The sequence below is a fragment of the Gossypium hirsutum genome, chromosome D11, assembly GCF_007990345.1.
Source record: "Gossypium hirsutum isolate 1008001.06 chromosome D11, Gossypium_hirsutum_v2.1, whole genome shotgun sequence".
Taxonomy (NCBI): domain Eukaryota; kingdom Viridiplantae; phylum Streptophyta; class Magnoliopsida; order Malvales; family Malvaceae; genus Gossypium; species Gossypium hirsutum.
This window is the reverse complement of record NC_053447.1, coordinates 30,880,353-30,952,441: the sequence shown is the minus strand read 5'-3', so window position 1 is coordinate 30,952,441 and position 72,089 is coordinate 30,880,353. Positions and strand designations below refer to the sequence as shown.

General features: G+C 34.4%; 2 protein-coding genes across 2 annotated transcripts; both read right to left on the bottom strand.

Moving 5' to 3' along the window:
• Nucleotides 1–31,020: 31,020 nt before the first annotated feature.
• Nucleotides 31,021–33,556, bottom strand: LOC107892626 (uncharacterized). The gene is made up of 5 exons (XM_016817691.2): nt 32,954–33,556; nt 32,627–32,900; nt 32,131–32,573; nt 31,849–32,022; nt 31,021–31,416 (listed from the first exon to the last, which is right to left on the bottom strand). Exons 1-5 carry the CDS (start codon nt 33,554–33,556, stop codon nt 31,021–31,023), a joined length of 1,890 nt encoding a protein of 629 aa, XP_016673180.2.
• A 2,714-nt stretch (nt 33,557–36,270) lies between these two features.
• Nucleotides 36,271–40,501, bottom strand: LOC107891840 (probable beta-D-xylosidase 6). The gene is made up of 6 exons (XM_016816761.2): nt 39,454–40,501; nt 38,944–39,110; nt 38,760–38,857; nt 38,308–38,658; nt 37,604–38,020; nt 36,271–37,307 (listed from the first exon to the last, which is right to left on the bottom strand). The coding sequence occupies exons 1-6, from the start codon at nt 40,204–40,206 to the stop codon at nt 36,718–36,720; spliced, it is 2,376 nt and encodes a 791-aa protein (XP_016672250.2). The 5' UTR covers nt 40,207–40,501; the 3' UTR covers nt 36,271–36,717.
• Nucleotides 40,502–72,089: the final 31,588 nt, after the last annotated feature.

The window sequence follows — 72,089 nt, the reverse complement described above, 5'->3', positions numbered from 1 at the left end:
GGTCCACTATATACCATAATTGCCAATGAGTTATCCTACTCCTCACTAATGACTTCAGTAACTTCTGTCGGTTTCGCCCCATCTAACTCCAGATTATCAATATTTGTACCACAGACTCGAGTGCAGTGACAATTTTTACATCAGAGTCTTCTTTTTCTCTTTCTTTCTCTTCTTCAATAACTTCTTCTTCAGCAATGATTTTCTCTTCTATAGTAGCAGCTTCCTTCTCAACAAAAGTGTCATCTTGATCAGCAAAAATACCATCCTCGAACAAGCTATCAATCTTACATAGACATTCCTCAATGTCCCCGTATTCTTCATCTTTGTCATTATCAAAGACTTGCACTATGGGAGGAGATGCCATCGATCGATCTCGGTTTTTAAAGTCACGATTTGTAGATAAATGCTTATAGTTTCAAATGATTGGTGGAAACATTGGAAAGTTCGATATTGTAGATTGGTTTAATTGGCTTAATGTGGTTACAATGGAACTGTTCCAAGCTTTAGTATAAGCATAAAACAAATTTTGAGAGTTCTCCATATCCTCAATTGTAGCAACAAGTTTGATTTGCCTATTACTGATGGAAGTAACCATTTTCTCAATATCATTCAGCTTGCGCCATAATGATGTCTCTATATGCATGTTTGTCCCTTTACCGTCGATTTTGGCTTTACCCTTCTTTATCTTACTGGTTCTTACCTCCTTCAGTATTGGCGTTTCTATGCCACAAGTCATCCTTTCAACAGAGGCTTTATTAATTGGATCCTTATTATCCATGATTTTTTTATCTCCCCGAGGTATAATTCCTTTCTGTTGACATAGTGACATGACCAATGATGGGAAAACCAAAATGTCGGTCTGCTTGGTGGCGCATTCAGCAATTTTTCGATGGAGTATTACGCTGACATCAATTCTTCTACCCTTGATAATGGAATGTATCACACATTCTGTTAAAGTTAATGGTGGTGCTGTGGGTAGATGGCAATAACCTGCCAATTAACAAAGTGAAACCAAATTTTACTGTGCAGCGTTAAGAAACGGAGGTGCATCGTAAAATTATTTGAATGTGACCCTATCCACACTGTTCTTTCAATATACAAGTCCTATACCAGCAGATTCCTTTTTTCATCCATCACTTCCGCAAAGAAATCGGAATGTTCGTCGACACCAACCGGAATACTATACAGCTCATTAATTGTTTTGGCATCCCATAGAATGAGACCTTCACGAACAAAAATAAACTCTAATTCTTTGTCATAGAGGTTGGCATAGAACTCTCGTACTAGGTAAGAGGAGTAGCTTCTAAGGTGTGCGCAGAAATTTCCCTATTTCAGTTTAGAAATGGTTCGGTGAATTTGTTTGCCCAACTCATATTGTTGTGAAAAGGAAATGCCTTGTTCAAGGTGAAAATTTTGTTGCAATATGTTGTCTTGAAATCGTTCTCTTGCCGCCTTATTCAAAAAGATTACTAGTTCCTTTTTCTACACTGGCCTGGGGGATTCCAACTCACGAACTGTGATAGCGGAGGATGTATGTTCTTCAATAGATTTGTTGGTTTTCTTGGTCAAACCTCTTGTTCTTGCAATCTTTTGTGGAGGGAAGATGATTTTAAGTGAAAAAGGTAGGATCTTTAGTAAGGAAAAAGAATAAAAATGGTTGCTTAGATGCTTTACAATCTGTACAGTGGTATAGACTTTATAGGGAGTGGAAGAGGAAGATGTAGAGTCGTGATGTTTTGTGGAGAGATACAAAGTTAGCGGGAAGAGTTGCATCCAATAAGAATTGTGCCTGCTCAAACAGATCAAATGGCTGGGTGGGTTTTGATCCAACGGTAAAAATTAAATTTCCCTTAATCCTGGTTAATGGTAATACAATATTACAGAATACGTTGACAACCAAATCTTGTTGTGTCGACATTGGTACCTTATTATTTGCAAAAAGGAAAGAAAACAAGCTTTACAAAACAAGAATAAAATAAGATGAAATCTCGGAGTAATAAATTAAAATTTTAAAATGTTTGGACCAAATTAATGGTCTCTGTTTGCTCTTGATTTTTATTTCCAAAATAGTGTTTCAGTCTCTATCCATTGACTTTGAATTGGTGTCCATCACTTAAATCTCGAACTGTGACCGCACAATGAGGAAATACGTCAACAACTTCGAACAGCCAAACCAACGTGAACACAATTTACCTGGGTGCAATTTAAGTCGAGAATTGAATAATAAAACTTGTTGCCCTGCGATAAATTGTCACTGCAATATAATCTTGTCATGCCACCATTTGGTCTTTTACTTATAAATCGCAGCATTTTCATAAACATTTCTTTAAATCTCTTCTAGCTCGGTGATGTCCAACAACCTTTTCTTTCTAGCAGCTCCATAGTTCATGTTCACTTGCTTAATTGCCCACATCACTTTGTGTTCCAATTCAACTGGCAAGTCACATGCTTTCCTAAAAACCAATTGATATGGTGGCATCCCCAACGGAGTCTTGTATGCTACCTGAAAAGCCCATAGAGCGTCATCCAATCGAGAGGACCAATCTTTCCTCGAAGGGTTCACAACCTTTTCGAGAATGTTCTTAATTTGTTGATTTGATACTTCGACTTGTCCATTGGTTTGTGGATGATAGGTAGTGGCCATTTTGTGATTAACTGCATACTGTTTAATGCGACTGCCACTTGGTTGCAATGGAAATGTGTATCCTGATCACTAATCAATGCCCTTAGTGTACCGAAATGGGTGATTATATGCTTGTGAAAAAAATTAAGCATTGTCCTTACATCATCCTTTAGGACAACAACAACCTCTACCCACTTCGAGACATAGTCAACAACAACTAATATATAAATATTTCCAAATAAATTTGGAAATGGTCCCATAAAATCCATTCCCTAAACATTGAACAATTCAACTTCCATAATTGGTTGTTACAACATTTCATTGCATCGGGAAATAGAACCAATGCGCTGACATTTATCGCATTAATTCACAAAGTTATGAACATCATTAAACAATGATGACCAGTAAAGTCCTAATTGGAGAACCTTAGCAGCAGTTCTCATACCACCGAAATGACCTCCATAAGGAGTATCATGATAGTGCTTTAGAATTGAGAGCATCTCTCCTTCTGGAGCACAACATCGAATAATGTTATCATTCTAATGGTACTTGACCACATCATGAATCAATCTTTCTTTTTTTATGGCCCTTAATACTCAATGGGACCTTTCTACACACCAAGTAATTAACCAAATCTACATACCAAGGAGTTGCATCGACAGCGAATAACATGTCATCTAGGAATGTGTTGACAATTTGAAGTATTTTCCCACCTTTTCTGCCAATTTCCAATCTAGACAAATGATCGGTAACTTGATTCTCTGACCCCTTTCGACCTTTTATCTCATTTTCAAATTCTTGCAATAATAAAATCCATAGTATCTGTGGTTTGGCATCTTTTTTCGCAAAGAGGCATCTCAACGCCGAGTAATCAGTGAATACCGTAACTTTTGTGCCGATAAGATAAGAACGAAACTTGTCGAAAGCAAAGACTACAACCATCAATTCTTTCTCTGTGGTGGTATAATTAAATTGAGTTTTGTAAGAGTTCTACTGGCATAATAAATGGTGTGAAAATTTTTTCCTTTGCGTTGTCCTAGCATTGCACCCATGGCAAAGTCACTTGTGCCACACATAACTTCGAAAGGCTGAGACCAATCAGGTGTAACGACAATGAGGGCATTGGCTAGCTGTTTCTTTAACTGAATAAAGGCATCCAGATATGCCTCATCGAAGAGGAATTTTTTATTTTATTCCAGGAATGAGCACAATGGTTTTGCAATTTTTGAAAAATCCCTAATAAACTGCCGATAAAATCCAGCATGTCCAAGAAAGCTACAAATACCTTTCACATTTTTCGATGGGGGTAATTTCTTGATGATTTCCACCTTAGCTTTATCTACTTAAATGCCCTGATTAGAGATGCGATGGCCTAACACAATGCCTTCAGTTGCCATAAAATGACATTTTTCCCAATTCAAAACAAGATGAGTGTCCTCACATCGCTTCAGTACTTTATCCAAATTGTTATAGCAATGATCAAAATGATTTCTATAAATTAAAAAGTCATCATAAAAACCTCTAAAGAGTCTTCGATCATATATGAAAATATTTTCATCATACACCTTTGAAATGTGGCTGGTGCATTACAAAGACTGAAAGACATAGGACGAAAAGAAAAAGTACCAAAGGGGCAAGTGAAAGTAGTTTTCTCCTGATCCTCCGGTGCAATAGCAATTTGGTTATACCAGAATAGTCGTCTAGAAAACAATAATAGGCTTTTCCAACAAGTCGATCTAACATTTGGTCAATGAAGAGAAGTGGAAAATGATCATTCCTAATGGCTGCATTCAATTTATGATAGTCCATACAAACTCACTAGAAACACGAAAATATACACACTTTTTCATGCCATTTTTAACTCAAATTCATGCAGTTTCGGTAAAATTCTTGTCGAAAAATATATAAATATTATAAAATAATTATTATGTACTTAAACTATTAAAATTTTGAATTTTAATTAATTTTAAAATTAATTTTGATTATTTTTGATTATTTTCGACAGGTTTGCACGAAGGGTGAAAAATGGCTCAACAAACACTACTAGAAGCACAAAACTGAGAAGCAATTTTGAAGCATCAGGGCGAATTAAATTTTTAGCCTAAGACGATCCAAATTATTTGTATTGATTCATAATATAATTAATTTTAATTTTAATGCAATTGAATTTGGGTTAAATAAATTATTATTAATTAATTATGAAAAGTGGCCCAGTTGAGTTGAACCGAGAAAACCGATCCAACCGAGCACTAGACAGCCCAAAATCATCCCACTTGCTGGCCCAATCAACTTGCTTGCTTGATTATTTGACTTGAAAAATGTCCCTTGAAGACTTCTTCAAATTGCATTCAAACCTCTCCACTATTTGTGCCTTTCTAAAATTTCCCCTACCTTAAAATAAAAAAGTTTGAAACCTTCAAACTTGCCACACGTGTGGCCGGCCATGGGGGGACTCTATGGCTGCTAATTTTTGCTAATTTTAGCAGCCATATAAACCTATAAATACCTCCTTTTGCTGCTCACTTCAAACACATCTTAACTCTTCTCATCTCTTCATTTCTCTCTAATTTTTCTCTCTTCATTCCCTTCCATTGTTCTTCATTTTCTTTTCCTGTTTCCTTGCCGATTTCACCTCTTGAAAAAGTGTCAATAAAACACCATTTGGAGCAGCATTCAAGTGTTCGTAGAAGCCTCGGTTCGACAAGAACAAGCAGAGAAGGAGGAGTGGAGCAAACTAGTCAAGCCACGGAGAAACACCAGATTTGATTCTTGTTCCCTATCCTTTTAATTTTTTTTGTTGTTATGATGAACATGTTTATGAATATTTGTGATGTTGATATGTTTAATTTAATTAATATGGCTTAAATTTAATTCATGTTAGGTTGATTGCATTTCGTCTACTTAATTTATTAAAATTGTGTTTGTGTTGTTATAGGCCTCAGTAAGATGTTTGATTAAGTAAAACCATGACTAAGTTATTCTTGCATTACAATTGTAAGGTAACTAATGAATTAATTATTTAAACGGATTGAAATTGTAATTAATTGACACGATACTTAATCAATGCATGTTTAATTATCTAAGGTAGCTTAAGGTTAAATTAGCAACGGTATCTAACGATACATTAGCCTTGCATAACTTGCAAGATTATTGTGATTAAACTGCTTCAAGGTAGAAATACATTGTTACCTCACGTAATCTTTTATGTGCTTATGAGATTGAATTAATTGTTTGAATTGACATAGAGATATGTACAAGAGATTATTTTAATTTCATATGTATGTATGTGCATTAACACATTTGCTTATTAAAATTTGTTTAACTGATTGAATTGACATAGAGATACAATCAAGAGATAAATGAATTTTTGGAAAGTAAGTATGTTCATAAGTTAGCAAATTACCGAGTCGCCGTGAATTTATTCGTAACAATATAAACATGAGTTTAATAATTCTAAGTTAAGGAATGTAATTAATCTAACATAATTATGTCATCTTAATTAAAATCATCTTTTGGAATCGTGCATTGAAACTTTTATTTTATTTTTATTGATTTTACTTTGTTAAATCCTAGTTTTTAATCACTTCTTCAAATCAAAATATTTTTCTTCACCAAAGTGTTTTTAAAATTGCATTCATAAATAATTCTTTTCATAGACCCTGTGGGTACGAAAACTCGACGTTTACTTGTCACTTTATTACTTGTTGCGATTGTGTACACTTGCACATTTCTGTCGTTACACTCGTCATCCCATGGGGATGCGTGTTGGTAGTAATTTATCCTTATCATTGTGAACCACTGTGATGTCACTCTTTTTCGGGACGCACTGCACTAGACTAACCCACTTGCTATCAGAAATCGGGTAAATAATTCCTGCTTCAAGCCATTTTATGATTTCTTTCTTAACCACTTCCTTCATATTCTCGTTTAACGTTCTTTGCAGTTCAATTGATTGCTGGCCTTTATCTTCTAACTTGATTTTGTGCATACAAAAAGGAATAATACCTTGAATATCTGTAATACTCCAGACAATAGCTCGTTTGTGCTGTTTGAGAATGTGAGCCAATTTCTCTTCTTGAGTTGCATCCAGTGTTGCGGAGACAATAATTGAAAGAGTATTGTGATCACCCAAAAATATGTATTTAAGATAAGGAGGTAGTGGTTTCAATTCCAGAGTGAGAGCTTCTTCAATCGATGGTTTGAAAATTGAATTTTTCTGTTGGTTAAGTCTAAGGATTCAAGTTGCCATCTGTGTTTGATTTCAACATTACTAGCTTTAACCATGCTGCCACAATTTTTTAAGGATTCTGTCTCAGATGTCACTGCAATTTCTTCATCAAGGACTGTGCTTTGATTGTTGAATTCTTTCTCAATTAAACCATCTAGCACATCGAAGTATGATACTCTACTGTATTCTTATGATGAACAGACTCAAAAAACATTGAAGGTAACTTGCTCATTGTTAAGCCGCATGGTTAATTCTCCTTTATAAACATCAATGACAGTTCAGCCGGTGGCTAAAAATGGTCATCCCAATATTATAGGAACCTCTTTGTCTGCCTCGCAGTCAAGTATGATAAAATCAGCCGAAAAAATGAATTTATCCACACGAACTAAAACATCTTTGATTTGCCCTTCAGGTTGAGCTAAAGATTGATCTGCTAATTGTAATGTCACTGCAGTGAATTTCATGTGACCAAGTTCCAACTTTCTAAAAGTAGATAGCGGCATAAGGTTGATGCTAGCTCCTAAATCGCATAAAGCTTTGCCCAAATACTGATTGTCAATTGAACATGGAATGGTAAAGCTTCCAGGATCTTTCAATTTAGGAGGCAACTTGTTTGTCAAAATAGCACTACAACCTTCTGTGAGCGTAATAGTTTCAATATTAGTGAGTTTTTTCTTTTGGGATAAAAGATCCTTCATGAATTTCCCATAACTCGGAATTTGTACCAAAGCGTCTACTAGAGGAATGTTGATCTATATTTGTTTTAGTGTGTCCAAGAATTGCTGATACTGTTTATCATTTTTATTCCTCTTGAATCTTTGTGGAAAAGGTACAGGTGGAAGTATATCTAGTTGCGGCGACACTTTTGGTTGCGTCCATAATTTCAAGGGTCGAATATAAGGCATGTGAGCGATAGTTGGCGATACTTCTTTGTCTGGTACATCAACAAGCTCTTCAAAATCATTCTTCCCATCAGAGCTTATGTCAATAACATTTGGGGATGTTACAGTAAAGTCAATAACTGGCTTACCAGTTTGTTTACCACTCTTAAGAGTGATGGCTTTATAGTGCTCTTTCCCTCTCAGATTGGGATTTTTGGTGTCACTAGGTAATGAGCCTTGTGGTCGAGTATTCAGATTTGAAGAAAGCTATCCCAATTGTGCCTCTAATACTCGAATGGAAGATGAATTTCCTTGTATAATAGCTTCTGTGCGAGTAATATGCTCTCGCATTAACGCCTCAAAAACAGTTAATGGGCCAAAAGTAGAAGCTCGTGTATACTATTGTTGCCTCTGTCCTTGATAATTTGGATTCATCATTTGTGGCTACATAGTTTGATGTGATTGTATCTGACTTTGTTGTGGATACAACTGAGGATGCTAATTGTAGTTTTGTTGTTGATTGTAATTCCCTTGTTGTGGATTATAATTGCCCTGAGTAGATGCATTCTCATATCTGAATGTCACAGCATTTTGTCCAACTTTTTGAGTTCCCCAAAACTATTGGTTGCATGCAGAGTTGTTGTAAGAGTTGCCATAAGAATTGTTGCAAATATTACTGACATAACAGACATTTTTTGCATGTTGCGGACAATCTTCATAATTATGATTGTCACCACAAATTTCAAAGAAAAAGGTAGGAATATCCAATTGTTGAGCAACTTATACAGGTGCAACGTCACTTTTCCCTTGCATATTTTTAATCATGTTTGTGAGCGAAGAGACTTGGGCAGTTAGCGTGGATATTGCGTCCAATTCAATAACTTCTGGAGTAGTCTTTGCTTGTGCAGCTCTAGAAATGGGATATTGATAATCATTTTGAGATATTCTCTCAAGAATTCTAACAACATTATTGTAAGTACAATCCAGCAGCGGTCTATTGGTGTAAGAGCCCAATTTTTAGTGGTCGAAAATAGTGATTCGAGGCCACCAAGTCCGGCGAGTAAGCTCGTAAATTTTATTATTTAATATTTACGAATCAAATATGGTTTTTAAAAAAAATTGAATTAGTAATTTATGCCTTATAATAAATTATTAGGTTCAAATGATAAAACCCTTATTCAAGTGGTTTTAGAAAATGAGCTATCAAGACCTTGTTTCTATAAACCGAGTTGTAAATATTTTATAAATATTTACAGAGTGTCATTAAGGTAGTATTCAAGATTTGTTGAAAAATTTTAACGTTTCAACAGTTAATTAATTAAAAATGACTAAATTAAAAAAGGTGCAAAACTTGCTAATTATAATAATAAAGTGACTAAATGGCTTGATTAATAAATAAGAAGGAACTTAAGTGATAAATATGCCTAAATTAATGGATGACGTGGCATATGAATAATAATAATAATAAAATAAAAAGAAACAATGGCAAAATTATAATTATATTGAAATTAAATAAGACAAATTGAAATCTAAAAGCATTCTAGGCTTTTCTTCTCCAATTTTCGATTTAAAACAGACAAGGAAGAGAGCTCAAGTTGGTTTTTAATATTTTTTCCACATATCAAGACCGGGTGAAAAAATCGAGAGAAATAGAGAATTACAAAAATGCCCCTGAATTTTTGTATTTTTACAATTTATCCAGATTATCTGAAGCTCAATTGAGTTGGAAGCTCGTCAGAGTTATATCACACTATCCATCAGTTCTATCGGTACTTTCGAATGTTTTAATTTTGGTTATAATGACATGTATAAGTATTTTGTTTAATGTTGGCCTATATGTAATTTATTGAAATTAGCCAGTTATTCTGGCTTGTTTTGGTTGCCTAATTATGGCTTGTTGATATTGCATAATGTTGATTATAGGTTGACACAAAATTATGTGAGAAATATGGCTTGTAAAATGACTTATTTTCATCCACACGGGCAGAGACACGGGCGTGTGTCCCCTGTATCTTTTAAAGAGTGCAAGTCAGTATATTCACGTGGCCGTGTGACCCCCGCAGTGTTGAAAATTTTAAATGTTTTTGAAAATTTTTTTGAGTTTTTGATTTAGTCTCGATTTGTGTCTAATGCGTAATTTGGGCCTCGAGAGCTCGTTTAAGGGACAATATGTATGATTTTGATTGGTTTTTGACATGAATGTTATGTGATATGAAATTTTTTCATTTTCTGTCTATTTGGTTTGTAAACTCAAATAATGCTCCGTAACCCTATTCTGGTGATGGATTCGAGTTAGGGGTGTTACATTTATTAGTATCAGAGCTGCAGTTTAGTCGGTTCTCGGACTGGACGTAGCATATGTGAAGTCTAGAAATACATGTCATTATATAACCAATGACCGTGTGATATCTCCCGACTCTAATGAGATTTGTTTTACTTATAGACAGAGATGCTTTCCAACCGAGCTAATTCCAATAATGCTGAATGCTATACTCTAGTATTGGAGTAAAAACAATATTTCTTATGATGAGACGGAACTCATAAAGGTATGAATAAATGTTTATAATGATTATGTTGATGATAAATGCTATGTTATATGTGTGTATATATGAGAGTCAAATTTTAAGGCTTTACGACCTTCACCCCCTCATCTGTACGTCTTATACAACGAAATTTACAAGATTTATATTGATTAAGTTCATAAGTGTGAAACCGAAGAGTTCAGAGGCTGAATGATTAATAATGCGATCAGATCTGAGAATGGGTTAACAAGTAAAGAAAATTCTAGAAGAGATATTAGATTATTCTGAAGATTATTCGGGATATGCAATGTCGCTATTAAAGAAGAAGTTATTCACGAGTAATCGACTTATTCAGGTATGGTATTTAAAGAACAGGTTAATCAAAATTTCTTCTGAATTGATTTCTTTAGTGATTGTGATAATATGGGATCATTGATGATTGTAGTAGTCAGTGGGATAGTGTTGAGATTGCAATGATATCTGAATGCAGCTGTCATAGTTGAGTATTTTACAGCAATCTGCTCTGGGTATTCTATATGTTCTGTTATTCTCAGAGATATATATAACTGTTCATTTTCAAATGTGATACTTATCATATAGAACGGCTGGTTAATCATAATATTAAGCGAAATTATTGTAAGTTTGGTTGATTCATGATCGACATTGCTCTATCTTTCTTTGGTTTTCTAATCCATTATGTTTGATACAAGACTTGATGATAAAATTCATATGATGCTATTTTCTACTTCTACTGGTTGATGCTCTGAATTACATATATATGCAATTTACATTGTCTCTATCATAACTGTTTCTAGTGCGTATGAGCGATATTATTCTTCTAGATTTTCTCTAGGATATCATCGATCTCTTTATTGTTCAATGTGGTTTGTATTCTCAGAAATTCAGTATAGCTTCACATCTGGGATTTCATTATCTCGATTTTCTTATCATTCTTATGGTCTAATCTTCTCTATCAAACATAGTTCATTTGTAAAGGGTATTCATGGGCTGGAGGTAGTTACATTTATTATAATTTTTAGTTCAATCATGGAAGCATGGTGATGCAGATCTTAGAGTACAAAGATCGTATTACTATACTGATTATTATTGTGACTACTTTTGATTTTCCTCTTCTGTTATGGAGTGCATTATTGATATTGAGGTATTGTTCTATCTATACAGTTGAAACGTTGGTACTATTATAACATTGGTTTGTAATCTATCTGATGGTTGTGGTTTTGGTATAGTTAAAAGCTTCGATGTTAATAATTGAAATAGCCTTATAGTATATAATCCCTCTCTAGTTCTTGTGACAAGGGTTGACATTGACAAAAGTGTAGATGGTAGAAGATTGAGCTCAAACTTCTACATTGATTTTCATTCATCAGGTAATCTTGATTAGCGTCAACAAGTTAAAACAGGATGTTATGTTTCATTTAAGTTAAAACAGTTTTTAAGGATATTTGATTAGTATTCTAAGGGAATTGTGATAGATTATATGTCTAGGTTGTCTCGACAACAAGAAGAATGGATTATTTTGAAATCTTATTATCTGATAGATAAAATCAACTCAGTTGTTTTAATTAGAGTGGGTTATTCATTTGAAAGGTTAATTGAGTTATACGCATTTGAGTCTATCCTCAGGTCTGGAAATATTTTTTTGCGGATTCATTTGTAAATAGACGAACAGTAAGAATGAGAATTCATATTCTAGAAGGCATGATACAGAATTATATCTATTAGATCAGTTATAATCGGGAAATGTCATTATGAGTTTAAATTGTTTAGATAAATGAAGTTGTTACGCCTGTGATGAAAGATGTTACTTGACGTTTTCCATGAAAAAGGAACAAATAACAGTTAAAAGTTGCATACGTAAACATGTCAGAAGCATAAGTTAAAGTTTGAAAATCTGGGTTTCTCGGTGATGTTTTGACAAAAGATTACTGGGAATTTCTCGATAATTGTGTAACTGATAATAAAGACATGACGAGAGAAGATCATAGTTGTTCAGTTAAGTTCAGACATGATATCAATTTTAATATGAATTCTGATGTGAGAAATTTTGACAAAATTTCCTAAGGGGGAGTGTTGTAACAACTCGATTTTTAGTGGTGTTAGAAATAGTGGTTCGAGGCCACCAAATCTTGGCAGTAAGCTCGTAAATTTTATTATTTAATATTTACTAGTCAAATATGGTTTTTTTAAAAAATTTGAATTAGTAATTTCTGTCTTATAATGAATTATTAGGTTCGAATGATAAAACCATAGTTCAAATGGTTTTAGAAAATGAGGTATCGAGACCTCGTTTCTATAAACTAAGCTGTAAATATTTTTATAAATATTTACGGAGTGTCATTCAGGTAGTATTAAAGTTATGTTTAAAATTTTAACGTTTCGACAGTTAATTAATTAAAAAGGACTAAATTAAAAAAGGTGTAAAACTTGCTAATTATAATAATAAAGTGACTAAATGGCTTGATTAAAAAATAATGAGGGACTTAAGTGATAAATATGCCTAAATTAATTGATGAGGCAGCATATGAATAAAAAAAACAATGGAAAAATTGTAATTATATTGAAATTAAATAAGACAAATTGAAATTCCAAAGCATTCTAGGCTTTTCTTCTCCAATTTTCGGTTTAAAACAAACAAGGAAGAGAGCTCAAGCTGGTTTTTAATATTTTTTCCTTATATCAAGATCGGGTGGAAAAATCGAGGAAAATAGAAAATTACCAAAATGCCCCTGAGTCTTGGTATTTTTGCAATTTATCCAGATTATCGGAAGCTCGATTGAGTTGGAAGCTTGTCGGAGTTATATCACACTATCCATCAGTTTTATTGGTACTTTCGGATGTTTTAATTTTGGTTATAATGGCATGTAGAAGTATTTTGTTTAATGTTGGCCTATATGTAATTTGTTGAGATTAGCCACTTATTTTGATTTATTTTGGTTGCCTAATTATGACTTATTGATATGCATAATGTTGATTGTTGGTTGACACAAAATTGGGTGAGAAATATGGCTTGTAAAATGACCTATTTTCGTCCACACGGGTACAGACATGGGCATGTGTCTCAACCGTGTGTGACAGACGGCTGTATGTCTCCTGTATCTTTTAAAGAGTTCAAATCAGTATATTCACACGGCCGTGTGACCCCTGCAGTGTTGAAAATTTTAAATGTTTCCGATTTTTTTTTGAATTTTTGATTTAGTCTGGATTTGTTTCTAAAGCGTAATTTGGGCCTCGAGGGCTCGTTTAAGGGACAATATGTATGATTTTAATTGGTTTTTGACATGAATGCTATGTGATATGAAATGTTTGCATTTTATATCTGTTTGATTTGTAAACTTCGGTAATGCTACGTAACCCTATTCTGGCGAACAGGTTAGGGGTGTTACAATTGGCTGATGCGTCGACAAGATTCCTTGAATGAGAATTCAGACCATTATAAAAAATCTTGATTTGTGTTTCTATTTGAATGTCATGCATGGGATAACGTTGAAGCAAAGATTTAGAATGTTCCCATGTGATGTAAAGATTTTCATCATCCAACTTATGATAGGCAGTAATATCGTTTCGAAGAGGAGCATTTATTGTCAGCGGGTTAAATCACAAAACAAACTGCATGCTTGAGTTCAAAGTTGCCAGCTTGAATTGTTGGTCTAACAACTTCTGGTTGTAAATCATCCAGAACAGGTACTACACAATCTCATATGGTTCTATTGTGGATGTGAGCATTTTATGGCAACGGTGGATTATTAATATTTTGCTGGTGCATCGGGGGTATAGCTGCATTGTTCCCTGATAAATCTATATTTATTTGTTCTCGAAGTCTTCTCCGAATAGTTCTTTTGATTTTTGGATCAAAATCAACAGGAAAATTCGAATTGCTTTGGTTCATAAAACATCTAAAATGAAATTGGAAAATAACAATAAAGAGAAAACAAGTTAGTGAATATTAAATATTATATAAGGAAAATAAAGTGCAAAAACACACAAGAACAAAAATAAACATCAAACAAACGCCATCTCCGACAACGACACCAAAAACTTAATCGGCTGTTAACGTCATAGAAAAAATGTGCAAGCATACACTGTCGATGCAGGTATAGTAGACAGATATGAGTCTATCAGATATTGATCCCATAGGGATGGTTCTCTTTTGTCTGTTAATGTCGGTGCAATAACTAGATAGAAACGAGATAAATTGTGATGATAGTTGTCGAAGAAATAACTCGAAAACAATAAGATAAAATATGCTATGGTTAAATTGGGATCCCCAATGTGAATATTTAGCAGAATACTAAGTACTCACAAAGTATAAATGATGAGTGATTGTCGACACAATAAAATTCAATGTATCTCTTACCAAACACCACTCCTCTATTTAATTTGGGACTTAACCATGCGCATTAACCTCACCTTCCGATGATGGCACTATGGCACTATTAAGAATAAGTGGAATAAATTCCTTTAGCCCTTACTCAACTTCCGTTGTAATACTTATTAGCTCAAACTGTCACTGCACCTTCCAGTGTCAGTGACTGCAAAACACTTCCGTGTTTAAAACATTCAAATCCCCAAGATTAAACAATAAAAACATATTTAATAAGATAACATTTAACCAAAAATTTATTGTACTTTCATACAATAGAAAATATAGATAAATCACCAGCGTTTCCAAAGAAATAGGAAAGAATCGAGTGGAGAAAACTATTCCTAGTTAACTCGACTGAATCTCTCGATTTTCTCTTATCTCGCACTTAGAACTTCTTGTCAAGAATGGATCTGCATTAATCTTCACGTTGGCTCACCCAAGGAAGGTTTAAGTTGCCATAGTCGCTAGCTTCAAAAATAGGGTAAGGAAAAATGGTGGTTAAAATGATTCGTCTTTCTATTCTTCCCACGTTAACCTTTTATGTTTTCCTCAACAATACAGGTCTCCTTCCCTCATGATTCTTCTATCCTTGTTCATATAGGGTAGTTACACTGGACTGGACAACTCACTTATTTTTGGTTTTTTTATCGAGACAGCTGTCAATTGCGTCCACAATTCTGGACGCAATCTGGAATTAACTAATGCGACGACATTAGTGCAGAAAGATAGTGAAATTAAGGATAAAATAGGCTAGGATTTACTGGATTATAAAATGTAATTTACTGAACTGGCAATGCTAAAATATATGCTACAGATATCTAAATAGGAACAAATTAATCAATAAGTAGGGAGAAAACATATGTTCTTTCTAGTACAATCAACCACTCGCCATTATCAATGCGTAGGATTGTGATACAGTTGAATTTTCTTCTTTAGACCGTTTGACTATGAAAGAATTTGGTGTTACAGTCCCCAAGCTAGAGCTAGTCACATCTAGCTTTTTGCCTTCAAAGTAGCTAATCGTGAAAGGCTTACCAGATTCCTCCATAGCCCGACCTGGCAAAGACAGTAGTTTGTTCTCTACCGACCCACTTTTTGACTCGATTCCTTGGCTCGATATGCTATCTTTTAGCATATTGATTCCCTTTAGGCCTTTGAAAGCCCCAGTATGAATTTGTCTTGGGTCACATACCAGATTCCTAGGCAAATTGGGCCCTTAACCCACCAGCTATGTTAAAGAACCTTGAAAGGCTTGGCAAATTTTAAAATCCAATGCATTAGTTGGGCTTCTATTTTAACTTTAACTACTAAAGTGGCCCACATTATGTAGAATAGACCCAACACCTTGATTGCCCTCAGGTACTACTTCTTTCCCCTTTCTACGCCGTATACCCAGAACTTCCTCATTCTTTCCAAATTCAATGTCAACGTTAACTTCTATTTCTGTGAAAAATTTAGATCTGAAAGTGGCTCGATGGAAGATTTAATCCCTAAAAAATTTCAGTTTAGGGATAAAGATGAAAGTGTGAACAAAGAACTATTGGTGGATTTAACTATTGAACCAATTACTCCATGGAAGAACAAACTTATTGGACAATCATCCAATATTGAGGGTAAGGGTTTAAAAGAGAAGGAGAAATTTGAGTTGTTGGAAGGAGATATTCTAAAGTCAGTAATTAATGGTACTCCTTCAGTCGAATTCTCTAATAGGATTCACCAAATTCTTATTCAGGATATGGAAAACACTGTGGTTCTGAAGCTTTTGGGACATAACATTGGTTACTCAGTGTTACAGAATAAAATCTACAATTTATGGAAGCCATCGTCGCTGTTCCAGTTGATGGATATTGAGAATGTCTACTTCTTGGCCAAATTTCAAAACAAAATTGACTGCGAAAAGGTCCTTGCGGAAGGACATTGGGTCCTTTTTGGACAATATCTGATAGTACAACCTTTGTCGGTGTCTTTTAATCCAGCATAGACATTCCTAAGCATCGTGATGTCGTGGATAAGTGTAACACCCCGAACCCGAGACTGACACCGGAGTCGAACACGAGGTGTTAACAGACTTTAAACCCCTTATAAAAAAATATTTCCCAGACACTGCCAATCTGCGTACTAGTCGCTTTAAAAATCATATCTTGAGTTTCACAACTCGAAAATCAGTTTTGTGATTTTTCCATGAAACTAGACTCATATTCCCATCTACATATTTTTTTCTAGAATTTTTGGTTGGGCCAACTAGTACAGTTTATTAGTCAAATTCTCCCATGTTACAGGGATCGACTACACTGACCTTTGCGCAATACGACTTGGATATCTCCCTGCACAGAGCTTCAATACTGATGCCGCTTGTTTCTATAGAAACTAGACTCAGAGAGGAATCTATACATATATGGCATGACTTCTAATTATCTCTGGTTAATTTATAATGAATTTCCAAAGTCAGAACAGGGAATCCAGAAACCGTTCTGGCCCTGTCTCACGAGAACCTGAATATCTCTTAACATACTGTCCGTATGATTGTTTCGTTACCTTCCTATGAAAATAGATTCATCAAGGTTCGTTTACATAATTTATTCACTATTTAATTCCATTCCTACTATTTTTAGTGATTTTCCAAATCTACATCACTGCTGCTGTCAGCATCTGCCTTTAAGGTAGACTTTACCTATTTCATGGTTTCCATGATTCAACTAGCCCTTTTTGCATAAATAGCACAATTTATGATAGTGATTAACCATTCCCATGGCCAATCCTTGTCAAGCATATCCACACCAAATGATTATAACATTATACTCAAACACATATAAGCCATTTTCGCATGGCTATCCAAAATTATACAAGTCCAAAGGGTCCACGACCCACAACAAACGGGTAGTCCTATACATGCCATTTCGAAGTTCAACCAAAATTGTACCAAAAGGGGGGGCTTTGATAGTGTGGGCGACTTTGACTTCAAGATCCCGAGTCCGATAGCTGGAGAACCAAATCTATAAAACAGAGGAGCAATGAAACGGAGTAAGCAATTTATGCTTAGTAAGTTTTGAGCAAGGAATTCCAGCACAACAAAAGTATAGCATTCATATAGCTAAACGGATAATTTCATATGCACAAATTTTCGATATCATACTTGCTTCACATTACCAACCCTTATGTACATACACAAAAGATCAACTTAGCCAAAGGCCGGTAGCTCGTTTATCAACTGAGCGAATACTTATTTGTAAGGGCTCAACTAAATTCAAGCACATACGAAACATACCTCAATGTTGGGATGTTTCTAGAGTATTAACTAAAATTTTTACAGCAAGATCATTCATTCCCAAATCACGTACCTTCGGAATTTAACCGGATATAGCTCTTCGTTCAAATGCCTTCGGGACATAGCCCGGTTATAGTAACTCGCACAAATGCCTTCGGGACTTAACCCGGATTTAGTAACTCGCACAAATGCCTTCGGGCTTAGCCCGGAATTAGTATCTCGCACAAATGCCTTCAGGCTTAGCCCGGAATTAGTATCTCGCACAAATGCCTTCGGATCTTAGTCCGGATATGGTCACTTAGCACAAAGCCTTCGAGACTTAGCCTGGACATCATTCAAATAACCATGCACATTTAACAATAAATCATGGCACATTCGTATTTCATTTTCGTTAGCAAAACTCAAACACAAGACACTTATCATTCTTGTAATTTCGGCTCAATAGCCACACACAAAGAGCATGATTTTGATTTGCTTAAAACATGATCTAATCAAATCTTAATTTAAGCTCTCTTACTCAAGAACTTACCTCGGATGTTGTCGAACGATTCCGATGGCTATTCGACCACTTTTTCCTTCCCTTTATCGGATTTAGTTCCCCTTTGCTCTTGAGCTTAATTAAACAAATAAATTGATTTAATCATTTGAGCATCGAAAAGAGGAACACAAGGCACTTAGCCCATATTTATACATTAGACATTAAAGTCACATATGTACGGAATCATGAATCAAACTCAACATTTTAGCTAATTTTCCCCCTTGGCCGAATTTTCTAAGCTAAGACAAAAGCATCAATACGCTTGCCTCCAACCGAATACATGCAACACCAAATCTTCTTCCTATGGCCGAATATGCATGTCTATGTTGGGGCCGATTATATGCTTAATACTTCCTACAAGTATGGTTACTTGTATTGATTATAAATATCATCTTGTTTCAAGTTCAAAACTTGGCTAATACACACATATATACACTAGTAAAGCATCCTCTCCCTTTCCATCAATTTAACACATGCATTGCTCATTAACATACAAAAGTTATATTCGGCCTTAGCACACAACTTGCTAGCCGATTCTTCCCCATCTAGCAACCAATGCACATATGTGCTCACTCAAAAATGCTAAAAAGGAGATTCAAGAATCATCAATCCACCATCACATGCATCATTACAAAGCTTTACACTTAGCATGCAAATGACATCAACACAAACCCACCTTAGCCGAAACTTAACTCATCTTCATGCCTCATCACCACAACATCAAACATCAACCAAGAATGATGCATCCATGGCCGAGTGTCATTTCCATCACATAGCAAGATTTAGACCATGGGCTAGGTAGAACTCAAGCTAACAACTAAAACATGCATGCATCTCATGGAACATCATCAAACATACCTTAGCCTAGCTACATGCATGGCCGAACCTCTTCAACCTTTCTTCTTCCTTCCTCCTTAAAATTTTTTGGCCAAGGATGAACTAAAGGATGAGCACTTTTTTTTTGTTTTTCTTTCTAGTTTCGGCAAAATGGGGGGGGGGAGAAACAACCACACACTTTTTTGTTTTCATCATATTCCCTTTCATTATTTAATTTCCATGCTCATTATTTTATTTTTCCTAACATACCTCACTAACATAACATGTTTGTGACATGTTTCCACTCATGATGCACTAACACAACATGTCTATGACATGTCTTGCCCATCACACTTGGTCTACCATGCTTGTCATGGCCGGCCACTACTAATAGGGGGAAATTAACATGCAAGTCCCCCCTTTTTCAACATGCACTAATAGGCCCTTATGCTTTGACCTATCACATTTCAAAATTTTCTCACATAAGTCCTATCGACTAAATTCACATGCAATCGACTAAATCGAAGCTTGAAATTTTCACACATTCATAATTACATATTCTAGACAATAAATATCACATTCAAACATTTCGGTGACTCGGTTTAGCGGTCCCGAAACCATTTCCCGACTAGGGTCAATTTTGGGCTGTCACAACTCTCCCCCACTTAAGAAATTTTCGTCCCCAAAAATCTTACTGGTAAATAGGTTTGAGTATCGTTCTTTCATCTAGCTCTCGGTTTCCCAAGTAGCTTCCTCGATCCCGTGTTTGAGCTATAACACCTTAACTAACGGAACCCTTTTGTTTCGCAACTCTTTCACTTCACGAGCTAGGATACGAATCGATTCTTCTTCATAACTCAAGTCAGATTGAATTTCAACTTCTGAGGGATTAATCACATGTGACGGATCGGATCTATAACGTCGAAGCATCGAAACATGAAAGACATCGTGAATCTTTTCAAGTTCAAGGGGCAAAATTAATCTATACGCAATCGGACCAACTCGTTCAGAGATTTCGTACGGCCCAATGAATCTCGGGCTCAACTTGCCCTTACGGCCAAATCTGAGTACCTTCTTCCAAGGCGAAACTTTTAAGAAACACTTTATCTCCCACCTGATATTCAATGTCCTTTCGTTTCAAATCCGCATACGATTTTTGACGATCTGTGGCTGCTTTCAGACTTTCACGGATTACCTTTACTTTCTGTTCGGCATCCTTAATCAAATCAACTCCGAAAATTTTACTTTCACCGAGCTCGGTCCAAAACAATGGTGTACGGCATTTACGACCGTACAAAGCCTCGTAAGGTGCCATCTTAATACTTGATTGAAAACTATTGTTGTAAGCGAATTCAATCAAAGGTAAATACCGTTCCCATGAACCACTGAACTCGAGGATGCAACATCTCAACATATCCTCAAGTATCTGAATTGTCCGCTCGGATTGACCATCGGTTTGGGGATGAAAAGCAGTGCTAAAATGCAGCTTGGTACCCAAAGCTTCTTGCAATTTCCTCCAAAATCGCGAGGTGAATCTCGGATCTCTATCCGACACGATAGAAATAGGTACCCCGTGTAATCTCACAATCTGAGAAACATACAATTCGGCTAGTTTATCCAATGAAAAATCCGTACGCATGGGGATAAAGTGAGCCGACTTAGTCAGTCTATCAACAACAACCCAAATCGCATCCTTCTTACTTGCTGACAATGGCAGTCCGGACACAAAGTCCATTGTGACTCGATCCCATTTCCACTCGGGTATCATGATCGGCTGAAGTAATCCTGAAGGCACTTGATGTTCCACTTTCACTTGTTGACATATTAAACATCTCGAAACAAAGTCGGAGATGTCTCGTTTCATACCATGCCACCAAAACCAACATTTCAAATCGTTGTACATTTTCGTACTCCCCGGGTGAATTGACATTCGGCTACAATGGGCTTCGTTCAGAATCATCGAAATGAGTTCCGAATTCCTTGGAACACACAAACGACTTTTGAACCTCAAACAATCATCGTCATCAATTTGAAACTCCGATTCCTTGTTCGAAGCACACTCAGCCCGTTTTGCAACCAATTCATCATCAACTTTCTGGGCTTCACGAATTTGATGAATCAATAATGGTTTGGCTTTTAATTCAGCTACTAACACATTGTCGGGTAGAACAGACAAGTGCACATTCATCGCTCGTAAAGCAAACAATGATTTCCGGCTTAAGGCGTCCGCAACCACATTAGCCTTTCTCGGGTGGTAATCAATGACAAGCTCGTAATCTTTCAACAACTCAAGCCAACGTCTTTGTCGCAGATTTAAGTCTCTTTGAGTCATCAAATATTTGAGACTTTTGTGATCCGAAAATACATGGCACTTTTCACCAAATAAGTAATGTCGCCATATTTTTAAAGCAAATACGATGGCAGCTAGTTCAAGATCATGGGTCGGATAATTTTTCTCATGTGGCTTTAATTGTCTCGACGCATAGGCCACCACTCGACCTTCTTGCATCAATATGCAACCCAACCCAAGTAGGGATGCGTCACTATAAATGACAAACTCTTTGCCTGATTCGGGTTGCACTAAAATTGGAGCTTCAGTCAAATAAGTTTTTAGTTGATCAAAACTTTTCTGACATTTCTCCGTCCATTCGAACTTAACATCCTTTTGAAGTAGCTTCGTCATTGGTGTGGCTATCATCGAGAAACCTTTGACAAATCGTCGGTAATAACCGGCGAGCCCCAGGAAGCTCCGAACTTCGGTAATATTTCTTGGAGGCTTCCAGTTAAGTATGGCTGAAATTTTGTTCGGGTCAACTCGAATACCCAATGCGGATACCACATGACCCAAGAAGCTAACCTCTCTTAACCAGAACTCACACTTACTGAACTTAGCATATAACTGCTTATCCCGCAAAATTTGCAACACCAGTCTCAGGTGCTCAGCATGTTCAGTCCCATCTCTTGAATAGACCAAGATGTCATCAATGAACACAACTACGAACCGATCCAAATATGGTCTGAAGATCCGATTCATCAAATCCATAAATACCGCAGGGGCATTAGTGAGCCCAAACGGCATCACTAAGAACTCGTAGTGACCATATCTCGTCCTGAAGGCAGTTTTGGGTATGTCCGATACTCGAATTCGCAACTAATAATAGCCCGATCTCAGATCTATTTTTGAGAACATTGAGGCTCCCTTCAGTTGGTCGAACAAATCATCGATACGCGGTAACGGATATTTGTTCTTTACCGTCACTTTATTCAGTTGACGATAGTCAATGCACAACCTCATGGTTCCGTCCTTCTTTTTCACGAACAATACTGGTGCACCCCAAGGTGAGAAACTTGGTCTAGCAAAACCTCTATCCGTCAATTCTTGCAACTGAGCTTTCAACTCTTTTAACTCGGTTGGTGCCATACGATACGGAGCTATCGAAATCGGCGTAGTCCCAGGTACAAGCTCAATACCAAACTCTATCTCCCGAACAGGTGGTAAACCCGGTAATTCTTCAGGAAAAACATCCGGGTATTCACAAACCACCGGCACAGATTCGGGTTTCTTTTCTAATTCTTTGTCAACAAGTACATACGCAAGGTATGCTTCGCACCCTTTTCTTACATATTTCTGGGCCAACATTGCTGATATTACAGCTGGCATCCCCTCCAAGTCCGTAGACTCAACTCGGATTACTTCGTTATTTGCGCACCTCAAATCAATAGTCTTGCTTTTGCAATTCACAACCGCATCATGCGCGGTCAACCAATCCAAACCAAGAATAACATCAAATTCATCAAACGGCAAAAGCATCAAATCCGCCGGAAAACAGGAACCTCGAATTTCTAGGGGACATTTCTTACACACTTTGTCGACAAGCACGTAACGACCCAAGGGATTTGACACCCGAATTACGAACTCAGTAGACTCAATAGGTAAAGTCTTACTGGATGCTAAGGTTTCACATATGTATGAATGAGTAGAACCGGGGTCAATCAAAGCAATTACATTAGTATCAAAGAGAATAAAAGTACCGGTAATAACATCAGGCGAAGAGGCATCCTCGCGAGCACGTATAGCATAAGCTCTAGCAGGCGCACGAGCCTTGGATCTGGTCGTAGCATCTCTAGATCCTCTCTGGCCACCACTAGCATCGCCCGTATTTCCAGATGGTCTACCTCGAGCAGTGGTAGCACCCGGTTTCCCACTTTGGTTTACATTCTGTTCAGACAACCTCGGGCAATCTTTAATGAAGTGGTCAACTGATCCGCACTTGTAACAGGAGCGGTCAGGGAATCTACAACTCCCCGAATGCCATTTACCGCAATATCGACATTTCGTTCTGTCTCGACGTTCATTCCCAACACTGGCGACCGAAGTGCCTCGTGTACCCACAGGGGGTCGATCACGATCTCGTCTAAAAAGGCCCGAAGTGCCTCTAGACCGGCCCACATCATCTCGAAATTTCTTCGATGCCTGTTGAAGAGACTTTCCCGAGGATCTTTTACGAAACTCTCCAGTTCCCACATCAACTTTTTGTTTTTCTTTTCTAAGCTCTTCGGCTTTACAAGCTCGCTCGACAAGTACTACGAACTCTCGTATTTCAAGAACGCCAACGAACATTTTTATATCTTCATTCAGCCCATCCTCGAAGCGTTTACACATGATAGCCTCGAACGAAACACATTCCCGAGTGTATTTGCTAAGTCTAACAAATTTTCGCTCGTAATCAGTAACCGACATGGAACCTTGCTTAAGCTCAAGAAATTCCTTCTGTTTTTTATCAACAAATCTCTGACTGATATACTTTTTCCGAAACTCAGTTTGGAAAAACTCCCAAGTTACTTGCTCTCGGGGCACAACAGAAGTCAGAGTACTCCACCAATAGTAGGCAGAATCACGTAGCAAGGAGATAGTACACTTTAGGCATTCATCGGGTGTACAAGATAGCTCATCGAGTACCCGGATAGTGTTGTCCAACCAAAATTCAGCTTGCTCGGCATCGTCGCTATCCGTAGCTTTAAATTCAGTAGCCCCATGTTTTCGGATTCTGTCAACTGGGGGCTTATTTGACCTTATTTGGTCAGTTACTGGAGGTATTGTAGGTGCGGGGGTTGTATTAGTCGGGAAGGGAGGTTGTGGAACAGTCGTATTAGTTCGAATGTATTGGTTGAACCAATCATTCATCACGCTATAGAAAGCTTGTCTAGCTTCCTCATTCGGGTTACTAGCATTAGGTTGAGAGTCCGCCGGCGCTGTCCCTTGTGCGGGAGCAGGCGCTACACTCTCAAGATCATCAGCTACCTCTCGGTCAGGATCGGGATCCATTACTATAAATAAACAAATTTACAATTGTCAGAAATCACCACACTATCAAGTAATCACATAAAATGGCATGTATAGCTAGACCCAACGCATTACGGTAGTCCTAGAATCGACTAAACCGTAGCTCTGATACCAATCAATTGTAACACCCCGAACCCGAGACCGACACCGGAGTCGAACATGAGGTGTTAACAGACTTTAAACCCCTTATAAAAAAATATTTCCCAGACACTGCCAATCTGCGTACTAGTCGTTTTAAAAATCATATCTTGAGTTTCACAACTCGAAAATCAGTTTCGTGATTTTTCCCTGAAACTAGACTCATATTCCCATCTACATATTTTTTTCTAGAATTTTTGGTTGGGCCAATTAGTACAGTTTATTAGTCAAAGTCTCCCATGTTACAGGGATCGACTACACTGACCTTTGCGCAATACGACTTGGATATCTCCCTGCACAGAGCTTCAATACTGATGCCGCTTGTTTTTATAGAAACTAGACTCAGATAGGAATCTATACATATATGGCATGATTATAATTATCTCTGGTTAATTTATAATGAATTTCCAAAGTCAGAACAGGGAATCCAGAAACCGTTCTGGCCCTGTCTCACGAGAACCTGAATATCTCTTAACATACTGTCCGTATGATTGTTTCGTTACCTTCCTATGAAAATAGATTCATCAAGGTTCGTTTACATAATTTATTCACTATTTAATTCCATTCCTACTATTTTTAGTAATTTTCCAAATCTACATCACTGCTGTTGTCAGCATCTACCTTTAAGGTAGACTTTACCTATTTCATGGTTTCCATGATTCAACTAGCCCTTTTTGCATAAATAGCACAATTTATGATAGTGATTAACCATTCCCATGGCCAATCCTTGTCAAGCATATCCACACCAAATGATTATAACATTATACTCAAACACATATAAGCCATTTTCGCATGGCTATCCAAAATTATACAAGTCCAAAGGGTCCACGACCCACAACAAACGGGTAGTCCTATACATGCCATTTCGAAGTTCAACCAAAATTGTACCAAAAGGGGGGGGCTTTAATAGTGTGGGCGACTTTGACTTCAAGATCCCGAGTCCGATAGCTGGAGAACCAAATCTATAAAACAGAGGAGCAATGAAACGGAGTAAGCAATTTATGCTTAGTAAGTTTTGAGCAAGGAATTCCAGCACAACAAAAGTATAGCATTCATATAGCTAAACGGATAATTTCATATGCACAAATTTTCGATATCATACTTGCTTCACATTACCAACCCTTATGTACATACACAAAAGATCAACTTAGCCAAAGGCCGGTAGCTCGTTTATCAACTGAGCGAATACTTATTTGTAAGGGCTCAACTAAATTCAAGCACATACGAAACATACCTCAATGTTGGGATGTTTCTAGAGTATTAACTGAAATTTTTACAGCAAGATCATTCATTCCCAAATCACGTACCTTCGGAATTTAACCGGATATAGCTCCTCGTTCAAATGCCTTCGGGACATAGCCCGGTTATAGTAACTCGCACAAATGCCTTCGGGACTTAACCCGAATTTAGTAACTCGCACAAATGCCTTCGGGCTTAGCCCGGAATTAGTATCTCGCACAAATGCCTTCGGGCTTAGCCCGGAATTAGTATCTCGCACAAATGCCTTCGGATCTTAGTCCGGATATGGTCACTTAGCACAAAGCCTTCGGGACTTAGCCCGGACATCATTCAAATAACCATGCACATTTAACAATAAATCATGGCACATTCGTATTTCATTTTCGTTAGCAAAACTCAAACACAAGACACTTATCATTCTTGTAATTTCGGCTCAATAGCCACACACAAAGAGCATGATTTTGATTTGCTTAAAACATGATCTAATCAAATCTTAATTTAAGCTCTCTTACTCAAGAACTTACCTCGGATGTTGTCGAACGATTCCGATGGCTATTCGACCACTTTTTCCTTCCCTTTATCGGATTTAGTTCCCCTTTGCTCTTGAGCTTAATTAAACAAATAAATTGATTTAATCATTTGAGCATCGAAAAGAGGAACACAAGGCACTTAGCCCATATTTATACATTAGACATTAAAGTCACATATGTACGGAATCATGAATCAAACTCAACATTTTAGCTAATTTTCCCCCTTGGCCGAATTTTCTAAGCTAAGACAAAAGCATCAATACGCTTGCCTCCAACCGAATACATGCAACACCAAATCTTCTTCCTATGGCCGAATATGCATGTCTATGTTGGGGCCGATTATATGCTTAATACTTCCTACAAGTATGGTTACTTGTATTGATTATAAATATCATCTTGTTTCAAGTTCAAAACTTGGCTAATACACACATATATACACTAGTAAAGCATCCTCTCCCTTTCCATCAATTTAACACATGCATTGCTCATTAACATACAAAAGTTATATTCGGCCTTAGCACACAACTTGCTAGCCGATTCTTCCCCATCTAGCAACCAATGCACATATGTGCTCACTCAAAAATGCTAAAAAGGAGATTCAAGAATCATCAATCCACCATCACATGCATCATTACAAAGCTTTACACTTAGCATGCAAATGACATCAACACAAATCCACCTTAGCCGAAACTTAACTCATCTTCATGCCTCATCACCACAACATCAAACATCAACCAAGAATGATGCATCCATGGCCGAGTGTCATTTCCATCACATAGCAAGATTTAGACCATGGGCTAGGTAGAACTCAAGCTAACAACTAAAACATGCATGCATCTCATGGAACATCATCAAACATACCTTAGCCTAGCTACATGCATGGCCGAACCTCTTCAACCTTTCTTCTTCCTTCCTCCTTAAAATTTTTGGCCAAGGATGAACCAAAGGATGAGCACTTTTTTTTTTCTTTCTAGTTTCGGCAAAATGGGGGGGGGAGAAACAACCACACACTTTTTTTGTTTTCATCATATTCCCTTTCATTATTTAATTTCCATGCTCATTATTTTATTTTTCCTAACATACCTCACTAACATAACATGTTTGTGACATGTTTCCACTCATGATGCACTAACACAACATGTCCATGACATGTCTTGCCCATCACACTTGGTCTACCATGCTTGTCATGGCCGGCCACTACTAATAGGGGGGAAATTGACATGCAAGTCCCCCTTTTTCAACATGCACTAATAGGCCCTTATGCTTTGACCTATCACATTTCAAAATTTTCTCACATAAGTCCTATCGACTAAATTCACATGCAATCGACTAAATCGAAGCTTGAAATTTTCACACATTCATAATTACATATTCTAGACAATAAATATCACATTCAAACATTTTGGTGACTCGGTTTAGCGGTCCCGAAACCACTTCCCGACTAGGGTCAATTTTGGGCTGTCACAATAAGACTTTCAGGCTTACCAGGATAGTTTTACAAGTGGAAAATTCTTACAGAAATAGGGGGTTAATTGGCAAGGTTGTAAAACTGGATATAAACACAGACAATAGGGTCAGAGGTCGATTCGCTTGTATGGCTGTGTATGTTAACTTGGATAAACCGTTGGTGTCCCAAGTCTTAATCAATGGAAAAATACAGAGGGATGAGTACGAATTATTACCAACGGTCTGTTTCCACTATGGACGGTATGTTCATGTAAAAGAAGTTTGTCCTTTTAGGGTCTGTGAACCCAACTCTTGGAAAATTGCACCTTCGTTGGAAACTTTACTAGAGGTTGTGAGTATGGTCGTTGATGGAACAGGGGAGAAAAGCAAAACTTACGACCCGTAGATGTTGGTGGAGAAGAAATCTCATAGGAAATCAAGGGATTCAGCACACTTAGGGCCTGGAATTACAAAAAAGAAAAATGAAGGATATAATAATTTTTAAAATAAATTTTACATATTTATTCTTAAATTATTTTATGAATTTTTTTTAAAAATCTTATTAAACATTCTCAAAATCTTAAAATACTCGAAAACTCTTTAATAAAATGATTTGATATGTTTCAAATGTTTTTATTAGTCAATCTAAAATATTTTAAAGATGTTCTTAAGCATTTTTTGAGCAGGCTAAGTATCAATATCTTATCTAAAGTATTGATACCTTAGAAGTCAGTAACCACAAACATTTATAGAGGGTAAAGTATTAATACTTGTTCTTCAAGTACTGATTAATAAATTATAAGTATTGATACTTGTTGTTAAGATATTAATACTTAACCCAGAACTATAGATACTTTATTGATAAATAAAATATATCAATGCCTAACCCAGAACGATAGATACTTTATTGATAAATAAAAGATATCAATGCCTAACTTAAAAGTATAGATACCTTACCGATGATTGACTGTCCAAGTTTAGAAAATAATTCGACTTTTCACCTTTCAACGATTATATTTCATCCCACAACTTCAAATGGCTAGAAATCAAATCCTTGGTACAAATATATCTTGTGAGCACTTTAATAAACAAGAAATTAGTATCCAATCATCAAATGAAATGAAAATACAAGAGAGCTTTATTTTCTTCGGTCTTTCTCTTGCACATATTTTTAGTGATAGAATTATTGCTAAATCTTTGTACAATTTTTATCATATATGGCTTTTACTTTGTGAACACTCTCTTTACAGAGATTTCTTTGTTTACACCATTTCCACTGATTTGTAATTGGAGGGTAACCACTGTAAGACTTTAAGAAGAAAAAAGGAGAAAGAAAAATATTTGATTCATAAAACTTGCTTAATACATGCAGGCCTTCACGTATTTATACATGCATGAGAGTTGAAGCTAACTGACATTCCAGCTAACTTTCTAACTGCTAACAGCTTTACGTAACAGACTAATTGCTAATAGACTAACTGCTACTAACAGACTTAGAACAACCATATTAACCCTAACATTCCCTTGGCATTTCTTTTAACTTTTGATCACTAATTTCATTTACTGACAGTACTTGAAGAGCTCGTCGAAATGATGAAAACAGTTTAGGAGGCACTGGTTTAGTGAGAACATCAGCAATCTGTTGAGCAGAAGGGACAAAATTAACTTGCAATATTCCAGCATGCACTTTTTCCCGAACAAAATGAAAGTCTATCTCCACATGCTTCATTCTAGCATGATGTGTGGGATTTTCAGTAATTGAAACAGCAGACGAATTATCACACCACACAATTGGCAGCTTAGTGAGAGGAATGCGGACTTCATCCAACAGTTGTTTGAGCCATAGTAACTCAGATACGCAATCGGCAAGGCTACGGTATTCTGCCTCAGCGGAAGACCTGGATACCACAGACTATTTCTTTGAGCACCAAGCAATTGGGTTTGATCCTAGATACACCACATACCCTGACGTAGAACGACGATCTTCAATGGAAGAAGCCCAGTCAGCATCCGAATAACACACCAGGTCCAACGAACCTGCTTCAAAATACAAACCATGATCCATAATGCCAGCCAAGTACCTTAAGACTCGTTTTACAGCTTTCCAATGAGTGATAGTAGGAGAACTCATGTACTGGTTCAGTTTGTTCACACAATATGATAAATCTGGTCTAGTAATATAGACATATTGAAGCATACCCACTGTACTACGATATAAATGTATATCTGGAAAGGGAGAGCTTCCATCTGAAACTGTCAACTTAGGAGTGACTACCATGGGCGTTGGTGTAGCAGCTGCGCCAAGCATACCGGTCTTGAGGAGCAGTTCAGTGACATATTTCTTCTGACTGAGTAACATTCCTTGGGATGAACGTTGAACATCAATTCCCAAAAAAAAACTAAGATTTCCCATATCCTTAAGAGCAAATTTTGCATGCAAATGATGAACCACTGCATCTATATCTTGACTACTGCTCCCAGTGAGCACGATGTCATCGACATACACCATAAGAAGCATGTAATTCTCGGTAGACACTCGAATGAACAAAGATGAATCTGCTTTTGATGCATGGAAGCCAAGCTTGGTGACAATGTACTGTTTGAGAGTTTGAAACCACGCCCGAGGAGCTTGACGCAATCCATAGAGTGCCTTATTTAATTTACACACAAGTGACTGACCAGAGGCATCCAAGACTTCAAAACCAGGTGGTTGCTCCATATATATTTCCTCAGTAAGTTCACCATTTAGAAAAGCATTGTTGATATCAACTTGACGCACAACCCACCCCTGCATAACAGCTAACGCAAGAACGATGCGAATAGTAGAGGCTCGAACAACAGGACTAAAGGTGGCATGAAAATCAAGTCCTGCATGCTGAGAAAAACCTTTTGCAACTAATCTTGCTTTGTACCTGTCAATAGAACCATCAGCCTTCTTTTTAATTTTAAACAACCACTTACACCTGATTGCCCTTCTGTTCGCAGGAAGAGAACAAAGTGTCCATGTATTATTATGAACCAAGGCTTGTAACTCACTGTGAACGGCCTTTTTCCAGCATTCAAATGTCATTGCAGCATGATGTCAGAAGGAACATCAGTGGGAGACCTAGACACCTCGCTCAGATAAGCTTTTGGTTTGAAAATGCCAACTTTACTCATTGTGATCATGGAATGAGTATTTGTTGGAACAGATTGAGTGGTTTGTATTTGAACAGGTGGTGAGATTGAAGGAGATATGGATGATGTGGATGGTAGTTGAGCTATCGTAGGAGAAGATGGTTGTGTTGGTATATATAATAAATCTGTAGGTAACATGGGTGAGGTGGATGGTGATTGAACTGGCGTTGAATGGGTAGGCTGTGAACTAGGCATTGTAGTTGTTGGAGTAGATGAAACAGGTGTTGATGAAATATTTGTAGATATGATGTTAGGTGAGGTGTTATGATGAGCTACATGACTAGGCTGTATGACAAGCAATTTTGAATGTACTTGTGAAGTGTGGGGTGTGGACGGTTTGACCATTGAAGTATGGGTTTCATATGGAAAATTAGTCTCACTAAATGTGACATGACGGCTAATATAAATTCTACCAGTAGGGTCTCTACATTTGTAGCCTTTGTACAAGGGAGAATAGCCAAGAAAGACACAAGGAATGGATCGAAACTGTAACTTTGTTTTGTTGAAAAGTCTAAGATTAGGAAAGCATAGACAGCAAAAAATTCGAAGGAAGGAATAATTTGGTTTTGTTTTAAAAAGTTTTTCATATGGGGATATATCACCTAATGGTTGAGAGGGTAATCTGTTAATTAAGAATATTGCACTACAAAATGCTTCATTCCAAAACAACAAGGGCATAGTTGCATGAGCTAGCATAGACAAACCGATTTCAACTACCTGACGATGTTTCCGTTCTATAATCCCATTTTGAGCTGATGTGTATGGGCATGTGAGCCTCTGTAGAATTCCATGTTGACTCAAATAGGATTTCAAGGACTGAAACTCCCCTCCCCCATCAGTTTGCAGAACTTTGAGTTTAGTACCAAGCATCCTCTCAGCTTGAAGGTGAAACTAAGGAAACACAGTAACAACATCAAACTTATTCTTCAAAAAATAGAGCCATGTGTAGCGTGAATAAGCATTAGTGAATGCAACATAGTAGCAAAAACCATTAGATACAACAGGAGCAGGCCCCCAAACATCAGCTACTACTAATTGCAAGGGTGAGGAATACTCAGTGCATGACTTTGAAAATGGAAGCTTGCGTTCTTTACCCAAATGACAAGCAACACAGTCAACAAATTTATTACTGTCTGTAAACTGTATATTACACTGATGAAGAGCTTTTGTAAGTGTTGCTTTACATGGATGGCCTAATCTAGCATGCCAAACACTAATAGGGAGCTTGGTGCTTGCTGTAAGACATTGAGCATTATGAGACAGAGTGCTAGGTGAAGGAGACTTGTTGAGCTGAAGTTTATATAACCCATGATGCACCAACCCTTGAAGAAGCACTTCTCTGGTCCTTAAATCACGCACCCGACACTGAGTAGGAAAGAACTCAAATATTACTTGATTATCTTTAGCAAACTTTGACACAGATAATAGATTTTTAGTAATTCCTAGAACAAGCAGTAAAGATCACATGTACAACGGTCGAGATCTTGTGATTAACGAGGACTGCCCAGTGGCCAAAACAGGTAATGAGACAGAGTGCTAGGTGAAGGAGACTTGTTGAGCTGAAGTTTATATAACCCATGATGCACCAACCCTTGAAGAAGCACTTCTCTGGTCCTTAAATCACGCACCCGACACTGAGTAGGAAAGAACTCAAACATTACTTGATTATCTTTAGCAAACTTTGACACAGATAATAGATTTTTAGTAATTCCTGGAACAAGCAGTAAAGATCGCATGTACAACGGTCGAGATCTTGTGATTAACGAGGACTGCCCAGTGGCCAAAATAGGTAATGTAGAACCATTGCCAACAAAGACCTTACCTGGTCCATTACCTGATCCACCGTCACCAACCAAAGTAGCAAATTGGTGCGATGATGCGTGGCACCAGAATCTGGGTACCATGCATTGTCAGCTACTGTTTCAGGGGTAGCAACATATGCTTGAGGTGGTGTGACTCCAGCAGATGGCATACTGACTTGTTGAGGCATACTAACCTGTTGTGGAGAGCTACCAACAAACGGGTTAGGCCAGACAGGTGAAGGAGAAGGAAAACACCGACCTGAAGAACCCCACTGAGGACTTTGCTGAGGATAGGAAAACCAAGGTGTAGGTGAACTCCAAGGTGTAGATGAACTAGAACCAGCCATGCACATATTTACTTGTGGAGGGGGTCTGTAGTTGCTACTCTTGTATGATGAATCAAAACGATGGTAGCAGCGGTCAACAAGATGACCAGCCTTCCCACAAAGTTGACATTGAATCCTGGAGTTGGACGAACGCCCTCGCCCACGTCCGCGAGTTGATGATGGCTGATAAGTAGGTAGTGAGCCAGGATCACCAGAGGACTCATTCGACACTAAGTTCGCAGAGCTGGAAACTTCAACACTTATGGCCTGCTGACGAGCTTCAGTATCAAGAAGCATAGAGGTTACTCCTTGTACTGTGTAGGGAATCTGACTTGCCGTAATAATAGTGATAACCGATTCATAATCTGGAGGTAAGCCATTGAGTATTGAGTAATATGCTCATGTTCTCCAATAATTTCTCCACAACTAGCGAGATTGTCACAACAGCCCTTAACTTTCATCAAGAACTCCTTCATGCTGAGTTCACCTTTGCGTTGAGAATGCAACGCTCGTCGATATGCCATCAGTTTAGAGGTTGTTTTGCTACCAAACAACGTAACAACCGCATTCCAAATCTTGGCACTAGTATCCATGCCAATGAGATGAGGAAGCACCGTCTGACTAATAGACGAGAGTAACCACGACGCAAGTGCACTATCTTGCTGCTCAAACAATGCAAAATATGGATTTTCATACGAACCACCATTATCATCGACAAGTAACGGAGGTGGAGGATTTTCTTGAGAATCCAAGAAGCACTGTAGCTTATGCGCTTTAACAGCCAAGAGAACTTGCTGGTGCCAGAGTAGATAAGTATTATCATCAAGAAGAACGCTAATACGCTTTGTAGAAAAGAAACGGCTATCAAGAACTCCGTCAGAAGCAATGGAAGCCATATCGCCTTATACAAACTGCACAGCGGAAAGAAAGTTCCAGGCAATCCTTACATCTGATACCATGTAAGACTTTAAGAAGAAAAAAGGAGAAAGAAAAATATTTGATTCATAAAACTTGCTTAATACATGCAGGCCTTCACGTATTTATACATGCATGAGAGCTGAAGCTAACTGACATTCCAGCTAACTTTCTAACTGCTAACAACTTTACGTAACAGACTAACTGCTAATAGACTAACTGCTACTAACAGACTTAGAACAACCATATTAACCCTAACAACCACCTACCTTAGAATTTTTTTTATTTACATCCTTTTTAAAAAAAAGAAAAAAGGAAAGAGGTTTCTACTGTAGCTAAGTATAAACAATTTAGTGAATTAAGAAAATCGCAGGATTAAGATAGTAGAGATAGGTAATTAATATCAACTATAAGTCATCATATTTGATTTTTCTATCTTTTTTTTTTCCTTTAGCATTTTTTTTAAATTATCAATTCACCTCTTTAGGTAAAGCCTAATCCATTGAGGCTTTTCAAGTACAATTATAGGTACAAACACAAAGAATAAATACTATATGTTTAATCAATTAAAGCTATAATCAACTTAATATAAAGCATAAAAAACTAAAAACCAAATATTCAAACTAAAGTTGAGTTAAACTCATAATAATGTGAAAGAGAACTTACATATGGCATTTGTGCATGATAAAATTCAACTTTGAATATTTAAATATGAGGACCTCAACTTTTTGCCAACTATGCCAAGGACTCATTGGCATAACATAAAGAGTTAATATTGAATTATTAACATAAATATAGATTTATACTAGTTTGCATACTCGTGCGATGCACAGGCCAATTGTATGTATTAATTAAAATTCACTTAATTATTTTTATAAATCTATTTAATTTTTATAATGTTTCACTAATAATTTGATTACGAAATCAAATCATGCTAATGTATTAACATGTAATAGGTGACAAGTATCTTAAAATTGGTTTAGAACTAATTGTTACTAAAATTATTCCAAAGTTCTATGTTATTATATATTATATTATATTATATTATATTATATCTTATATATAATAACCCCTTTATTTCTTATCCACTGAATTCGATAAAAAATAAATGTTATATTTATATTTGATTCTTAAATAAATTTAATTAAATTATTATATAATATTATTAATAATCAGGCATATAATATGATAATTAAATTAAATTAAAATATTATATAATGTAATTAAATTAAGTTAATAATAGGTCCACAATTATAGGTTAGTCATTAAGGAAATATTTTAAAACACTCAAAAAATCATCTCAAAACTCAATTTTCATATATATACTCTTGTACCTTCTTTTATATAATATTATATACATGTACTAATTATGAAAATTTGAAAACTGAACATATATATTTTTCAATTTTAAGGATTAATTAATTATAACACATTTTTAGCATTTAATTGTACAAATATTATGTGAAAATAAATGTTCAAGGATTTGTTTAATAACTCATATAATTAATTACTTATGTAAATGATAAATTTATATAATTAATTTTTTTGAATCAATTAAGTAATATTTATTGATAAATACATTAGATTTAGCCATGAATAACTGAATTAATTATTTTATTTATATATGAAATGAATAATATATTAGTTCATTAATTAATTTATACCAACTTATATAGAAAATAAATATTTTAGTATTGACTTTTAATTTTTATCAATACAGAATATTACAATTTGGTAGGCTAATGTTTTGAGGGTTTACGTGGCCAATGTGAATTTTCAATTCTTAATATTTGAGAATTTAAATGGTAATTAAACCGTGGTTATAATGTTATTGATATTTTAATTGAGTAATGAATAATGCATAAAAAAATACATCTCGTAAGCATTTTGTAGTGTTGAGAAATGTTAATTGGTGAATGTAAAGCTTTTTTTTGTCTAATTCCAATTCTCCTGTGAGATCACTTTCTTTTACATGTGTGAAATTTGGCTGTAAACAAATTATGAAAAAGCTTTTATCAAAATATCTAACCAAGGAAGAAGATACTAATATAGCAAAATAAAATGAAATGAGCGGAAGCATAAGATAATAAACTGCGTGCACAATCTATTGTTTTATTGCATGAGCAGATGAAAAGAATGTTCAAACGTGAGAACCAGCTATCCAAAATGCTTCTAAAATTTTACATGGGATGATGATGAAGTGAATCACACAGCATTAGCAAAACAAGCATCTTTACTTTTTATAATGTCACCTACCATGCATTTCAGTCATGCTTGTCACGCCAATCGCCCTGCTTTTCTTTTTTTAATCAACTCGACGAAGTGGATTTATTTATCTTACCTACTTCTTGATCTTCGTATTGTTCAGCATCATGCACCTCCATCTGCCAAAACTTTAGTCGAACTCTGTCTCTGTAATTTATTCCTGTAAAGCCCAAGAAATTGTGGTATAATTGCAATACAAAACATCATCTTGTCTTAACCAATTTGCAGATTGTTATTAAATAAAAAAAATCATCATGCTCGGTTTCTTGACAGCTTTACTAAGTTACAATTGACACTGAGTGCTCCAAATCTCCCAGTGTTAGAAGATGTTCACCAAGGGGCAATATCCTTTTTCCATGTTTGTCCACAATGCTAAGGTGGTCACAAGGAATTACTATAATGCTTGTTTCTGTTGATCCGTATGAACTAGTATGTACACGATCAAATGCGATTAATTGCTTCTCTGGAGTTCCCTCGAAAATTTTTGGTGCTCTAGAGAACAACATGACAACATGGCTTCCGTCCCTATCTCCGACATTTGCTACAGAAATATGCACATAGAAGCTCAATGAATCACATGATGTCAGCTCATCGACATGTATATAATCAAGTTCTCCCTGGTGCAGTATCTTCTCAGTCAAACTGCCTGTAAAAGACCCCGATAAACTTAATGTTCTTGGAGCTGACAAGAGTTTGTAGGTGAATTTGGTATAGCTTAAGCCTTGGCCAAAGCCATACACTCTATTTCCGGTATAAAACCGGTAAGTTCTCCCAGGATAACCTCGAAAAGGGTTGGCACGCATGTTCATATCATTCATTGCAATCTTTGTAAATGATTCAGGATACCAAGTCATTGGAAGTCTTCCACCTGTATTCAAATGTCCAAACATCATGTTAAATCATAGAAACTAAGCAAGCATAGAGATCAAGTGTTGAATGCTACAGAGAAAAAAAAGCCAGTTGGTGTCACAATTAGATTAATTAACCTTTTTGTAGCATTTGAAATGGCTTTGATTATTAGTTCTTTCATGAAGACATAGCTCACATGGCAACTGGTATATCTAGATGCTCGATTTGTGCAACCAAAAGCCATAAGTAATGAACTTCAAATTTCATGCAGTGTTTAGATGCCTGCTAATATATGATAGTTTTGTAGCTACCAACCTGGATTAAAATCACCAAAGATGACCTCTGCAAGTGCCTTTCCACCAGCTTCCCCAGGGTATCCAACCCAGAGAATACTTGCAATATTCTGGTCTCCTTCAGCGAACGATACATCAAGGGGTCCTCCACCAGTAAGAACAAGAATTATCGGTCTTTTACTTACTGCAGCAACAGAAGACACTAAGGCCATCTGTTTACCAGGCAAGAGGAGACTAGCTCGGTCATGATCTTCAGTTTCTTGGGACAAATCCAGCCCAGCAACTACAACCACAAAATCAGCTTTCTTTGCAGTAAGAATTGCATCATTAAACCCAGCATCAGAATCACAAGGCACATCTGAGCAACCAGATGCATAAGATGCCTTCTCTACATAGCCTAGCAGTCCCTCATAAAAGCTCTTTGGGTCACATGGAAAACCTGTCATATGAAGAATAGCAAACAAGCATATTATACAAATTCAATATCAGGCAATTTCTACAAAATGAAGAAACCCAGTGACAGATTGAGGTTAGCAAAACTTCAGTCAGCATCTGGGTGGTTCACATTCAATATGACTCAATACAGATATTACAAGACAAACATGGTAAGGCCCAAAGCTGTCTTGGGTAACTTGCCATATTAGGATGCTTCGTGTAGAAGAAGACTATGCAAGCTGATATAATTTATAAACCCCCAACAATTACACATTATTGCAAGAACCATACCAGTGTAGCCACCACCCATATTACTTATGTTGTTAGCCATTGGACCAATGATAGCTATGGAAGAAACAACATTTCTATCCAGAGGCAGGAACTTCTTCTCATTCTTCAGAAGAACAATTCCCTGCCTTGCTGCTTCAAGTGCCAGCATCTTGTGCTCTATGGTACAAATGTTTTGAGGTCCCAACTCTCCAAACTGCCCCTTTCTGGGGTCTCCATCAAACAGCCCAAGACGGAGTTGGACCGAGAAAAGGTTCAGAAGAGCTCTATCGATGTCTTTGTCTTGCAACTTCCCTTCCTCAATTGTAATCCGAGTATGTCGAACGAGATATGATCCACAGTTAATATCCATTCCTACAGACAACCATCTTAATCTTTAAAAATGAACATTTGCATGGCAGATCTAGTGAGAAGTCCTTAATCAATTTAGATGTAAAAGATATGATTAAAAAAACCTGCTTTAAGAACTAGAGCAACAGCATCATCGGCTTTGCTTGTGTAATTCTGGTATTCTTGAACTGTTGCCACAGCATCACAATCTGAGGTGATGTATCTGATTTATGCCACAGAAAAACCAATCAAAGTTGAATTTCAAAATTTGCATCCATCAATGTATAAGCAACTCCTAAGTTTTTTTACCCTTTGAAACCCCATTCATTTCGAGCTTTTTGTAAAAGATCTCCTTGCGCACAAGCTGGCACCCCATTAACTGCATTGTAGGAACACATCAAGCAACTTGCCTTTCCTTGTTGGATACAACTACGAAATGGTGGTTCATATGTATCCTCCATATCTTGCTTTGTGACCTTCAATACAGATAAAGCATGTATTTGTTAGCAGACTTCCTAATTGACTTCAAAAGGAGGCTTACCACAAGTCACACCAAACTATTGGTTTAGAACCATAAATAAATATATAAATTAATTTAAAAAATGCCAAATTTGATTTAAATTGACAAACAGTCGGACTGCAAAATTTCTTATCAGCACTAAATATGCATGAATAAGAAACTTATTTACACAGATAAAAAAATGAACTGAAATGGCCTAATACAGAGTTACACACTGAAGAAAAAGACGATTCAAATGTGAAATGTGGTCAGAAACATGAAAACACCACAAGGACAATATGTAAAAAGGAAGACTTTACCACGGCATTGAAGGAGTATCGGCTGAAATTCTTCCACTTCTCCAAGTCATAAGCAATGAAATGCTTGCAACAAGCAGAATTCATAAGTCTATCACCACTCTCATCATCATTATATCCTCCAAGTGCCCTCTTTCTCTCAAACCTATCTATGAGTTCTCCACTACCCCTCCAGGACCCACCCTGGAAGCCCTTTACAAATTGGATAGCATAAGCTGAAACAACCATGGGATCCTCGCCAGGAGTCTCCTGCCCTCTTCCCCATCTGGGATCCCTAAAAATATTAATATTTGGTGCCCAAAAAGTCAAACCAGCTTGTCCAACATTATACATGGCTTTAGCCTCAATACCTATGGCCAACCCAATCTTGAACCAAAGGGTTCTATTGAAAGAAGCAGCAGTGACAAGAACCTGGGGGAAACTGGTTGCTGCTTTAACATAACCATTAAAGTTAACTCCAGGGCCATTACTGGCAACCCCATGAAGTGACTCTGACCACCATTCGTAAGGAGGAATTCCAAGTCTTGGGATCCCTGAAGCATTGTTGGAGAGTTGATGGATCTTTTCTTCAAGGGTGAGCAGAGAAATGAGAGATTGAGCTCTGTCTGTGATAGACAGGGAAGTGTTGCAGAAGGGGTAAGAGTTAAAGTGGGGAGGCTGGCATGGGAATTGTGGGTTTGGGTCTGATGATGAGATTGAAATCAGTAAAGCTAAAAGTTGTAAGATGAAGAACAGGGATTTTAGTTGCAGAGACATGATGAGATGATGGAGGGTGCCGCTTTGGTAGTCACCTTATTACTGATCGGTAGGTTTAAGCAGACCATGATTAGGAATTGAAGCCATTATCAGATAGATTTGGAGAAAGATTGAATAGGAAATGATGAAATTATTAGATTATGCATTTATTTAAGAGAATCCAACTTGCAATTGTTTAGATTTATTTCCTATATAAGAAGCATTCCCAAGTTAAACCCCGGATTAATCCTTTGGTGAAGATGAACTTCTGTTAACCTATGAACCCAAAATCATATTAAGCTAATTGAGCCTTGAAAGCCCACTATTTCATAGCACCAATCAAGTTTATAAACCTCCTTCAAACATGGGTTTTGAAATCTACATACAAATTTCAGCCAGCCCGATTAGAAAAGTTAAATTTAGAAGTACTACTTTTCCTTATTTAAAATTTTCGTCTAATCATTAATACCATTAATACGTTTTGCCAAATTTTACCGACTTAAGATACTGATTAGACCGCTTTCCTATAATGTGTATATACTGTGATAAATATTAAATATACTAAATTGATAAAGTTTAACAAAAAAAAATATAAATCTGAATACTTATTGAATTAAAATTTTAAATTTAAAAAAAAAAAGTAAGAATGTTTAACTTCTAACTTTTTAAAATACTGAATTTTCAAAAGTACAAAAAAGTTTACTGCAGCATATTCTGATTTTTCTAATTCAGTTTGAAAAGTATGATAACTGAACTTGGAAGAGTTTCAAATTCATTTAAGGTGTGTTTGGTTGAGTAAAAAAATAAAAAAATGAGATAGAGGTGTTCATGGGTTGGGTCTAAACATGATTTTAATATATTTTATATTTGTTTAAGCTTGGTCTGACCTGAAATTTAAGCTTAAAATTTTGTCTAAATCCGTTCATATTTACAAAAGATTAACTTAAGCCTATTTTAGGCTCGCCCATATCATTTTTTAATTTTTTTAAAAATATATTGTTTTATTTTAATATTTAATAATTTTATATTTAATATTTAATAATTTTATACATTTTTTATTTATTGAAATTTTTTATATAGTCATCTTACCATTTTTTTAATGTTTACATTAGAGTAGTATTATATATTTAGTATAGGTTTGTTGTTTTAATGTGTTTTAAATTACATAGTATATAAAAATAACACAATATAAAGTATTATAAACTTAAAACAGGTCAGGCTCAGGCTTTGAATGTTCAAGCCCAATCCTGACCCATATTTTAAACGGGTTAATTTTTTTTACCCAAACCTATTTTTGGGCTTGATATTTTTGCCCGAATTTCAAGTGGACCTCTAGATCGAGACAGATAGCTCAACCCATGAACATGTCTAGAATGAGAGGATTGAATGAAAAAAGTGGAAAAAAATAAATTTTAAATGTGTTTAGTAGGAAAAAATTAAGAGGAAAGAAAATAGGATGGATAATACTTCCATCGTGATGCATAAAAATCAATTATGGAGAGAAAATAAAAGAGAAATGTATGGTAGTTTAAAATTATTCATTTTCGAATATATTATTCTTTATTCTTTTCATTTTTCAATTCTTCCTCTTCAATAACCTTGGAAATTAATTTTATAAGACGAAACTGGAATCGTTGGTAATATTATAAGTTAAGGTTGTTATCAATAACGGTTACTTAGAGGGCCTTCCGCTTTGATAGAATCGTTTATACATTATTTAACTGTTTCAGGAACCGAATGGATGAGGTTTTCTTTATTTAGTTTACATCAATTGGATCTGGGAAATCTCTTCTTCTTCTTCTTCTTTTAATCTTTTTCAAGTTTTATGTGTATCCAGCGTTGAATTCTTTTAGCACTAAAAGCACAAAACAGTAAAATAAAATTGATATCCTAATAACAATTGGAAAATAAAGAAGCCATATCGCAGGTGTCTCCAACGTATTATTTTTGGAAAACAACCTTTATAATTAATTTAACTTACTATTCAACCAGATCCAGACTTAAAAATAAACTTATAGGATCAGATATGCCAAAAATGAGTTTTTCCATTTTAGTCCTCCTATAAATAGATAAACTATAAATTAATATATAGTGAAATTGTAATTTGACCCCTCAAAATGAAAACGTTTTAATTCAATCCTTTTATAAATAAAAAAATTTATAAATTAATATACACTAAAATTTCACTTTAGTTCTAAAAAAAAAAAATCTGTTTAGTCTTTCAGAAATATATAAATGCAACAATTAAAGAGCTTATCTTTTGATTCCCTCAGTTATTTCAAAAGGAATCAATTCATTAGCCAGCCCATAATATATCATTTTCATTCTAGTACTTACCTTAAGTATAATAGCAATAAGGAAAGCATATATTATATAGCAACAAGTATCCATTCATAAAAAGCATTTTCCAGTTAACAAAGCAGGTAAACAATCCTTATATCATATTTGTATACCTGTTGTTTATAGTATCTAAATTAAATTAGCTTTTTTTATTAAATACATTAATTTAGTTCATTGTTATACTCCCACTCACGTTAGGATATGTGGCAAGTTAAAAAGATACTTGAGCAGTAAGCTTGCCACTAGCGAGCTGAGAGGTCGCTTGTAAGCTTACCCTTTCGAGATGACCACCCAGGCAACGGATGGTCGAATTTTCATTGATAACATGAAGTTGTTAGTCACCAAACATCACGTGGGTTCAACTGTTTTATCCCATCAAGTCAGAATGAATGATAGGATCTGTCTTGTTACAGACATCCTCATCCCATCGAAGACATCCCCCCACACGCTCCGTAATGATGGCTAAATGGCTAGTCCAACACATTAACGTAATCTTGCACGGTACCTTCACTTATAAATACTTCTAGGAACAATGAAGAAATTATCGACTTTGGAAGAAGACCAAGTCTATATTCTGTCAACATACCTTCCAAGTCCCAACCTTAGCACTCTCTTCACGTTCATTCTCCATAATCTTCAGCTCTCTGCCTTGACTAGGTAAATCGGCCTCCATAGCAATCACCAATACCTCCTTTGTACTTCCTCCATGTTGGACATTGTAGCAAAACCCATATATTATTTAAAAAAAATTAAATTGTAATAGAGTTAACATTTATTGTTTAAAAAATTACATGAATTTTTTTAATAGTATTAAGATTAATTTGATTCGATTTCTATAATAGAAAGACTTGCCATGTAGTTTCACTTGTTTATATCTATATAAATATTTATATAAATTTGGTACATTGGTAGTGAACTATTTGAACTTCACTAGTTATGTTGCTACATGTTCCATTTTTTTTTTGGCGTTTACTAGGTTCATTTTACGGTCCATGTCAGGGATTCATACACTACACCAAATGAGGCTTTTAGCGGCACCTTTTGTGGCGTTTTGACGACAAACGCCGCTAATAATCTTTCATTAGCGGCGCAAAAAATAAAACGCCGCTAAATATCAGGCATTAGTGGCGCTTCTTGCAAAACGCCGTAAAAGAACATCATTAGCGGCATTTACCATCACGCGCTGCAAGATCTGAAGATCAAAACGCATCGTTTTGGTCTTGATGTATACTAGAATTAGTGGCATTTATGGAAAAACGCCGCTAAAGGAAGTATTAGCGGCGCATTGCCGAAAGCGCCGCAAAAATCTTAACGAAAACGCATTGTTTTATCTCACTGTATATTAACGTTAGTGGCGTTTACGAAAACTCGCTGCTAAAGGAAGTATTAGCGGCGCTTACCAAAAGCGCCGCAACATATGTTAACCAAAACGCAGAGTTTGGTCTAGAGGTATGTTAGAATTTATGGCGCTTATGGAAAAACGCCGCAAACTATCCTAACCAAAGTGCACCGTTTTGGTCTTGGTGTATGTTACAGTTAGTGGCGTTTAAGGGAAAACGCCGCTAAAGCATAATATTAGCGGCGTTTAGTGGGAAGCGCCGCAAAATATCTTAACCAAAACGTAGAGTTTGGTCTTGAGGTATACTAGAATTAGTGGCGCAAAGGGAACATGCCGCTAAGGCATACTATTAGCGGCATTTTCAGAGAAGCGCCGCAACATTTGGTAACCAAAACGCAACGTTTTGTCTTGATGTATACAGTTATTAGTGGCGTATATCAAAAAACGCAGCTAAATCATAGTATTAGCGGCGCTTGGCAAAAAGCGCCGCAAAATATGTTCACCAAAACGCAGAGTTTTTTCATGAGGTATATTAGACTTAGTGGCGCTTATGGGGGAACGCCGCTAAAGCATATTTTTGCGGCGCTTTTTGAGAAGCGCCGCAAAATATATTAACAAAAATGCAGAGTTTTGGTCTTAACCATGCATTATATAATATAGGTTATTATATATGTTTAGTTTATCGTATTTGGTCTATGGTTTATGGTTTAAAGGTTGGGGTTTAAGGTTTAAGGTTATGTGTTAAGGGTTTATGATTTTAAGGTTTATGGTTTACAATTTAGATTAACTAGTGTTTTCTAATTTATATATTAATTAATTTCTTATATAATTGTAAAAGAGATAATATTAATTTGGATCTTTAAAATTGTGTGAAGAATTGGTTATTCAAAATCGATATAAGCTATATCCAGAAGGATATCCCCATCTTATCCCATCTCGGTTCAGTATTTTTAGTGCTCTGTTCAGTATAATATATATATGATTATTAATTTAAGATTTTAGCTAGGTCATATTTAGGGCCGGGTTACTATTTTAAGGTTATTGTAATTGATCAGGAGTACTGTATATATATGATGTAAGAGTTGATCAGATTTAATGTTTAGGGGTCAAGAGCTGGGTTAGACGTTTTAGGTTAGGAGTTAGGGATTTATGGTTTAGCCAGGGATTTAGGCGGGTCGGGTTAGGGTATTAGGTTTAGATCTTACATATGTAAATGGAATAACAAAGCTTGGTGGACACTTGTATGAATTTAGGGTTACGGTTATAGGGTTAGGGGTTAGAAGTTAACAGTTAGAGACTTAGGGTTTAGATCTTATTTAGTTTTTTTAATTTATATTTTAAATATGTTCTTACATTTTTTAACATAAATAAAAATTATTAACCAACCAAATCTGAAATAATTAATAAAACACCACATTAAAGCACGATAAAACAATAATTCTTAGAGAAATAGCAAAAAAAATCAATTGGCTATAGAATAAGAATCAGATTAATTAATTGTATTTAAACTTACATATGTTAATGGGATAGCAATGCTTGGTGGACACTTGTATGGATTTAGGGTTTGGGATTTAAGGTTTAGGGATTTTGGGGTCAGATCAGGGTTTTAGGTTTAGAGTAATTAGTATTTTTAAAATATATTTTAAAAATTTAATCTAAACCAATTGATGTATTTAATTAATATTAGTTTAAATAGAATTAATAAATAAGTTAAAAAAAGCATTGATATATATATGGGTGGATATATATATAGGTATAATTAATTATTTTGGATATATATGAGGTATATATATATATAGGACCAAATTATAAGAAATTGAATAAAAATACAAACAAAAAAGACAAGAAAACCTAAACTTTATAAATTTATATAATTCTTATAAATATTACTTAAAAAGTTTAGAATTAATTATTTAAAACGTTACCGTTTGGTTTAAGTAAAATAATTACTTTGTGGTGTTTTAAAAAAAAACATCAGAACTCTGCATTGGAGCTTAATAAAACGGCGCAGTTTTCGATTACAACTTTAACAATTAGCGGTGATTTTACTAAAAACGCCGCTAAAAATTAAGCAATAGCGGCGTTTGTACAAGACACGCCGCAAAAGTGACTTAAAATTTTTGCTAAACGACGCGGTTTCTGTCCACGATTTTTAAATTAGCATTTTCTCTATATTAACTAAACGGCGCCGTTTATGTTAATTTTTTGTGGCGTTTGTGTTTGAAACGCCGAAAAGGTGACTTGATATATTGGCTAAACGTCGACGTCTAACTTAAGGAAATTAATTTTTAGTGGCGCTTTAAAGGAAAGCGCCAGAAATGTGCATTAAATCCAAGCAAAACGGCGCTGTTTCGGATTAGAACCTTCATTCTTTGTGGCGCTTGTCAAGAAACGCCGCAAATACACAAGCTATAGCGGCGGTTTTTCAATAAACGCTGTGAAAGTGTCTTCAAATTTTTGCTAAACGGCGTCGTCTCTGTACACGCTTTTATACTTAGCATTTTCTCTATATTAATTCAACGGTGCCGTTTCTGTTAATTTTTTGTGGCGTTTATTCAGAAAACACCAGAAATGTGCATTACAGCTTAATAAAACGGCGCCGTTTCTGTTTTAACTTTAAATTTTAGTGGCGTTTTTGCAAAACACGCCGCAAATGTTTCTTAAACTTTCGTCGAAACGTCGTCGTTTCTGTACCATGTTTTAACTTATAATTTTCCCTATATCTCAGTAGGCAGAAATACATTCCAGAAACAAATTTGGGGGAAAAACAAAAGGGGTAAAATCAATAGAGAAAAAACGAAGGAAGAAAGGGAGAGGAGAACTTAGAAATCTTCAGAAACGAAGAGAGGATACTATCAAAGCTGTAGAATTTGTGGTTAAAAGGTAAGCTTTTTTTTTTGCGGAAATAGTGTATCTTGATTTAGGGTTTAGGTTCAGTGTAATTTGGGAATTTGGGGTTTAGGGTCCTAGTTCAGTCACGAAGCTTGTACCAATTTGGTTGGGAATTTGGGGAATTTGGAGAATTTGGGAATTTTTGCATGTCTAGGGTTTGGGAAGAAGTTCCGATCCTGTCGAGCTTCTTTTTCTTCTAGTTTGTTCTTCTACTTTTTGAAGGGCCCCAAAAAATATTTATACTGTTCTATGTTCATGTTTTGTTCCCCATGAGTAACACTGCATTTGCCCAACTGTTAAAGAAAGAAGAACTGAAAATTGTGTATTTAGGTAAGTTTGCTGATTTGGTCATTTGTCAACAGTTGAATGGCTTGGAATTTTTGGTGCATTTCTTACTGCTCGTATTTATAGTACTGCTTTTAATTCGTTATTTTTGGAATTTTTGGTGCATTCCTTACTGCTCGTATTTAGGTAAGTTTGCTGATTTGTTGAAATATGTTTACAATATGGTTCATTGTTTGAAAATTAGAAGCATTTTAGTAAAGAAAAACTATAATTACAAATGTATATTCAATATTTGATGTGAAATTGTATTTTTAGAACTAAATCCAAAATTATTTACTGTTAAAAGTACTCATACTTGAAAATAATTGTATCCAAATATATTATATGTCTTTGGTGCTGGATGTAAAAAAATTAATTGGTCTAATTTACAAAATCCATTTGCTGCTTATAAAATTTAGAGTATTAAGCCTTCACCTTTAAATTTTATTTTTAAAAAGTAAAATAAAATATACATATTTGTTTAATAAATTATTTTTGTTGTCTAGGTGTAATTCCACAATAAATTGGTAATCTACCACAGTTGAGATATCTTTATTTATCTGGTTATTCTCTAACAGGTATTATATTACATTTCTTCTCTATATATGCTCAGTTTCATGATTCTTATTTTTTACTTTTATTCTCTTCCTTAAATTAAATTTATGTTCAATTTATACAAATACATTAAATATTTTATACTCCTGCAAATTTGCTTTTGAATCATGTTATTGCATAATTTCCTTTTCGATGAGATCATTCATTGGAATTTTGGCTTTACAGAATTACACAGAAAGTTTCCTATTTATTTCCTCTTCACAATCACAGAGGAGAAATGGTTTCATGTTGAGTTTTGTGAATAAAGTTTTTGTTACCAAAAGTTGTAAAATTTGGTAAAATTTTTTATGTTTTTAAATCAAATCAGCCCATGCCCTGAGCTCACAACTTACATATTTAGGAGGAAAATGATTTCTATCTAAATTTTTTCTTTTGGTCCAAAATGTTTAGATTTGGGTTTTCATCCTTTTGAATACTTAGAAGTACTCAAATTTGAAAATAATTGTATCCAAATATATTATATGCCTTTGGTGCTAGACGTAAAAAATTAATTGGTCTAAATTAATTGTATCCAAATGTATTATATGTCTTTGGTCCAAAATGTTATTGCATAATTTTTGTTTTTGCTAAGGAGCTTTGCTTTCACAATGCGGACAGAGTAAAAGTGTCCTACGAAAAGCTACAGAGTGTTAGATTTTTTTGTAAAGTATAAAAATAGTGACTAATCTATTTGTTCAATTTTAATCATTCAACTATTAATTCTTTTATTTAATCACTAAACTTTTTGAAATTAAATACTTTAGCATGAAATGCGATTAATTGTTGTTAAATGAGAGATGAAAAGCTGACACGAGACTTTTTTATTGATCTAATACATATCTCTAATCTCTAACAATGATAACAAATTTAACCCTCTTAAATTTCTACAAAATTGGGACAACAATCTCTTACATTAAAAATTTTAAGGCATGCTTCAATTCTAACTGCATAGAGTAAGACCTGCAGAACTTTTAATATTTCAATATATGAAAAGTCAATCTCGATTAAAAGGTACATATCTCTAATCTAATATTATTGTATTCAAAATTTTGCATGTTTTCGTATATTTTGAATGATAAATCAAGTTTGAATAATGATGTAGTTTAATATTCCGATATAATTAACCGAAGATGTTCCTAACATAGTTATATGGTAGGAATTATATAATTTATTTACCTTAAATTTTATTAATTTTTTAAAATTAATATCCACATTTTAGATTGTAGATAAGATGCATTGATAGTAATAAAGATAATATGGGAAAAATAATAATGATTGATAAGATAATAAAAAGACATATATATAGTTTATATATAATTAAAAATGTCACATTACAGTATGTGATTATTAAAATAGCCAACAATTTTTTTAAACCCTGTTATAACATTTAGACTAAAAATCATAATTGAATAATATTTTAGGGTTCACAAATTAAATAACTTACATTAATTACATAACTTACAAAAATTAAATAACTTACATAACTTACATAAATTAAGTAACTTACATAACTTACAAAAATTAAATATCTTACATAACTTACATAAATTAAGTAACTTACATAACTTACATAACTTACATAAATTAAATATCTTACATAACTTACATAAATTAAGTAACTTACATAACTTACATAAATTAAATAACTTACATAACTTACATAAATGTAGTAACTTACATAACTTACATAAATGTAGTAACTTACATAACTTACAGTACTTACAGTACTTACATAATACATAATACATAACTGGCGTTTTAACTTACCCGTGCAAATTATTGTCAACGTCAGACTTCAAGAACTAAGAAATGGACCGGTCTTGGATGAATTTGTCAAGGGTTAGCAACGATTATTGAAATAGAGTACAGTATTTTCTAAATTTTGCATTTCAATATGCAAGCCAAGAGAACATGATTCTTTGCCCGTGTAAGAAGTGTGTCAACATAAACTGGCATTATCGTGAGGTTGTATATGAGCATCTAATTGTTGATGGGTTTGTTCGGGGTTATAAACAATGGTTATTTCATGGAGAATGCCCGCCTAGTACTTCCTCTTCAACGATGGATGTATCTTACTCTGGTACTGCTTACCATCAATCTGATAGAGGGGATGACATGGAAGGTATGTTGCGGGATGCATTTAATATGCATAATCATGGTATCCATTCGTTCCCAGCGGACTTTGTGGCTTCTGATGATTGTAATATTGGGAGAAATACTTTTACTGAACCGGGAAGTAGTGTACCTCTTGAAGAGTCGAATGAAGAAGCGGCGAAGTTCTACGCGCTACTTAATGACATGAACGAAGAACTGTATGAGGGATCAAAAATTTCAAAAATGTCTTTCTGTATTCGTCTTTTTCAATTAAAATGTTTGAGAGGGTGGATGGGAAACTCTTTGACAATGCTGTTAGAGTTCTTGAGAGAAATGTTTCCTTTTGCAAAAATCCATCAGTCATGCAAAGATATGAATAAAATGATAAAAGATTTAGGCCTTGGGTACAACAAAATCCATAGTTGCCCAAATGATTGCATGTTGTATTGGGGCGATCAGAGAAATCAACAGTGCTGTCATGTATGCGGCCACTCCCATTGGATAAGTAAAACCGCAGAAGGTGGGAACGACGATGAAAATGATGCACAGTTAAAAAAGAAGCCAGTCAAGATTTTATGGTATTTTTTGCTGATACCGAGGCTTCAAAGGCTTTTCATGTCGTCGAAGACAGTGGAGTCTATGACGTGGCACCATGATGGACAAACTGATGATGGATTATTAAGGCATCCGGTAGATTCTTTAGCTTGGAAATCATTTGACAATAAATTTCCAGGCTTTGCAAGTGATCCTAGGAGTGTGAGGCTTGGGCTAGCATCTGATGGATTTAATCCTTTCAAGATCATGAGCACTGTGTACAGTACTTGGCCAGTAGTGCTTATTCCTTACAATCTGCCTCCGTGGATTTGCATGAAGCAATCTTCCCTTATCTTATCTATGATTATCCCTAGTGAGAAAGGGCCCGGGAATGATATCGACATTTATTTACATCCACTTATTGAGGAGTTAAAACAATTATGGGCTGGTGTCGAGACATATGATGTGCTGAGAAAGGAGAACTTTAATTTACGTGCAACTTTGATGTAGACCATTAATGACTTTCCCGCTTATGCCAATTTATCCGGTTAGAGTACCAAGGGTCGTTACGCGTGTCTTTGTTGTGCTGCACATACATGTTCGCAATGGTTGTACAATGGGAAGAAGTTTTCTTACATGGGGCATCGTCGGTGGTTACCAGAAAATCGTAGATTTAGATTTCAGAGTTCTGTATTTGACGGCACTGAAGAGTTCAGAGAAGCTCCTTCGCAGACTAGTGGCTCTAAAATCTTGTTCATGTTGGAAGATATGAATTTCATTTATGGGAAGATGAACCAACCGCTAAACATGCAAAGAAACAGAAGATCAAATGATGAAGCTGATGATGACTTCGACGAAGAGGACGATCCTAATGAGGCGGACTTGTGGAAAAAAAGAAGTATTTTTTTTCAGTTGCCTTATTGGGAGCATCACCTTTTACGACACAATCTTGATGTTATGCACATTGAGAAAAATGTCTACGAGAACATTGTGGGTACAATTTTGAATGTCGACGGAAAATCAAAAGATAATCTTCAGAGTCGACTTGATTTAGTCCAAATGGGAATTTGGCCTGATCTTCATCCCAATCCACTTCCGAATGGAAAATATCAGTTGCCGCCTTCTATTTTCTCAATGTCCAAGATGCAGAAAGAACTATTTTGCATGGTGCTGAAGGATATAAAGGTTCCAGATGCGTATGCATCAAATATATCTCGATGTGTTAGTGTTAAAGATCGAAGATTATATTCGCTGAAATCACATGACTATCACATCTTAATGCAAGATTTACTGCCTGTTGCTCTACGATGTTGTATGTCTAAGAAGGTGACGTCTTGTATAATTGAACTATCCAATATAATGAATGCCATTTATGGCAAAGTTTTGGATGTTCAAGAACTTCAGAAGGTACAGGATCGAGCCGTTTTGACTTTATGCAACATGAAGAAAATCTTCCCAGCTTCCTTCTTCACCATTATGGTTCACTTGATAATCCATCTCCCGCACGAAGCAATTCTTGGCGGACCTATTTTCTATCGATGGATGTATCCCATAGAAATGTGTTAATTAAAATTTTTAAAATTTTCCTTCGTTCACCTCTATGCCTTTAGTTACAACTTTTGATAATGTTATATATTGTGTTTAGGTTCCTATCCAAATTAAAGTCTTACTGCCGCAACAAACGATATCTAGAAGTATCTATTGCTGAAGGCTACTTGGCAGAGGAATGTATGACCTTCTGCTCAAGATATTTGGAAGATGTTGAAACAAGGTTGAACAGACCAAATAGGAATGCTGGACTCGCGGACCATAACTTAGCCGATACTTATTTGTTCCAAAATTTTGGAGAACCAATCGGCAAAGTTGAAATTGCAGACTTAGATCATTTATCGTGGGTACAAGCACATCGATATGTTCTGTTTCACCACGAATCATTGGAATCTTTACGGAAGTAAGTTCTACAAATTTGATAAATATTTATCAAACTAATAATTGTTTATCTTCTAACAAAGTGAACATTTTTTTAACACAGTGAGTACAAACAAATATTGACATCTCGTTCGCGCTCCCGAAGAACACAACATCGAGATATCAATAACTTGTTTACAGAATCTTTTTATGAATGGTTAAGCCAAACGGTATGCAGTTGGAGCTTCCGCTTACAAATAATAATGTTTTTTCATAACATTTTTAATTACTCAGTTTACTTTCCATTCAATAGGTTTGGAGTGGGAAGAAAATAGACGACGAAGTTAAATGACTCTCCCAAGGTCCAAATCGAGTGGTTAAAAGATATAGTGCATTCCTCATCAACGGATTCAGATTTCATACAAAATATCGCGAGAGGTTGAGGATAATGCAAAATTGTGGAATAGTTGTTAATTCTGCAGTTACAATTTATGCTAGTGCTAGGGACAATAATCCTGTCGAGGGAAATGTGGAATATTTCGGACATCTTACTAACATAATTGAGTTGGATTACTACGTCAAATGGAAATTTGTCTTATTTCGAGGTGATTGGGCCGATGTTAATACAGCTCGTGGAATCAAGCAAGATCAATTTGGTTTTACAATGGTGAACTTTGACCGATTGATTCACACAGGACAACAACTGATAGATGAGTCGTATGTATTCTCATCTCAAGTCAAACAAGTTTTTTACTCAAAAGATCCAACTGATGAGGGTTGGTACGTTGTATTCCGTAACATCCCTAGAGACTTGTTTGACATGGGCAGTGGAAGTAGAGATAACATCGACGACAGATCAGAAACTTTGCCATTTCCAGAACAAAACTTAAACGATAATATCCCTAGTACTAGTGCACAATTTCAATGGGTTCGTCAGGATACGGATGAAGATATTTATGAATAATGATGTAGTAAGATTTTACGATTGTTTAATTATATGTAACTTACATTAGTATTAAATCTTGGTCTTATTATATATTTCAACTATTTTATATGTGCTGTTATTGTTGTAATTAGTTATTAAGTTTAATTACATTTTGTGTATTGTAGATAAAATGCCTAGAAGAAAAATTATAAGGGAAAGCATTGTTCAAAATGATCCAAACTCGACAGAAACAAATAGTACTGAACAACAGACAGCAATTGGATCTTCGAATGTTCCGATTACACCTGAGGATCCTACGGAAGTTCAAAGTAATTTTACATTTAATTTACATGCGTGTTGACTTATAATTGATTTATTTTTCAAATTATTATATTATAATATACCATTTGTAGCTGAAAATGGTGGGACGCGTAGAGGTCGAGGACGTACGTTACTTAGAGAGTTATATGAGTTAGATCCAGTCGAGCGTGTCAAGGTATACAAAAATAGTTTTGGTCAGCCTGTTGGATCAGAAGCTCGACTTTTAGCAGGATACATGGGCATTTTAGCACGAAATGCGAATATGTTGCCTATCAACTACAAGTCATGGCGTCAAATGCCCGATAGCAACAAAAACCAAGCCCTCGATAATATTAAGGTAACAAAATGTTAATGTCATCTGTAATGCTTGGGAAATAGTTTCAATTATATTTACTTTATTAACTTGTGTTTTTTGTAGGCGAGGTTTGCTTTAGAGGTCTCAGATGCTTATGTAAAGAAGGCATTGGGAAAAAGATGGAGAGACAATAAAAGTACTTTGAAGAAAAATTATTATAAGACAAAAACAACCCTCGATGAGAAATTGCAAAATGTCCCGCCGGGTATGTTGAGGTACCAATGGGAAGATGCGGTTAGATTTTGGCATTTTTAGAAAGGCGAGGTACGACGTACTTCCAAACTATTGTAATTATTTTGGTTTATAGTATTTACTATTTACGTACTAAAAATTTTATAACGTAGTATCGTGAACCAGTTGGAAAAAGTAGCCGGCAGCAACAAAAATTCACTCACACAGCCGGGTCGAGAAGTTTTACATGTGTAGCTGAGGCAGAGGTATTTTTAATTTTTTAATATTCTCAAATATGTATAACTTTCTATTAAATAATATTTTTACTACTATATTGTAGGAACGGTCGTCTGGTCAAAAAGTTGGACACCTTCAACTTTTTGAAATTACACATAAGAAGAAAGATGGATCTGCTATGACTCCTGAAGCTGGTGAAATTATGGTACGTTTACTTAATACGATTTGACTTGTTTTAGTTATTTATAGTGTTTATTTTCTAATGGTTTAATTCATTGCTTGTAATGCGACTATTGTTATATTGCATTTGTTTTTTTTAATATATATTGCGTTCCTAACTATGTGCTTTATTTATTAGGAAAAACTAAAGGAAAAAAAGACGGAGTACGAAGCGATTGCTTATAGTGATAGTTCTGTTCATCTTGAAGACATTGATAACCGGATTATTACTGAAGTTTTGGGTCTTGAAAAGTATGGTCGGGTTCGATTTCAAGGATCTTTTATCAGCCCAACCCAATATTTTGGATCCAGCTCGCACCAATACATGGCTTCGGGGAGTCAATCTCAAGCTGAAGTTCAGAGGTTAAAAGACCAGATGGCTCAGATGCAAGCAACCACATTTGAGGTTCAAAGGAAATATGAAGAACTTCAGCAACAACTTAAAGCAGAGACGGCAGCGAGGGAAGCAGAGGCTACAGTGAGAGAAGCAGAGGCCGCAGCGAGAGAAGCAGCGATAGAAGCAGAGGTTCAAAAGAAATATGAAGAACTACAGCTACGACTTCAAAAAGATGCGGCATCGAGAGAAGCAGAGCAGAGCAAAAAGTACGACGAACTTCAACAGCAGCTTCAGATTATGATAAAGATGTTTCAGCAGTCGCAACTTCCGCCGTCATAGTATATTGCATAAATATTTTTATCATTTTAACTTTTAACGTTTTTGTAAAGAAAAGTATGAATTCACTTTTATTTATATCAATTAATATTATTTTAGTCATTTAATTTGAAATATTATATAAATTTATTGTTTTTGGTTAGTTTAGATCTGGTTGCTTTTGATTTGTTGTTGCAAGAGGGCTGAAAAAAACAAAAAAATTTATTTTTAAAAAATCCCAAAATTAGTGGCGTTTTTTAAAAAAGCGCCGCTAAAAGTCATATCAAATAGTGGCGTTTGTGAAATAAGCGTCGCTAAAGAACACTACTTTTAGCGGCGTTTCTGACCCAGCGCCGCTATAGAACATTACTTTTAGCGGCGTTTTCTTCCTAAGCGCCGCTAAAGAACATGATCTTTAGCGGCGTTTTTTCCCAAGCGCCGCTATAGAACATTACTTTTAGCAGCGTTTTTTCCTAAGCGCCGCTAAAGAACATGATCTTTAGCGGCGTTTTTTTCTGTAAGCGCCGCAAAAGTTAGCGACGTTGTCGTTAGCGGCATTTTTTGTGGCGCTTCTTAAAGCAATGTGCCTTACCATTATACCAAACACTTTTAATTACGTAATTTATTTTTTAAATATTTTTTATTCTTTTATTACCTCCTAAAATGATATATATCACTTTTTAAATCTAGAGATTTATTGGTCTAAATTCTTTTTTAACATAACTTTTTAAATTTAAAAAATTAAAAATTATTATAAAAAGTTGTAAAACATTGTAAAAATTATATAAAACACAATAAATGGTGGTTGTTGTTTTTCTTGAAATTGTGTGGTTACAAACTAGAATGAGCTAGATTTTTCATACAAGCTAATAAAATCTATAACACTGATCAAGGGATTCAAACCCACAACCAGATCAAATAAACTTTGATGTTTATAGGTTTAGATTCATTTTGGACTTGAATTTTTAAATTTTTATTGTTTTGTTTATGTGACAATGCCATAGCAACCATTGCTGACGTAGATTAGCATTTCAACATCACAATAACTGACTTAGCAATTGGTAATGGACATGTCAACATGTAACAGTCAATGATGAAACCCATTAATCAAAAAGCTTAGTTGATGTATTTTTAACGTTTGAGAATTTAATTACGTGAATTGTTTAAGAAGGGGTTTGATTGATTTTTTTTTAAATGTTCAGGATTTCTTTTGAACCATTAAGCACTAATATAAATATAAATACTTATATTTATTTATTAATAATGTTTTCACTATTAATGTTTCAATTATTATCAATTAATTATACTTTAGAACAATATTAAATTACACGTGTTATTTTAAATTAATTACACTTAACTAATGTTACAAATTGCATTTATATATTGATTAGAATTAAGATTTAACACTATAAATAAATGTACTAGCAAAACATTTTCATTCAAGTATTATTTGATAAGGTTTGTTCTCATTAAAAAAAGTTTGATTTTAATTTTTTTTATACTCTTCATGTCTGTTTTACGGTCCATATTCGAAGTTCGTGGCTGCCCTTTCCAACAATGTCGCATTCAAAGTTTAATTTTCATTATTATTATTATTTGATACTTTTATTATTTGATATTTAAAAATACTTGTACAATTGTTGTTTTTTTTTATCATAGTGTTTTGAAAGAAGAGATGAAAGATCATTTTAATTAGTGATTAGGTACTGTTAAAAATATTTACATTTTAAATTTAATTTTTATCTGAATTATTTTTAATTATTTAGTTTTAAAATTCAGAGAACTAGAAAAGTCGAATTGGAGAGCGGGTTAAAAAAATTGTTATTTCATCATGTTTTGTTTGATTTTAATCCTTATATTTTTTTTCCAAATATAAATTACTAATTCTAAATATATATTATTTTACTTATGTTTTGATTTTTTATGATTTTTCTTAATTATTATTAATTACCAAAAGTCTAATTAGTTTCAACTTCAATTTGATTTTTATTTATTTTAAAACTCAAAATAACATAATTGTAATAAAAAAAATAAATAGAGAGTAAAGAACAAAAAAATGAGAGAGTAAAAGAGACAACATATTTTATTGATTAATCGGGCATACTTACAAAACTTCTCCAAAGTCTCTATTTATAGGCATAAGAAGTATAAATGAAGTAGAGATCTGCTTCTAATCATTATTAGAATTTAGAGTACATCAAAACTTATCTTGATCTTGATGAACATCCACTTAATAAGATATTCATAATACTCCCCCTTGGATGTCCATTAGTAGATAATGTGCCATGTTAAAACCTTACTAAGATAAAAACCATGTAGAAAAAAAAGTATAGTGAAGGAAAATGAGTACACATATCTATAATTCACATTATGCGCTGCCTCATTAAAAACCTTACCAGGAAAACCCAATGGGACAAAACCTCGGTTAAGGGAAAAAGAGTACAACACGTATTTACTCCTCATCATGAAAAACATCACATACTTTCTCATATTTTACGTATTCAATCTTGAATACTAGTTTTTCAAATGACTATTTGAATGTATTTGCTAAACATTTATATCACCATTCTTTTGAAAGTTGTGAGTGAGACGAAATTTGGGGGAAATATATTTTCATCTCTTCAGGAGTTTCAACAATAATCATAGCAAACTTTAATCATGATTCTTCTATAAAAACACAAATAAGTATTTTGGATCATTTTATAATCCTCCTTCAACTACTATTCACAAAGTCAAATTTACCACATATGTTCAAATTATTTCAATTCATATAGATGACAACTTCTCGATAATTTTAATATGCTTCTGGCATTCTAAATCCTTCAAGGATTTTAATATAAACTTTACACTATATAGTGATTCATAAAAGGTTGTAGCAACAACCATTACACGCAAGTTAAATCTTTTATGAACCGCCAATTTAATAATATATCTAAAGGTTATTGTATCCACCAAAAAATAATATTATATCTTTTCATAATCAATGCCAGAGCTTAGCGAAAAACTTCATATTTTTATTCCACTTTTGCAAAACTACTTCATTTGTACACTTACTGGCTTTATACCTTTAGATATTTGGACTACTGGTCCAAAAACTCAACAAATTTAATTGTATTTGAGTTGCGTCTTTCTATTTTGACCATTCTATTCCATATCTATATTTCTCAATAGATTTATTCAAGATCCTCCTTTTATTTCATTATTTCAACAATAATATTGCATACAAAACTATAATCGACCATTTTTATTATCGGTTCGAGATTTTCTCGAATTGACATAACTTATCGAGCTATCTTATTTTTACTATTTTAATCTTCAGTTTCAGGTACCTGAATCTCTTTTGGAGTTTTACTTATTAGTTATGTCTTGTGTCTCTTCTGGAGCACCCGCATGCATTATATGACCATCTAGAAGAATTTTCATCTTTGGAACTGATCAATCTATTATTTATTCTAACTAATTGTCCTACTGGGACTTTGATTCAAATTAAAATATTAGATGGTATATAACACTTGGTTATTCTCATTAAGTTTGTAAATACATCTGATAGTTAACTTGTAATGAGTTATCCTTGTTGAACTTTTAGTTCAAATTACTCTCCCCCTAACTCATTACAAGTTATTATTTCTCTCCCCCTAATGCCGGGAAACCTATCGAATCAAAATGGTAATCACAATTCATGTTATAATTGAATCTCCAATACATTTAAAACATCTAATAATACAAAAAGACTTGTAATTAATATATATTCCTAGCTTTCTTTGAGGATTCACTCATCTTTGTGCTTTAAGGTGGAGTAATTGGAATATATATGCACATACAAGAGTTTAAAGATGGGAAATATTTAGCTCTTTACCAAAAACCGATTGTAATAGGGAGTATTTATAACTTATTTGCTTGATGCATACAACACGTAAATAAAAATAATCCCATGTTGAAATAGGAAGTTTAGTTCTCATAAGTAATGATTTAGATATTAATCAAATGCGTTCAATCAATAATTTCTCTAAACCATTATGCATATAAATAACAAACTTTTACAAAAGTTTTTCAAACTCAATCACTAAAAGACTGAGATATAAACTCATCAGTATTAGCAAGATGAATTGTCTTAATTGCATGATCTGAAATTAATTATTTAAACAAGTAATCTTGCAAACAATAGGTTGCAAGTTGATAACACATATGTGATTATTTTGTAGATGCATCTACCAAAATCATATATTATCAAAACCATCCACACGGTGGATGAATGAGCCCATATTCATTTCAGAAATGCAAGACATTAAATCTCAACTTTAACTAGTGAGTTTCTAATAATCAATTTTTATTAAGAACAAGTAATAAATAAAAATTCTTTAAATTAAAGAATCTTCTGGTTCTTTAATGAATGTCCATAAGAATTCTCAATTAATTTTTGAATCATATATGATCCAAGATGGTCTAACTGGCCACGCTAAGTAGTAAATGCATTTGTATCAATAAACTTCTGGTTTACTTTAATATGTGTTTCAATTGTACTAAATTGTAACAAATTGATAATTTTACTATGATTCCTTTTACTTTGTATCCACATATAAGTACTATAGTGATATTTACTATTAGAAATGTCTAAATCACTGTGAAGTCTAAATCAATATTTTCCAGGTGTACAACAGGTACATAACCAATGACTTTCATTCATAAGTTTTCCCTCTTGCAAGTTCTCATCAATAACATTTTTCCACGTAATTTTAATTGAGAACTTATTCTGAATACTATAGAATTATACTCATAGTTTAAAAATAAAACTTGCAATTTCAGGTGCATCTAACCATAATGAGCTTTAGATAGATATACTATATTCTATTGCTCATAAGTAGATCTTTTACAATCAAATATTTCTCTTTTAACCCCTTAATGGGGATGACAAAAGAAGATCACAAAGATAGTCACGATCCATTCAATAAATAACAAGAGTAATAAATATAAATCAATAACTCAATCCTCTTTTGATTCATATGAAATATAATCTTTTCTTCATTTACAATCTCAATATGAGATCCATTATAAATATCTTTTAAAACTAATGCATTAACAATCACAAATTTTGTGCTTTTTAGATATTGATATATTAGCTTTTTTAGAGCTTTCAACTAATTTTGTACTATCAAATATTGAAATAATATTTGTTTGTTTCAGTACCAAATAAAATAAATATTTTCTATCTATAATGATAGAATTTATTACTACATTATCATATCCTTCCTTAAAGAATATTAACAAAAATAAAATATTTGGGCATACGCTACATATATGGCCAATAAACTTTCATATCACATTGATAACATAAGTTATCTTTACCTTTTGAAGAGTTATCTTGAGAACTCTCATTATTTTCTTATTTATTACTATGTTCCCACTTTTAATGGTCCATGATTATATCTTTTATTTTCTTTATATTTGCATTCACTCCGATGAATGAAACAAATCTAGTAGGACAGACTTCTAAACGCCTCCATTGATGCTTTATTTCATAATCCCCATCACAAAACATATGTGGATTTCAAATCAAAATCTATCTCTTCATGTTTGTCATGATTAATCTCCAATTATAATAAATATGATATAATAAATAAATCATAGTAAAATATACATGAAGATATTTAACACCATCGTCGTCACCTTGGCTATCATCATGAACACTATTACAAATACTAAAATAACTATACTTTCATACTACATATAACTTATAGAATCTTATGATGTTCTAATAAATTATTTGTACTTTATAATTCAATCTAAAAGGTATAATCCAATCATTCATCAATAACAAAAAAAGAAAAAAAAAGAAAAATTCTCTTTAAAGGGGACCAATATCACAAAAACTTATATTTTGTGTCGACAATTAATATATATTTAAAAATCATTTAAAAATAATATATTATAAAGTTTTATTAGTAAACCTTATGAACCTATTGATATTTAATAATATAACTTAATAATTTGATCAGACTTAATATTTAATTATATAACTTAATAATTTGATCAGACTTAAAACAAATAATAATAATCATACCTCGAAAAAAATTGAAGCTCCTTTACCAATTTAAATTGTGCTCTATAAATCCAAAATTCAAGCTGAGATCAAATTTTATTTTCACCATCCAAAGCAACGGACTGCAGTGTCCATCTTGGTGTTAAGCCTTTTAGTGTATACTAAAACCTTCCAATCGGAGTAATACTCTTTTAACAACTTTAATAAGAAGTAAAACAAGTTAATTAAAATAATCTCAAATTAATTTAATTTAATTGAAAATTAATCTAGATATAATACACTAAATAGATAAAAACTTCCTGCAAAGAGTTGCAAACAACAGCATGCAAAAAGCAACAAGTAATGGAGGATCAGGGAAGTAAGCGCTCAATTTGAATAGCAACCAGCAACAATAAATGAAGAAGCAAAGGAGCCAACGAAACAGAAAAATAAGAGTAATTTTAGTGGTCGAAGGTTGAATTTTGGTATTATGGATCAGGCTTAATGGTTCACAAAGTTGCCGCTGATTTAATCCACAATTAAGATAATTAAAAGAGAATCGTGCTGATAACGTGTTATAAAATAAATAGACAGAGAGTAAAGAACAAAGAAAATGAGAGAGAAAAAAAGAGAGCGTATTTTATTGATCAAGACAACACTAATGACCTCATAAATATTAAATAATTAATATTTACAGACTGACATGTTGGAGTTGTGGTCCCGAAACCACTGTTTCTGACACCACGGAAAATAGGTTGTTACAAAAGTACTTTTGCCAAATAGGAAAAACTCAGGCCTATTAGAGACCATCCCACTGCAACGAAGCTCCTTATGTTGCTAATCATTTGCACGTCTACTATTAGGAGTTGATTCAAAACTGTTATTGTAGGGTTTCGTGTATTTCCCAAAAGTTTCTCGTGTACTTCTTTACTTTGAGGCTTAAAGTCGTTCATGTAACTCTCTTCAAGGAATGTAGCATGAATTACAAAGTTTCTCCAAAGTATCTATTTATAGGCATAAGTATAAATGAAGTAGAGATCCACTTCTAATCACTATTAGAATTTAAATTACATCAAAACTTATCTTAATCTTAATAGGCGCATCTACTTAATAATATATCCATAACAATAATTATTTAATTAGTTCATAATATAATCAATTCATTCCTATGGATTGTAGAAATCAAAACAATCAAAACAATAAAATGTATAGATATGCAAATAGTCCACATTTCAATAATTTATACAAATAAATGTTTTAATAAAATACAATCAATTTAATTATTATTTTATTTTTTAATAATTATTATTTGTAATTATCTTTAATAATTATTACTTACATTATTTCCTGTAATATTTCATTATCATTAGAATAAAATATTAAAATTTTGGCCACTAAGAATAAATTATTATTATATAAGGTTATTATTTTAATTTTTAAAAATTTTATCCAAATATTTAGTCAAAATAATGTAACATATATTTATTTATTTTTAAAAAAATATTTTTTAAAAATTAACTATATATATTTATAGGGTAAACTACACCACATGTCACCCTAAAATAGTGTCATTCTTATTTTGGTAACTCTAAGTTTTTTTGGTCAATTTAGTTACTCTAATTAAGATGATTGCTCAAATTGGTCACTACTATTAAAAATTTCCATTTATCCAGTAAATGGATTACTGATGTGACGTACTTTTGACTTTTGACTAAAGTTAGGGACCTCTTTATAGTTAGTCCAAAACATTATTTTTTTTGGTTTATTTGCAACATGAAGATTTTAATGGTGGCATCATCAACATTTGAATTCTCTTTAAGAAGAGGGAATTCAACAACGACGTCGAGGAACCATGACCATGATCCCACTCTTTCTAATGAACCCACTGAAGAACGTAACATCATCAGCTACCTTACCGTGATCTACTACCACTCTTAAAAAGAAAAAGTGACTTATCATAGCATGTCAACTTGAAGAACATATTCTAAATCTAAGCATTTCTCACTAGACTGTCATTGTAGATCAACTGAGCTCAACAAATCTCAATTCTGCATCTGCAATATCAAGTATTGCTACTCCACCAAAGGTTTTGGTATTTATTCCACCAATGGTTCCCCGGAAGATGGTTAGTAGAAAAATAGCCATTTTAAAAATAAGTTAAAAATAGAATTATTTTTTATTGTTTATAAGGTTTTCATTAATTTTATGAGGAAATAAACTAAGTAGGAGTAGTCGGTGGTAGTAGGGTGGTCGATAGTGTTGTGTTGATAGGTGGACTCATCAGAAAAGATGGGGTTATGGTCATGATTCGTTGTCGTTGGCATCGTTGGATTCTCTCTTCTTAAGGAGGCTTCAAATGTTGATGATGCCACCATTGAAATCTTCATGTTGCAGATAAAAAAAAGTTTTATGGACTAATTATAAAAAGGTCCCTCACTTTAGTAAAAAGAAAAAAATATGTGCCACATTAGCAACTCATCGGTGGATTAATAGAATTTTTTAACTACAGTGACCAATCTGAGTAATTACCTTAATTAGAATGTCTAAAATGACAAAAAAGTTAGAGGGACCAAAATAAAAATAATGCTATTTTAAGGTAACCTACAATGTAATTTACTCTATATTTATATTAAGGTTGATTATTAATGCCAAACTAATTTTTTTTTGTTTATAGAGTTGTTATGATTATTAATAAATTTTACGATAATTCTCAATTAATTATATAATTTTATAATAGTTAAAACTAACGTATTTCATTATTAAATTTTTATCACTTTCACAAACCAACAAATCTTGAGTAATATTTGTTAATAATTTTTAATTTTTTTATTCTTCTTATTGTTTTAGTTGTTTTATTTACTATCATAAATTTTTATCTTATTCTTTGAGTATATTTTGGAATACAACAAATTAAATAACTTTAAAAGTTTCTTTTTGATGCTTGGATTCTCATAAACGTAATTGAATTCTTATGGTATTCGTCATCATCAACTTGCTACTCGGTTACTCGATTGGAACAAACATGTAGCCTGCATAGTTTGCATCCTTACAAGGGCTCGCATATGGTGGGTTTGCACGTGGTGAGTTCGTATCTTTACATGAGTTCACACGTGGTGTGTAACGCCTTAAACCTGACCCGAATCATCGGGTCTGGATCTCGAGTGTTACTATACGTAACTTAGCAAATATTAAAAATAGTTGACAATTACTTCTTATTTAAAAGATTTTTCTTATCAATTTATTTAAAAGCTCAATATCAAAGAAATAAATAAATAAAGGTATTTAAAAATAAAATAAAATAATACATCAGTTTGGTTACAACTTATTTAAACACCAACAACTTGCTAAGGATAGACTCTCAAGGCATAATCCTACAATATGCCTTTATCCAAAGATGTCCACTGTATGCATAATAACACGTATCGTCACTTCCTTGGCGCATTCTTGGGCGTAGTCCCTCTTGGTGAACTCATTCTTCTAATAATACTTGAAACATAAACATAACATTTATAAGTTACACGAACTTAGTGAGTTTGAAATACAAATTACCTTTAAACCTTTCATTCTAAAATCTTCATTCTGATTATTTAGATTACCATTTCTGTCTTTGGCGGATACCTGCACATCTTCAGATAAACACATGCTTATACATCTCATACTTTCTTAACATGTCATGTTTCATCTAACTAAATGTCTGACTCCAGATCTTACCAGATGATACTATCTTTTCTTTTCTTTTTAGACAACTACTTATTGGTCTTACCATTGGCAGATTCCCATATCGAGTTTGCTAAATTAGATCAACTAGATCATACCATGGTTCAACCCAAAATATATATACTCACTAATGATGAACACTTTAGGTTATTCAAAAGAAATCCAAACATCTATATTTCACAGCATAAGAATACCAGATTTACCGAAAAACTTAGATTCCAACTATCCCCAGATAAGATATGATATTGCTCAAATGTGACAAATATCATATAATACATATTTCAGTCTTTCATAGCATAGTCTAAATTCATACTAACAGACACTTATACCTTTCGTAATTTGAATACACTCATATTCGAACCTGACAGACTATTATGGCAAATTCTCTTTAGAAGTACAAACGCGATTTCTCATTCAGAATATATCTCATACGACTTATCTAATCTAACTTTATTACCAAATCGAATAACCCAATCTATTTTCAAACTCGTCAAACACTCATCATTGAACTAATTATCGAAGAAATATTAGAAGTTACCCAAGTATTAACACAAGGGCAAATAACTTAACTGAATACGTCCATAGGATGATATAGAACTTGCCATAAAAGTCATACAGAATACGTCACAAAGGCTTAGCAGATCACACAACACAGGAAATCATACAGAATCACGTGTTTACTGTCCCGACGGGCTTTCACAGAAAGTGCCATAAGTTTCTCCCCTATGGACTTATACATATTTTCATGTCGTGATCTGCTAGTCCGATTTACATATTACTAAAGACATCACTATGAATATTTATGCAGTTATTTATTGCCATGGGTCTCAACCACATGGACTTACACATTCTTATGTCGTGATCTGCCAATCTAGCCTTCATCTTACAAGAGGCTACACCATGAGTATTTTCATATCATACATTGCTATGGGTCTCAACCACGTGGTCTTACACTTATTTTCGCATCATGATGTACCAGTCTGGTTAGCAATATAGTTGCCTTACCAGAGGCATCATAAGGACATTTTACCCAGGATTTACTTACCTAGATTTGTTCACGCATAGTTAATCGATTCGTATATTCCTATATTAGACTTTACATGCATCCTTGCCAATCAATTTCTATTCATACAATAGTTCATACATAATATCATCACACCCACATACAACATCTTTTCCATGCTTCAACCACTTACCCATTATCTGAGGTGTTATTATTATATACAAGTCTTTACATGAATAATTAACATGCAGGACTCAGAATAGAGACTCACCTAATACCCACCTAGACTATAGCTCGAACTCCAAATTCAAACATCACTTTCGACCTAGCAACAACAACTGCTTAAAGAACACAAATCACTATTAAAACCTATTTTCATACAAATTGCTAACATCTCAATTATAGATAACCTCCATGCAAGACCTTTTATTCATAACTCACTGTCCCTACAATTCATAACATTTTTACTCATTCAAAAACTTAACATGCAAAGCTATAATACTTACTAGGAGGTAGAACAACCACTGAGTAAATCAATAACCATAGCTTCTAGCTTAAAGAGGAAAAGATAACATTTAGATTTAAGAAAAAGAAGCAGAGAGTAATATTGGAGGAAGAAAAAACTTCCTAACAATCTCTTCTCACCTATATATATAACCAACTTCCCTTATTGGAGCATAACAAGTGTTGCTCGAATCCAAAATTTGTCCTTCTTAATGGACTATAAGTTCTAAGAGAAACATAAATGGAAATCATGTATAATTGATTTTTGACCAGTCAATCCAGTTGATCCTAACTAGATCACATTACAACACCTAACTAACACAACACTCAGGAAAACTGGGCGTGCTATGCATATAGCAGTAACTTACTCGACTTATACTTTATTTGACATACCCTTTTATTATATAATAGAATAAGAATAACCTAAAAACTTTATTTACCTCAACTACGGTATTATATGCCACATTCTAATTCGCCAGAAGACTGTAAAGTGGCAGATTATACTACTCCAAACAGATAACTTTACAATTATATGCCTTAAACTTAAATCCGCCAAACTAAGGTTGTGACATGGTAGGATCGCATCATTATGCAAGTGAACCCCCACCTAAAGAACACGTGTTAATCTTAGGATATGGTACGTGTTGGCATGCATAAGAGCTTACCTAGGACATCACATCTAGGAACCGTATCATATAAATAGAGAAATTAGCCTCATTGAGGGAAAGACATACAAAACCACTTAACAATTTGGTACGATGGGCGTGGAGAAAATTCCAACCATCAGAAAATCAGAAAACCAAGATGACTCACCCTAATGAAAATTTCTCTAGAAACAGTTGCAACAGTCTTGATCAAGATAGAAGAGGTTCTCCAATTTCCTGTATACTACGTTAGTAAAGTATTGCAAAATGGTGAACAAAGATGTTCAAAGATGAAGAAGCTCATTTTGGCTTTAGTAGTGGTAGCTTACAAGTTACGTCCATATTTTCAAGCCCACCTTGTGACAGTCATGACAAACCAACCCATCAAGAACATATTTTCTAGAGTAGACACTTCGTGACGAATGACCAAGTAGGGAATCGAGCTAGCAGAATTTGGAATAGAGTACGCCCTAAGAAAAACAATCAAAGCTAAAATCTTAGCTGACTTCATGGTGGAATGTTCTTTTGGTAGATTGCCAGACCCTACAGGTAACTCTTTATTTCAAAACACTACTACTCACATAGATGATATGATAGTATGTCACATTGGTTATTGAAATTTTATTTGATGAGTATTCACTTTGGCTTATGATATTTCATTTCAGATATATATTTAGTTCTAATTTTTTTGTTAGTTATACAAGATGTAGTAGTTAGCTCATCAGAGGGACAAACTAGCCCAATTGTGAAGCCAAAATGTTGGTCAGTATATGTAGATGGCTCAACAGTGAAGACGGAATCAGTAGAGGGTATTATCCTTATAGACCCTAATGAGAATATGGGCTCTCCTTTGGCTTTCAAGTGTTTAACAATGTTGCAGATTACGAAGCACTAATTTTTGGATTGCAACTAGCTCGACAGCTGAGGGCAAGGGAATTGATAATATACACCGATTCTTAGTTAGTAGCGAAGAAAATGAACAGAGAGTATGAGGTAAAAGAGCCTAGTTTAAAGAAGTTCCATGCCATAGTTTCTCAACTGCTCATTCAATTTGATAAAGCAGAAGTTTGATAGTTATTCAGGACAAAGAACACCAAAGCTGACACTTTATCAAAGTTAGCTTCCTCTACAACTATTGAGCAAAGAGGGAAGATTCTGTTAGAAAATAGAGCCACTCCAAGCTGTGACAGTCAAGAAGTGCTTAACCTAAATCAAGAACAAACATGGATGACCCCTATAATACAAGCTTTATAAGGGAAAAATCAACAACTGAACAAAAAATGGTTAGCCAAAATGCAATATAAAGCCACAAGGTATGATGTCGTTATTTACACTTAATGTATCATTGTACCTACAAGTTACTTAACTTTCATTCAGTTAAAAAAATTTGACCTATCACCTTTAGATATATCATGTTAGAAGGTGTACCTTATTAAAAGGGTTACTCCTAACCACTTTTGAGATGCCTCACTCATTGAAGCTGAGTACGTCATGAGGGAGATATATGAGGGAGTATGTGGTGATCACTTGGAGGGAAGAATGTTAGCACAAAAGGTTCTCAAGTAGGGGTATTATTGGTCAATCGTAAAAAAAGATGCTTACAATATGGTTCGTACTTGTGATTCTTGTAAGGAACACTCTCCAGTACAACAATTACTAGCTGAACCCCTACAAATGATGTCTGACCCTTTGCTATTTGCAATATGATGGATCGATGTCTTGGGTCCATTTCCAATTGCCACAGCTTAGAAGAAGTTCATAGTTGTTACTGTGGATTATTTTACTAAGTGGATAGAAGTTGAGGCCCTGGCTACAATAATAGAAAGGCAAATGAAATCCTTTGTTTGGAAATCCATTGTTTGCAGGCTCGACATCCCACGTTTGATCATAATAGACAATGAAACTCAATTCCAGGGAAAATTTAAGAGCTTCTGCACAAACTTGTAGATATAACTTGCTTAAAGCTCTATAAAAATTCCCCAAACAAGCGATGAAGTCGAGGCAATGAATACGAAAATCCTAGCAACTTTGAAGAAGAAAGTTGATAATGCCAATGGTGTCTGGTTGGAAGAACTACAAGCAATTATATAGGACCTATGAACATCTCCTCACATAGTGTCACACTCCAAAATAGAGCCTAAGAGTTTTAGGGATATTTTAGTAATTTTGGCCTATATGAGCTCGGAATTTTGTAAGGTTGGTACTCAATAATGTTTGCGATAATGGTTTTCATAAAGTTAAGTCAATTTTTGGAAACGAGTTTTAAATATCCTTAATTTTGGAAAAAGGACTAAGTTGTAACAGGGTCAAAATTGAGAGTTTTTATGAAGCAATTTTCCCAAAATTTTAAAACCAACCTAAAAATCCCTATTCCCAGCTTGATTCACGAAAAAGCTTTGCTCTCTTCTTGCTTGTGTCATTTTTTCTCTCTCAAGTCCTCTTTATTGATTTTGGTTGCTAAATCTTCTCCATTTTGATTTCTGTCATTTCTCATGCCATTCATCTTCAAACTGTTTCAAGAAAACACCCAAAAGTCTCACCAATTTCATCATCTTTCTCAAGTGTGGGTTTTCTCGAATTCGTGTCAAATCTCTATTTTTCTTCTGTCGAAGGTAACCAATCATCTTCCTATTAGTTTTAAATGTTATTTAGTTCTTTAGACTGAATTTTTAGCCATTAAAATATGTGTTTTAATTAAAATCCAAAAATCAGGTCTTTAATAGTGAATTCTAGGTTTCTAGATAAAAAAATTTGTTTTAAAGTGTTTTTCAATTAGTTTTAACCTAATTAGAAGCTTTCCAAAACTCTGAATTTTCGTCAAGGATTTTTTGTGTTTTAATGAATTTTCGTTAAAAGGGCCAAAACTTGTTAAAAAAATTTGAAACCTTAAAACACGTAGTTTTTTGTAGTTTAAAAGTTAGGAATTAGTCGTAGATGAATAGGTAGATGAATGAAATTTGTTTCATGCAAAAAAATTAAGTGTAGACTGAGTTATTCGAATTTTAAATTTTTCGTGTTAAGGGTTTTAATTAGAATAAAGTGTAGTTTAGGCTTGTGTGTGGCTATTTGAGGTGAGTTATTGACTAAATATATGTGTGGTTTGTCTTGTTGAAATGTCAGAGTCGATAGGACCTTCAACGAGTAGAGATAAGGGCAAAGGGAAGCTTGTTTAAGCTTTTGACTTTTTGGCAAAAGTGAATATTTCAGTGAGTGTTTTGGAATAGCTGCTTGTAAGCGATTCATTGTGTATTTGGGAATTTAGAGGTAGCCTAAACCCATTCTCTAAATTCTGAGTGTAAGTTTTCTTTTACCAATGCTAAATATGTGATGAATATGTTTGTGAATTGTGATAAAGAGAATTATGATGCGATAAAATATGAACATGTTGTGATGACTGTTGCGACTGTAAATATGAGGGTGTGTCACTCATGCCATGTGACAGTGTGTATAATGTGCTAATGATATGATTATGTAGTGAATGTGTGCAGATGATCGATAAGTGATATTTTATGACATTATGGATATTTTGGCCTTGTGACTTAATTAGACCATTGGATATAGTTGGCATGCCATAGGATTATGAGTACTCACTTATATGTGTTGTGATATATGGGGCGTTGAGGCCCGGGGATAGTTTTGGAGAGATAAGGGAATGTGAGCTAATCTCCATTCACTAGGATATGTATGTGTGGTGTGTTGGAGAGGGTTAGCTATATGCTTCGCTTATGGGATATGTTTAACTTTACGGGTCTATGTGTGGTGTGTTGGAGATCTGTGTATCTGATGAGTGGTGATAGAGTCCATTTTATGTTTCATAATCTCAAGAGTCAAATTATCATACCATGTGATTATATTTGCTTATATGTGATTAATACATGTCGGAATATATATGCCTAAATGTCTATATAAATAATGTGTAGAAGAATGCATGGAATATGACTATATATGTGAATTATTGGCACTTAGTTAATGACATTTTAGAAATATGTTGTATGTTGTTTGGTTGATGCACGATGACTTGTTTGCATAGTGGTTACTCTAGGAATTCACTGAGCTTGTTAAGCTCACCCACTCCATTTTATCCTTTGCAAAGTAGTTGCATTCTCAGTGTGAGCGGTGTAGCCGTTGAGAGATTGATCCAAGCTATTCTTTATTCATTATAGTAGGTGTTTTGCTTATTCTAGCTCTAGGGAATAAAAGGGCAATGTGGTAGACATTTATACCAGTTTTGTTAAGACGTATTTGAGATTATTTGCATAATGTGTATGTTTGGAAGCTTGTGAACTTGGACATGGTGTTTGGTTTATTGTTTAGACATTTTGATGCTTATATGACTAGGTGAATGAAGCATGATGTTTAGGGACTAGGTTTGAATGACTTAAATGCTCTTATATGCTGAATTTTTGTAACCTGAAGAAGAGGTCTCAATAGTAAGGCTTTTAAAATGATACCTCTGTATTTTCGAAAGTGCAGGGAGTCAGAATACGAATTTGGTATCAATACATTGGCCCGAGAATCGATACTTGGGGTGTTATTATTGATACTTTGTGAAAGGTACTGATATTTTTCTGATGTTTGAAATTTGGCGAGAAATAGAATGCTAGTTTGGTATCAATTTTCCAGGTGGTATCGATACCACTTAAAGGAAATATCGATACCAAATAGGCGATATCGATACCTACATAACATTTTTGGGAAAATTTGATAAATGGTACTAATGCTTGATTTATGCCTAATTTATGGTTTTTTGTTGTATGTTAGTATGACTAAATGTTAATTTGACCTTGTATGACTTATTATTCGCATGTTTGTTATTGTAATTCATAAAAAAACCGCATGTACGTCAAACGTGACAATAATAGCGAAATTAATGTGAGACGGTGGTGTGGCATCTTGGTATTTAGCTTGACGTCCAGGTAGAGTATGGGGTGTTACATACAACAACCAGGGAAACAAAATTCTCTTTTTGATGAAAATGCCAACCAATAAGCCATCAGACTCAATTTAAATCTTATTGATGAAATCAGAAAGACAACAAAAATTAGGAATGCTACGCGAGCTCAACAAGTTGCTTGATACTACAACACTGGAGTAGAAAAATGAGCAATTTCATAT

What these genes read in the sequence shown, in the direction of transcription:
- LOC107891840 (XM_016816761.2), bottom strand. Translation starts at nt 40,206, where the DNA reads ATGTCTCTGCAACTAAAATCCCTGTTCTTCATCTTACAACTTTTAGCT. An exon ending in GATACTCCTTCAATGCCGTG is followed by an intron (nt 39,111 to 39,453) that starts GTAAAGTCTTCC and finishes TCTGTATTGAAG; the next exon opens with GTCACAAAGCAAGATATGGA. An exon ending in TATGGGTGGTGGCTACACTG is followed by an intron (nt 38,021 to 38,307) that starts GTATGGTTCTTG and finishes TTCATATGACAG; the next exon opens with GTTTTCCATGTGACCCAAAG.
- LOC107892626 (XM_016817691.2), bottom strand. Translation starts at nt 33,556, where the DNA reads ATGCTTCTTGATACTGAAGCTCGTCAGCAGGCCATAAGTGTTGAAGTT. An exon ending in TGGATCAGGTAATGGACCAG is followed by an intron (nt 32,901 to 32,953) that starts GTAAGGTCTTTG and finishes GCCACTGGGCAG; the next exon opens with TCCTCGTTAATCACAAGATC. An exon ending in TTGGCCACTGGGCAGTCCTC is followed by an intron (nt 32,574 to 32,626) that starts GTTAATCACAAG and finishes TGCTTGTTCTAG; the next exon opens with GAATTACTAAAAATCTATTA.